Source organism: Sparus aurata, chromosome 9, assembly GCF_900880675.1.
Source record: "Sparus aurata chromosome 9, fSpaAur1.1, whole genome shotgun sequence".
Taxonomy (NCBI): domain Eukaryota; kingdom Metazoa; phylum Chordata; class Actinopteri; order Spariformes; family Sparidae; genus Sparus; species Sparus aurata.
This window is the reverse complement of record NC_044195.1, coordinates 12,796,118-12,868,206: the sequence shown is the minus strand read 5'-3', so window position 1 is coordinate 12,868,206 and position 72,089 is coordinate 12,796,118. Positions and strand designations below refer to the sequence as shown.

General features: G+C 43.5%; 2 protein-coding genes across 5 annotated transcripts; one reads left to right on the top strand and one right to left on the bottom strand.

Moving 5' to 3' along the window:
* The first annotated feature begins 14,817 nt into the window (after positions 1-14,817).
* klf12b (Kruppel like factor 12b) lies at positions 14,818-62,493 on the top strand. Of its 3 annotated transcripts, none has more exons than XM_030427742.1 (6): positions 14,818-14,988; positions 30,432-30,514; positions 39,763-40,306; positions 46,518-46,653; positions 55,833-55,990; positions 58,053-62,493. In XM_030427742.1, the coding sequence occupies exons 1-6, from the start codon at positions 14,895-14,897 to the stop codon at positions 58,232-58,234; spliced, it is 1,197 nt and encodes a 398-aa protein (XP_030283602.1). In that variant the 5' UTR covers positions 14,818-14,894; the 3' UTR covers positions 58,235-62,493. The 3 variants fall into 3 exon arrangements, with proteins under 3 accessions (XP_030283602.1, XP_030283603.1, XP_030283604.1); XM_030427743.1 differs by lacking the exon at positions 14,818-14,988 and adding an exon at positions 14,995-15,278; XM_030427744.1 differs by lacking the exons at positions 14,818-14,988; positions 30,432-30,514 and adding an exon at positions 14,995-15,278.
* Positions 62,494-64,444: 1,951 nt separating this feature from the next.
* On the bottom strand, positions 64,445-70,255 carry klf5b (Kruppel like factor 5b). 2 transcript variants are annotated; one of them, XM_030427741.1, is made up of 4 exons: positions 69,393-69,540; positions 66,944-67,850; positions 66,804-66,863; positions 64,445-66,485 (listed from the first exon to the last, which is right to left on the bottom strand). In XM_030427741.1, the coding sequence occupies exons 2-4, from the start codon at positions 67,836-67,838 to the stop codon at positions 66,307-66,309; spliced, it is 1,134 nt and encodes a 377-aa protein (XP_030283601.1). In that variant the 5' UTR covers positions 67,839-67,850; positions 69,393-69,540; the 3' UTR covers positions 64,445-66,306. The 2 variants fall into 2 exon arrangements, with proteins under 2 accessions (XP_030283601.1, XP_030283600.1); XM_030427740.1 differs by lacking the exon at positions 69,393-69,540 and adding an exon at positions 70,047-70,255 and having other exon boundaries at positions 64,447-66,485.
* Between the last annotated feature and the right edge of the window lie 1,834 nt (positions 70,256-72,089).

Sequence of the window (72,089 nt, the reverse complement as noted above, 5' to 3'; positions counted from 1 at the left end):
TATGTTGACTGTGCATGCATCTTATTAAGACCCACATTTACGTTTCTTGTTTGGCAGCAACCACTAGTGGCCGTAGTAATCATTACGGCAGTAAAGGAGGCGGTCAAGTGAAGTAGTGTAAAGAGTGAAGAAGTACGGTTGGACGGTTGGGTGAAACAAATATAAGACTGTCACTCAGAAGGCTGCTGTGTCCTGTGAGAAACCAAAAGTGAATGGCGAGTTATATAAACTTATTAATGTAGTTTAGATTATGTCAGGTACATAATGTAACTGGTTCTCTCAAGTCTGTACCTTGAGTTATAATAGTAACCCAAACCACGATGTTTGGGTGTGCCTGGCTATCAACCTCTTCAGGCTGTTAGGTTTAAATATGTGTGCTTCATTTAGGCAAAGTGAGCTTTGAGCTCAATTTTGGATAATGATTGTTATATTCTCAATCTGAGTCTAGAGTGTCAGCATGCTAATATTCTCTAATTAGTTTTAGACCCAAAATGTAGCCAACGCTAATGAAAGTTTAAGTTCATGAAGGGAAGAGGCAGATGATCACTAAAATCATCACGATTCCTCCTCTGGGGACCATTAATGTCATTTTTTTAGTTTGGACCAAAGTGGTGGCCTAACATTTTCATTCCCATAGCCACGCTGCTAATGTTGCTAAAGACATAAAAGATACGATTTCGGTAATAAACAATGAAATATCTAAAAGCACTAACAAAGCCCTTTTGTTAAAGGGGCAATTTGTGTATTTAAACATTATCAACAGATTGACCTGGCCCATTCTTTTTCCTCATACCACTTTGTACCAAAAGAGGCGATATGTAAAAGCAGCGAGTTTGATAAACATAATTAACTTACTAAGTGTCAAGAACGGACTTTTTTTCACAAACGTTCCTCATTAAAAAGAAAAACAATTGTATACCTTCTGAATTTAAGTTTCTCTAGTCTACTGAACTAAGATGAGCTTAATTGCCTAATAATGTGAAAGTTTTTCAGCTCTACACACCATTTTCACCCTTTGCCAACTCTGTCTCCTCTGCAACATCATGCCTCTTCACTGCCCCCGTTGCCCCTGTTGTCCAAGGTTGCGGTGTACAGGCTCTCATCATTTAATAGAGCCTCTTAGCTACATGGCAAACTAAGCTACTTGCGAACGTTACTTATTACTTCAGCCAAAGTTAACCAATAATAGTACAGTGAGCAGCAGCTAGCAGTTATGCTGCCTCCCATAGTTTGGAGCTACCTTGCTATTCTGGCCATTTGTTGTAAAATACACCTTTTAGGAAACCTTTCTAAGCTGAAAAGTATTTTCTTTTTGTTAGCTGGATTGAAGAACAACCAAGTATGACTCTGCCAGGGTTTCAAGGGAAAACAATCTGCTTCTGGCCCCTATTGGCCCCAAAGTCCTCCACAGTCTCTGTGTATTTGAGATGTATCTTGTTGCCTTCAAGCACCTATTAGGTAAAGTGAACAGACCCCATGAAATCAGCTTTTACTTCTGCTCTGTAAAACTACCATTTCCCAACTGTGTCTGTGCCTAAAATCACAGCTTCTTTAATAAATTGTAGAATGCAAATGTATGCACTTAATTGTGCCCTGAAAAATCCCCACAGTGGAACAACAATGAAAAACATTGTTTACTGAATGAACAATCTCTCTGTAGTTTCAGTGCTTTCAGCGATGATCCTCCGCTGTACAGTGAACTACTGAATGTAAATTAAATAGGAAGGAGTGAATGGATGATCAAGGGAGGGATTCTTGACACAGCTCATGTGTATATGTTACTTTGTGCTAATTCGATTAAACGCCTTAATATTCAGAGGTATACCCAAACGCATTTATCTTTTCTGAAATGACTAGAACAAAATTGGTAGAGCATACCTGGGGACGTCGGCGCACCTGAGGGTCTGAGATCCCAGTGTAGTTACTCTACCTGCTCTACCTGGCTTCTAACTGAGCCTTGTGATCAGAAAATTAGAGGAATGCCTTGTTATAGATATTCTCCAACAGAAAATCAAGAGTATAGACATTTCAGTAGGAAGTGCTTTTTATGTAATCTGTAAGATACCCTGTCAGAGTATAAAAAATACTCTGTAGTTGGATAACACAGGAAAAACTTGAAAGAAGCCAGGGATAAAGAGGGTGTGAATTACATAGACGATGAATCTATCAGATTTATGAATCCATTCACACGCTTTATCGTTGACCACAGGACACAAATAGCTATTGCATGTCGCAATACACCCTTCAGTAAAGGTTTGAACATGATCAAAATAAATGCTGAAAGGGTTCCTCTCATGCATTCACCCTATCTTTGACTTTGCTGAACTGCAGAGCTCCACAGAGTCGCGGGCGACAAAAGAGAAACGCCATCTATTCTTCATCAGGTAGTTGAGTCTCTGACAGGCCCACCCCACTTCATGTTCCTGGAGATGAATGTACTTTCCCCAGTCTGCTCTGCACTTTAAACCAGGGGAAATACACAAACGCTGAAAAGGCGAGACAGACAGAGAGCGAGCGCAAATACAGGCAGGGGAGGACTGAAATGGAAAAAAGTGGAGGAGATGAGAGAGAGGGAGGCTGAAGTGGATAGAGAGGGGAAAACTAAAAAACAGAGAGAAAGAGAGTTGCAGGGTGGTTTACTCAGAGAGAAAAGAGGGGGAGAGAGAGGAGGAGAGAGGAGAGGTAATGAGGCCAGTGACTGGCTTTACACCTCGTCTCTGTGGAAACTAATTGGGAGAGAGCTGGAGGGCACTAATTTGAGCACTCTGCTGGGTAAATGTAGTGCAACGAACTATGAAGGGTAAATCAATGTACTACCTCTCCCTACACCTCTCTCTTTCTCCACCTCACACCCCCCCCACACCCCTCCTCCTATTATTGTTTCCTAATAAAAATTCCATTGACTTCAACTATGCTTGTGGGCATAAAGGTATCGACCTGGGTAGACATGATGCGTGCTGATGAGGTACAGCTCACAAGAGAGAGGTTCGGCTAGTTAGCTGGCAAGAATGAAAAACTGAATCATCAGGACTCGTGATCCCCTTTCAGTCAAACGGGCGCTGTGCAGTGTCGGCATCCTTTACTGTGCGTCCTGTAAGTATGATCGGCCAATCAGACTGGAGATACCTTTCTTCTTTTCCCACAGCCGCTGAGTATGAGAGGGGTGTGATGATTGAAACGCGGCAATACTTACTTGGAATGTATTATGTGCAGCATGTGTGTGTTCTCTCCCAGGGCGTTGTGCTGTCTGATGGGAGAAAAAGGGAAACAGAATGTATGGTTGCCCCCTGTTGTGAGCCCAAGGGTGGCTGAACAAGGAGCCAGAATTTGGGAGGTCTTAAGGGGAATTATCCTCACCCTCAGGCTCGGGGATATAGCAGGCTTTTCATCCTCACATAACAGCGGAGCCTTGCTCTCATCGATGTACACAGTGAGATTCAACAATGCTGAAAGAGAGGACAGAAAACAAAGACTTCGCTGTATGCTTTGATAGAAAAGACAAGTTCTTGGTTATTCATCAGATACAGTTGTTCTGATCTGAGGTGCGCGCATACAACTTATTTGTCAAGTCTTGCAAATTAGAAAACACAAGGTATGAAAAAGTTGCTGCCTGTGAGCGAGGATGCGCTACACAGACTGATTATGTGTGTTTGTCTAACTCCACCTTTCTTTGTGGTACTTGGAGGATGCTGATCTGCTCCGCTCAGCGCCATCTGCCCCTCTCTCTCGGTGACTGTGCCTTGCAGCTCGGCCCCCCTGGGAAATAGCTGTGGATAAGTTATTCAATTAGAGGGGCATTATTGGCCCGCTCTCTCCGAGGACAGAGCTGATGATGCTGTGATTATACCGCTCTGCATTCCTTTAAGGCTCGGCACCCCCTGTCTGCGCACGCTCGTGTGCGTGTGTGTGTGTGTGTGCGTGTGCTGAGTCCTCTACACACACACACACACATACACACACACATGCGTGCGCTTTTGCAGTGTGAGTGTGCTAGTCTGGGCGTATGTGTGTTAGTGCAAATCAACAAATAATGTTTGTAGGGTGAATGGATGTGGAGAGGAGGTGGAGAGGGTTAACAATAGGGGTCTATCAGAGATGCTTGGCTGATTTCAAATGAGCCCATCTGAGTTTCAATCGAAATACACACTCACACAAGACATATGGGCTGACCACGCATCGTCTTGGAGAGGATGGAGACGTGCCCCTTCTGAGTGACTAATCAGTGTGAGATGGAGAGTCTCAGCGACTCCCACCAGCTTTCAATTATCAGTTCATTTAAAAGTCTTCCTTCATGGCAGAAAAGATCCAAGTTACAGTAAATGTGTTACCATACAATGAACTGTCATCGCTATATCCATGAGCCGCCATGCTTGACTGTGAGTTTTTCAGATTCAAACAGGACTCAGGTGATTTCTTTTTGTCACCACAGCACTGGTGAGAACAAGAAACAACACCGCTTGAGACAAAGAAATGGAAAGAGGGACATCTCAGCTGACCAACACAGAGGCCCACACACCCAAATCCAAACACATTCCCTCTCTGCGGACCACTGAGGTGGTCTTTAAAGTGCTGCCATGATGGGTCTGCCCTATCTGCCCAGTGCAGACCCACAGATGCCCTCCCGGGGGGACAGGCTAGAGGGGAGCGGGGCAGCGGGCCTGGAGCCTCATCTGCTCTGCCCAGAATACAAATAGGTCAGTGTGTGGTGGGAGAGGAGGGGCACATCGAGGGACACACACACACACACACACACACACACACTGACCATGAACAAGAAGAGGTCCTGCCAGCTGAATTCCTCCATTGGCCATGATGGGAAGGGCCATCTGGTATCAATGTGGGGAAGTCAAGCAAGCTTGTGAGAGCACACACATTCACACCCACACCTCCCAGCCACACACACACCCACACACACACCAGACATGATTCTGACCCTCTAAGAGATTCAGGACAGCACCTGAACATCATGTCAATGACCTCTCATTCAGACTTTGATGCATTGGGCCACTCATCTCCCAACAGGAAAACACTACGTCACCTTTTACACCATTCAGCTTAGATATGCGAAGAATGCAGCTGTTTGTCACTTGAAGTGGTGCAAGAAGTATTCAGATCCTTTAGTTTAGTATCCTTAGTATAACACTGTGATATACTCAGCTACAAGTCCTGCATGCAAAACCTTACTTAAGTACACTGAAAAAAGTGTAACATGCAGTTGTTCATTCAAACTAATAACTGCCATTTGAAACAAGATAAAATTATTGATTTGATTGTGAAACTCATTATTTTTGCATTTAGAGACATCAATTTTGATTTGTACTGAACTAAATACACGTCCAAAGGACCCAAAGCAAAGTTTTTGATTCCTCTCAAACTATTATTTTTACTTCATGACCTGCAGGTAATATTTTTAGTTTGAGTCAAATTAATTGCGCATGCGCATTGCATACTGCACAGTCAGAGCACATGTTAAGTTCAGTAGCTCCCTCTAGGCATGCTGGCCAGACGCACCATTTGACATCGTGGATTTCGTCCAAAAATAAACGTAAGTAGCAAAGCAGTTGCTGATAATTAAAGTTTTAGTGTTTTTGTGTTGTCAAAATTGCAAAGAATAGCCCAATTTAAGTACTTCAATGGGGCATAGCTTGCATGATTGTAGCTGGCTAGCTAGTTGGCAGGAGCAGGCTAGCTAGCTAGCATTTACCAGAAACCTTATGACCATGAATAATAATACATTTATTTTCTAACCCTTTACAGGTAATGGTAACGTAAGCTAGCCAAAAGCCATCGCTAGTCCAATTGGGCTACATTCAGGGCAAAACATTCAGACTGGACCCATCCTCTCGGGCTCAATTGTGTAGCCTCCTGCCCCTGATAGCAACAGTTGTCAGGACCGTAAGTTAAAGGAAAGGGAATATGTTGCATATGGTTCATATATGTTAAAGATTAATAAATACATTTAATGTTATCTGTTGGCCAAGTGTCTTTTTTTAAAGAGTTTATAAGGTGGGAAACAAATTATTTTTGGAGTTGAGTCAAATAAAATGTGAAAAATATAGTTTGGATATATGTAAATTAACTAAGTGGTGTCAATGCAAAAAAATCAAGTTAATTTAGTTAAAAGTGAATACATTAGGTTGGTTCAATTTCAATTTATTAGTTTGGTTCAATAACTAAAATGTTAAGAAAATAGTTTGGATCAAGGCAAAGAATTTAGGTTGAGTCAAGTCAAGTATTATTGTTTATATCAACATAAAATAATTAGGTCATAGGAAGTTACTCAATTTAGATTCTGTGAAGTCAAATATTTTAGATGTGATATCTGGACATCAATTTTTTTAGTTTGAGCAAGGTTATACTTTTTTCAGTGTAGGTATAATCAGCATAACGTTCTGTGTTTTCCTTGTATATTGGATGTTATGATGACTTAATGCATTTACTTCTGCAGGCCCTTGTTAATTATTCATGAACAAAGTTTAAAGTGTTCCTATCACTGGTTGTGTTATATGTGCAATATGTTTAATTATTACTGTATGTGCTGTTTTGTTTCTTTGCTGTTCTGCTACTATCATCACTATGTAGGCAGCTATGCTGTATGTGCACAGCATTAGAGTCCAAGACAAATTTTCTAACATGGTATATTGTATTGTATCGTATCGTATCGTATCGTATCGTATCGTATCGTATTGTATCGCATCGTATCGTGTCGTGTCGTGTCGTGTTGTTCCCCTTGTTAAAACCATAAAAGATAATACCTGTTCTTTGTAAGGTTTCTTAAACTTTTATATATAACAAACTGCCAAACTAGATTCTAATATAAGCCAATTCACTATCACTGCAATTACACAGCATTTGAAGATCGTTGTTATTGCAGTGTTAGTGTATATCAATGTATTGCAGCTTTTTCCACACGAAAATCTTATGAGAAACAAGCCTGGAAGAGTTACCTTTACAACGTCTCCTAACCCCCATAGATTGCAATACCAAACAGCCCTGGACAATGTTTAATCCCTGTTATGACTCCGCTTTTATGACTCTAGTTTAAATTAATTCTTGCTGCACGGCACTCAATCTTCCAGATTTCTCCTGTTTTGGAAATTCCTGGAAGTAAGAAAAACTTGAGCCGGGGTAAAAATAGACATTGTTTGGCTGTGATGTAATCCCGTGGCTATATTCTAAAGTTTTCTTTCTGCTGCTGGTGCAGGCTCAACATATCGCTGAAAAGGGAAACTGATTTATTTTGGCTTAATATCAAAACCCCTGGACTGATGAGGGAAGGCTTGCACAGAGTAAATCAAGTAGAAAATAAGCAGGGTTGAATTATTTTCAAAAGCCAGCATGCTATTAAGCTGGAGCGGGCCTGTGGCAGCAGCTCATGAAAAGAAAACATTTCTGGGTTTTCCATCATACAATTTCTTGTTCTTATTATCAGCACCTCTTCCTAGATACATAAACTTTCAGAAGGACACTGAGAGCTTTACATCAGCCTCCTGCAGAAGTGTACAGAAACATGTGCACCATAAAAAGTGTGCAGGACCCCTGTTGTACAGTATATCTGCCAGCGGCAATGAAATGAGAGTTGAAGAGGTCTGGATAAGCACGACTGTTCATGTGCTCTGTGCTGATGTTTCAGACACTAAGCTACAAGTTACAGAGATGGATCTGGAAATGAACCTTCAAAATCACATTAACAGCGAGCTTGGAACAAGGAATTGATTTGTCTCCCAGACATTCACATCCTCTCACGGAGACGCAGCAATTGAAATTATTACGACTTGAGCCTCCCCTCCTGCACTTGCATTGGCGAGATAAGTTCTGCACCAAATATCTCCAGCAATCCTGGTCTCCACCCACCACAGTCTTATGTCTGGTGAAAAAAGAAAAAAAAATCATTTGTTGTGCAGCAATCTGCGTCTTTTTGATTAGCACCCCTATTCTACTTCCCTGGCGTGCCCCCGCCTCACCTCCCTTTTCTTCCTCCCTCTCCCCTCTACGCACATCCATCTCTATGATTATTTAAACGGGTGCCAGAAAAACACTGTGACCCGTCTAATTTGGGCTGTGCGAGCGTGTAGAGAGGAGAGAGGGGCCCTGCGATTTTCCACACTCCCTTTTACCGAGCGGGGAAGTGGCGGGTGAGAGAGAAGCTGTTGCCATGGCTACCTGCTGGCAGCTTCTGTCCTTGTGTTTGGAGAGCACTGGCTGTTCCCTCTCTACCCAGCGCCTGGGAGGGAGGAAGGAGGTGAGGGGGAGGAAGGAGGTGAGGAAGGAGGGGAGGGTCTGGGAGGGGTCGAGCTACCAAAGCGGGGTGGGGGGGACAACACAAGGTCTCGTTGCCACAGAACCAAAGGGCTGCCGGCTGGGAAAAGAGCAACAAAAGAGCAACAGTGAGGGCTCTGGTGGCTGACACACACACCAGTGTTGATGACAGGGTTGACAGCAGTGGGGAATGTGGAGGAGTGGCAGTGGATAATTGCTTCAATGCTGCTGCACTATTCAGGTGTTGCTCCATTGCCATGTGAGGAGTCACTGCATGCTCTGGTTAGAACAGAACAACCGGACAAATGGATGACGTTGTCATCAGAACTTTAGACATGTGCTTCAAGCGGCTGCACTGGTGAATCTTCCCCACATCCCCTAGGTGTCAAGGTGTTGCATTTTCACTTTGTGGTCTCGCTGTTGCCCGATGTTTCCAGTTACAGCCTTTTCCACAGTATTCCTTGCGGCACTTCTTGTGCGCACACAGGTGAGTCAGGTATTTCAGAGTCTCAGGCCTCCACCCTGCGTCTAGTTGCCCAGTAAGATGATCCGGGTAATGGATAGCTGTAGAATGGACATAATACGGAGCTGGCAGGTTAAAACACACAGGTCCCCTTGTTACTTTCCTAGATACCCTTTCATCCTCTTATGTTTGGGAGCAATAGCAACTTTGTCAGCTAATCCAGACTATTTCCGTCTCTTTGTGCCTTTTTCTTTTGTCTTAACTTATTTGCAGAGTAAAAAATAATGTTAGAGGCTTGCTACAGGCAGCCCCTTTCCCTGAATATGTCCCTATCAGGACTTTATTGTGTGTCCCTGTATTGGTGTTAAAGTTCATTCTAGGAGTAAGTGTGTGTGTGCAAGAGCCTTTGCGGTTGCTATTAGACACAGCGTGCCTGGTGGTCATGCTGAAGCGTCCCCCCCCCCTGCCCCCCGCTCCCACCCCCCCTGGCAGGAGGCTGACCTTGGCAGGGCCTGACAGAGAACTGGCCTGGAGGGGGATCCACAGAGCTCCACGCCAGCCCACTGAGCCAACCCACTGAGCCAACCCACTCAGTCTGTGCAGGTGTACTGACGCCTGGACAAACACTCGCACACACATACACACACAGACACATGCACACACATGCATGCATGCATGCATAGCCACTAGACCAGGGGAGGCCCCCTGAGCAAGCAGATGTCCTAACGCTCCATTTCGCTGTGTTACCTTTCTTCTGGATGTCTCATGGTCACTCTTTTATTGTTCATTTCAATTGTTCCCCACTGCTGCTTCTAATTTTTTCTTCCATTTCCTGTTCGTTTGTCGCTCCCGCACTGCATCCTTGGCTTTTACTGTACTCGCAGCCCTGTCTCTATTAATTGCATCGGTACACAGTGAATACAAAATCATAGAAACACAGATAACATCACTCTTGCCACAGACCACAGAGTGTCACAGACTAGGAATCTATTAGTTGATGACAGATGCACATGAATAAATAGATGTCTAAATGTATGTATGAATCAATAATTTACTCCATATAGCACTCATAACCAGAGTTCACTATTAGACTACCCGTGTAGCAGAATATTGAATGAATCTGCTTCCATGTCCAAACTCTCAGCAGGCATCATGTCGTGTTCAGCAATCTGTTCAAACAAATCATCAAAATTACATTGAATAACTTCAAAGTCACAAAGGCATCGCATCACATGGGAGGCGGCCCCTCTGAATCAGCTGCAGCACTGGAAAAAAACACTACGTACTGTATATTTGAAAAAAGAAATACAGGAAGAGGAACCCAGAGGATGTTTGGATTATTGTGCGACTTTATCAGTAAGTGAGAGAGCATGTCATCACCCTCCATTCCCTGTTAATTATGCATTGAAGTCATAGTAAATCTGCGACAAATTAATATGGAGGTATATGGACATGTAGAACAGGAGATAATCTGAAGCATTTATGGAGGAATAAAAAAATATAAATCAGCAAACAAAAAAAAAATCTAATCACAAAAATGACAGTTGGATTGATATTGATGGTGGATTCCCTCCTGGTTGAGGTTGATGAAGTCTTCAGCTTGTACCAAAAAGTCTTTCAGTGTCCCCCTCCCGTCAGAATCTGCTTCTCCCTTTGTTACTTCACTTGAATGTTTGACCTTCACTGTGCACAGTCTGCGAAGGCTGTTTTCACATTCGTCTAGTGAAGGGCCGAAGTTTTTTCTCAGTGCTCTCTGTCACAGAGAGAGAGGCATGACACGCATCGTTCCCCAAAGTTTTTGTCAAAAGATAGAAGATACAGCGCGCGACAGGCGGGCAGACAGACGAACAGGCTCGGGCCAATCCATTGTACTTCTCAGATTTCATTCTGGAGCACGAAAAAAACCTTGATTTGTGAAGCTGAGAGCAAGCGCTTCTTATTTTGTGTCTGTGGCCCGATTGTGCTGGGCAGAGAGGGACTGCAGGGGGGGAAATAGAGGCTCCAGAGGTGAGCACTTTAATGCCTGACAGTATAAATACATATTCATGTCCATCCTTCTTTCAAGGTTTCACATTGATTCTTCAGCCAGATAACCTTTTCGTAATTTTCTTTTTTTATTCACATCCTCTAGATTTTTTTTCATGCTTTCTGTATTCCGTGCAGAAACGTTTGTGAAATATGTGAAAATGTGCTCCCAGTTATAAAGAACAGGTAAGCAACCGTGTCTTTTAAGTGCATGTACATATTATTTCATCGAGCTCAACCGACAAGAAAAGCGAATGTCTTCCGTTTCTTCAGTGTTTTTGTCCTCTCCCTGTTCCCACTCCCCTCCTCCTGACTGTGCACTAACAGGTTGTGTTTAGCTTCTCTGCTCCCTACTTCCTTGTCTGGCGTGTCTGTTCTTTCAGTCCAGTGTCTAAAGTTCAGCCAGAGACAACAGGAAGGGAGCATCACCACTCGCTCGCTGCATTTCACAACACTTTCTTTTTTTTTTTTTTCCAGACAAGTACAGGCTTCCTCTGCACAGTAAGAATGCTCGCCCACTCAGTGTAGAAATTTAGCAGTGTGTGACTAAATGATGAATGGTGTTACAATAATTTGATGAGATTGGGTCAGATGATGCAAGGGAGAAATATGTAATGATAATGCTCTTCTTGATGTCTTACAGCTTATTATGCTGCTCCACAAATGATCCCCCCTGACACCCACGCCGTCTTTGAACTGATCCCACCCCAGGGTGATGCATTAGCAACCTATCAGGAGTCTGTGCAGCCTTGGGAGAGGTGCTTGTGTCTCAGGTGTTTAATAAGCCCTTCTGGGGACACGAGGATGGAGCTTGGAGGTCGGAGCTGCGACTCGCGCACCCGTCCCCTTCCCATGCCTGCTCCATCCCTTCCCGTGACCCCTCCCCCATGTCCCTCGAACCATCTCCCATCCTCCTCCTCATTCTTCCTCCTCTTCATGCTCTCGTCCAACCGATTTCCGTAGCTTCCTCCCCCATTATCCGTCCACACTCCACCCTCCTCCACCTCCCTCGGAGCGCCTGTTTTGCGCTGCGCTCTGCCCCCCCCCCCCCCACTCCTTCAACACATGCCAGGGCTCCTGGGGCACCAGTTACACAGCGAGGATTTCATTTGAAAGAGCTCCTCAGGACGTCATTATAAGGATCATCATCACCGGGCCTTATGGCTGATGTTACATTAGTGTTCCATCACACACAGAGCCTTCAAAGTGCCTATTAACTAGCCAGCCCTCTCATCACACAAATCAGAATTTCTCTCTGAGTTTAAGTAATGTCATATTATTCTGTAATTGACCATTGTCATGTGTATATGCACTTGAGACCGAGTTTAGCAGCCATATGCCAGTAATTTAAAGTGACTGAAGTTTTAATGCAACAGAGCATTGTGCAGATTCACTGATTGCCTTGCAAGTACGTCAGATTACAGCGAGAGACTGACAGTGAGGGAAGCTTGATGGTGTTTTGCAGACAAAACTACATGTTGCATTGCCATTAAAGGGTTCCTCCACCAGTTTTCACACAACAAAGTGAGTTTACAGGTCTTGTGGGGCGCGACGGCATATGTGGAACGTGCATGTGATCTGATAAATTGCCTCCAGTGATGTCACTCAGTGGTCAGTGTAGGCACCAGGTATTAAAAATCTTCTGTTAGTCGGTACTGTTTTTTTTTTTCATGTGCATCCTTTTTCGCCACATGTTCATGGGACATTTCTTCGGTTTGCGAGCGTGTTCCTCTCACACCTGCTCATTTCTAACAAAAACCGACTCTTATCTTACTATGAAAGGATTGGACCATTCCAGTGCTCAAATATTAAGCATTTAGCTGTGTGTTCAACAGCAGTTCACTTCTGTTTTTCTTTTTTTTTTTCTTTTTTTCTCTTTTTTTCCACTCTGAGAGCAGTTCTTATGGCGTGTTTGGTCGGTAGGTGGCTGGGTATTGTAGTAGGTGTCATGGAAACCACACACAAAAAGGCTTTTTGGGAGCTTTCCTGGCGATAGAAATTGTGTAACACAGCCTTATTTCACCCCATTCAATAAAAATAGGGGTGACACTGCTGTAAAACTCTAAATTATGCCGGTATGAGCCATCCTAAAATGTCCTCAAACACACCATCTTTACATAATGATGTGTATCTATCAAAATGCTTGGAAAAAAACAAACATTTGAAACCAGATTTAACCACACTTCTATAGCGAATGGTTTTGCGGTCTGCAATTATATCCCATTAGAATTTACACCACGGCCAGATCATCCCTCCTCTCCATTATTCTATGCATCCATTCATCCTTTCATTCGACCAACCCCTCTTCCCATTGGACACCTAGATCCCCTCCCACCCAGGCAGCCACAAAATACAGTTCTTAATTCACCCGCATACAATCATCACCCGCACATCCCTCCATCCAGCCCATCCAACCTTATTAATCTCGTCCTCCATCCCTTTCGTTCCATCCTCTCGTCTCCACCCGACCATTTTATCCTCCATTCACTGCAAACAGAAGACGTACAGTATCTGAAGTGAAACAGAATGAATATTAAGTGGGTAGCATTTGGACCAGGCTCACTGTACTCCTGTCTCTTCTCCTCTCTGTCTGTCTCTCTTTCTCTCTGTCTCTATCATCTCTGGCTCTGTCTCAATCATGCTTCCCCAGCTCCATGATAAAGAGTGGTATGAGCTCCATCAGCCATGCAGATGAGTCCTGCTTCCTTTACCTTAATTAGAGCTCTCTGGGGACAGGCTGTGGGCGCCGAGGAGCATCAGCATCAGCCACTCGTACCACAGAGATACCTTTCATCGAAAGCCGGAGAACACCGGGATGAAAACTAACACGGGCTCAGTGGCTCAGGCACTATACAGGAGAGAGCTGAAAAGCAGTCATTATGGAGAAATGTTCCAGCATGGTATTCAAGGCCAGTCACTTAAACAGAAGGCAGAAATGTTGCATTTCGCTGTAGGAAGAGGAACTGAAAGCCAGCTGAGAATATCACTGGGAACTTATACATACAGACATCATGTTGATTTATTAGGTAGTCGCTCATCAGAAAATCAATCTGAAATTTTTATGATCAGTTCATTGTTGTTGTCATTTTTTAAAAGCAAAAATGCCCAAATTTCACCGGTCACAGCTTCATTTGTTCGTTTTAGACTTCTATAAAAGCAGCTGAAATATCTTTGAGTTTGGGTACGTGGTCGAACCAAACAAATTGAATATACCAACTGTGATACACTACTTATCTTTTTTTTTTATCTTTTCCTTTTTTTTTTCAAATGATGAATCAATAAGCCATTAAAAGAATGGCATTGATAATCAAATAAATTAATAGTTACATAACAACTGGTTGGTGTTCGCCCAGTATTTCTGTTATTTAATGTGTCCTGTTACTGTTGTAAATAAAGGTTTGTGCTGTGAGGGTTTTTTTGTAAACACAGGTGTAAAAAAAAAAAAGCTGCTAGACTTCCATTCTGATGATAAAGACATTTTTTCATTTACAAATCAAAGATTTTATAGATGAGTAACTAAACTATGAAAATAAAGACCAGAGCTTACTAAATAAAAGACATTATTTTTGTTGAACATAATAAAAAATTATCAATCTGACTTCTAAAATCCTAAATATGTCCAGTTTGATACAACATGATAAGGAAAAGCAGCAAATCCTCACATTCACATTTTATTGGATGGAACAATCAGATATATTTCTTAAAAAAAAATAAATTAAAATTGTTCTTGATTTAAACCTAAGTTTCCAGCTGATCGAGTAATGGATTAATCAACTAATCGGTTGAGCCTCTAATGAAAACAAATCCCATCATACAATGTTTTAATTCAAAATATTTAACCACAATCAAACGATGAACTTGACACTAAAGTGTAGCTATATAGCAGAGAACAATAAAGAGTCATCAAATTGTTCATCTACAAAAATAAAAAAATAAAAAAATAAAAAAATAGTCACAGGACTAAACTAATATTGAGTTGTTACACCTTCCCTCTCGTCCCCTTTAAACGGGGAGGTGCTCCGGTGCTCACCCCCAGCCCGGGGCTCTCCGCTGCGCTCCGCTCCGGGAGGGGTAGAGCGAGAGTTCGGGCTGGCTGAGGGCGGACGCGTCGGAAACCTCCCCGGAGGGGCCCCGTGTAATTCGATGCATGCTGTTAAAGCTTAGAGTATATTGTCTTCCCTTTGCTTATGAAGCCTCCACCCACCGGCCCACCCTACATTTAGCGGATCATGTGACTCGGGGTAAGTCATTTGCAAGTACAACAGTTCTCTGTGCGCTCCCATTCATTTCCTGAGAACTGCCTGAGCTGAGCAGCTGAGAGGCAGAAGGGGAGGGAGCTGCTCACTCACTCACATACACTCACACTCACTCACTCACTCACACACACACACACACACACACACGTACATACACGCAGCAGAGTGAGAGGAGAGAAGAGGAGAGAGGAGAGGGAGAGGAGGAGAGGAGACAGAGAGGACTGTAGAAAGGAAAACAGTCTCCTAGTCTCCACGGCTCTGCAGCTTCTGACAAGGTCTGTGCATTTTTTTCTCTCGTCCTGTTCCTCTGCTGGCTGCTGCTGCTGCTGCTGTGTGCTTCATTTGTCACGTTGCTGGGCTTTGTGCTTGCGTTCAGTGCGTCTCGTTCAGCTGTCATTTCTCTGTCAAAGCAGATGACAGCTCAGATCACCTATGGCATTGTGTTTGTTTGGTGTGTGTCAGTGGGGGGGGGGGGGGGGGGGGGGGGGGGAACAAGAAGACCCTGCACGGTGCTGACTGGACGTGCAACACTTTATACCCACTGCAAATCCATGAAGCTGTCATGACACGAGAGAACAAAAGTGATCACCACAAAGTGAAATGACCAGCAGCATCCTGACTACACAGTGCCGGCACCGGTTGTCAAGTCTCACTTATTTACCTCAGAAGCAACTTCAAAAACACATCAGCTTGTTGTGGAATGATCCTGCCTGAGTGTGAAGTGAGACAGCACCGCACCAAACTCTCTCGCCGGGGAAAAAAAAAGTTTCGCTGCTTGTCAGAGTTCCGTGCATGCCTTATGAGAGCTGTGTGTGTTTGTGTGTGTGGGTGTGCATTTGTGTGAAACATTGTGGTGTGTGTGTGTGTGTGTGAGACAGGCTTGTGTGCCTACCGTTTCCTACTGTAGCAGCTTAGAGACAGAGGAACTGGGCTGTTAGCAACGGGTTAAACATTAGGAGGCTCGGGTAGCGGAGGAAGGACACTGGAGGGGTGTGTGTGTGTGTGTGTGTGTGTGTGTGTGTGGGAGTGTTGCAGGGGTGGTGTCTTGGATGTCATCGGCAGCACTCTCACTTTCAGGGTAATAGTCATTGGTATTGATGGGTGGCTGTCAGAGAGGCAGAGAGCCACCAGGTTGGGGAGAGTGGCTGGGGGCTGGCCCTTGGCTGTTATTTTCAATTACAGGGGACTGGGGCAGAGCTGACAGCAAAGGCATTTGTACATCCAGCAAGGGGGAGGAGGAGGGTGTGTGTGTTGGGGTGGGGTGGGTTGGTTGGTGGGGGGGGGGGGGGGGGGGCAGTGTGGCCAGAGGAGGGGAGGGCGGAGAGCAAGAGAGAGCAGGAGGGAGGGAGGGAAGGAGGTAGAGGAGTGGGAGGGGGGGATGAGACTCTGGCCTCTGCTCCTGGGTTTGATGTGGAAACTGAGCACTGACCTCTGTGACTTTACCCCCGCGTTGTCGAGAGGCCCTGCCTTGACTTAAACTGTGTGACAGCGGTGGGGTGTGTGTTTGTGTGTGTGTTCAAGTGGGGGTCTCATCAACAGGGGGCAGGAAAAAAAAAAAAAAGTGGGGGGGTTGGGTCATATGTGTGTATGTGTGTGTGTGTGTGTGTGTGTGTGTGTGTGGATGAGACCCCCTGCAGCTCACGGATGTTCAGCGGGCGAGATTAGTGCCCATTTAAACTCTCACTTAAATCCATTTACAAAAGGGGCCTTCTCCCTGCGCATGAATACTCAGGCTGATATCACCACACATGTAGAGGAGACTCGCGTTGGAAGAGGGATCGTGTTGGAGCCCTGGGACAGAAAAAAACATATAAATATTTCCTGGCGTCGACGTCCAAGTCAGTGAAGCCTGTCATGAGGAGAAAAGTGCTGTTACCCGAAAATAATATCATAATTCTGCAGGGAATTTTTTTTTTAAGATAACAATTTTCATGATATGATAAAATGCTGAAGAACACCTTGTTATTAATCGCTGCAACAATATCCAACCACCAAGGTGTGTACTGCTGTTGCTATTAGGGGCAGCGAAGGTCCGAACAAGTCTTCAGACTGAACTGTCACTTAAGGAATCAGGAGCGTTTAGCACCAGAGCTTTTTCCTCATTGTTGTCAACTAAGGTACATCACATCCTATGTGATGTGATAACTCGCAACTAGGTGGCTGCTGGGCTGTTAATCATCGGAACAGTCCCTTCTTCGTGTAGTTGTGTTCCGAACTGGATTGCTCCGACCAGCAACTGACTTTTAACTGAGGAACCTGAGGTCTGAATCAGCGCAGGACACGACGGTGTCACTCACTGATGAATACAGTCAGAAAATAACGCAATCGGTAAGAATGAACGATCTCGAGTCAGCTAAGTGCTTCTTAAATTTCCGCCATAGCATTTCTTGTAGAGGCATTTAGTGAGTTATTTTGAGCTGTTCTTTTCAAGTGTTTGTATTGTCGAAATCTCGACCAGTTCATGTTCACATTCACGTCATGTAGAGTACGCCGGGTCAATAACTGGAACAAGTTCTCCAAAGTCCACGCTGACGATGGAGTTGGTCGGTGCTTAAACGCCATGGTTACTGTTCGGTTAGGTTTAGGCACAAAAAATAATTTAGAGGGAGATCCTGGTTTGGGTTGAATTAATACTTTGTCAAGGTCATAAAGGGGGTTAGGGTGAAGGTTAGTATAAGTGAACCGCAGTCTCTACCTCTGCCTGTGCTCAAACACGCTGTATTGTTTGTTCTGCTCTACGCACACTTATATATGGATGCTAGCAGTGCACTTTATTCAAAATCATAATGTAAACATGAAAATAAAAATCTAATTCCACAGCAGCGCAAGAGGTTTACACAGGTGTATGTGTTATTTGCGGAAAAGCTTAAAATGAAAATCCAGTTAACGTTTGCATTCTTACTCTCTGCTCTTTTTATACCATCAAAAACATGATATTGTCATGAACAGTATGATGTGGTACCCCCCTAGTTGTTCTACTCCACTGCCGCATCAAGCTGCTATTCCCACTTATGATCCCTTGAACGGCTCCACCCCCCTCCACCCAAGACACGGTCCAGAGGCTTATGATAGAGATCAGTGCAGGTGGGGGGGACTCAATTAAAAAGCCAATCACCAACGGATAGACTCTATCTGTCCATCAACACCGCTCTGCCCGGCGCGTTTAATCGCGCGGCGGGATTCACCCTTTAAAGGCATCACCCCCGTCTGCCACAGATCACAACACACAAATTGGGAACGTGCTGACGGATTAGATCTTTTGGGAAGAGGTGGCGTTCTCTAGTGGGTTGCAATCTAACAACGCGGACAGTCACTTGTCTCATTCAGGGAGATGTGAAATTCCCCGTATTGCCCCTAATCAGCTGGGTTAACTGCTGGCATATTGACTGAGCGCTGTCTCATTGATCCGGGTGGGTGTTATGGAGTGTATCGTCATTGATTGCAGATGGACTGCAGCCCGCTATGTGGCTGGATTCATTTGGGTCCTCGACTGTAAAGCCAAGGCCAGAGAGGAATGAGGCAGATTATGGAGATAGGGTCTGCTCAGGGTGCATTGTGGTAATCAAGGTGTGTCGCACCCGCATTTTCAGCCACAGGAGACTGACGTGTGTTAAGACCCTGAGACACATATACACCCACTGGCTCTTACAATAGACTAGCATGTCAAGGGCATGAATGTGCAATGCGTGAGACAGACTGCAGCCATCTATATCGATAGATGTACCTGCCCCCAAAAAGCCACCTCAATCGACGGGACAAAAAGGTCATGGATCGAGAGCGGTAGGCATCCAAAACATCTGCTGTTCTTTTGCAGTAGTTTCGTTCTGAATGACACATGCGTCGGCAATTACGTAGAATATCCTGTGCATGCTCGAAATGAGACTTGTGTTTAAAGGTGGCGGCTGCGAGGCTGAACTCCCCCGAACACCAGAAGATGACAAAATGTTCTCTCCCTTTTGCGATTTCTCTTGTGGACTCAGCCTTTGACCCGCGTGTCCAGCCCGCGTTTGTTTACCAAAATCGAGTTAAGGGTGTACATGGAGTGCTGGAACGTGTGTGTTTTGTGACTGAGCGAGAGTGAGAGAGAAAGAGAGAGAGAGAGAGAGAGAGGGAGAGAGAGCATGGAAAGTATTGTGCAACAGCCAGTGACTGTGGTCTAAATAGTGAACACAAACAGAAAGAACTACAATCTAACATGGGTGATTGCAGTTTGTCAAACACTGATGCGAGTATTTTGATTTTTTTTGCGGCCTTGCTGTGTTGAGTACTTATAAGGAGCCCTCCACTCTCCGGAGCGACCGAGCTTATCTTTTGATGGAAAGAAAAACTGTCATCAAACAACAAACAGAATTTAGGATGATGAAGCCCGACCAGCGCTTTGGCCCGAGTTCTTTTTCGAGTAATGACACAATCTCTGGAGCAGCACACTCAGTGCTTACTGGAAGTGACTCATTTAGCGGAGCCTGTCCCCAGACTCATGATTTAAAGTTTCTTGACATGTTTCCGTGGTGAGGATGGGGAGGTGTGTCAACTGGAGGTCCTGTCCATCTGTGCTAATGTTTCTCCTTTCCACGGTGTGTGTTTTACTTCAGCCAAATATGGTCAATGAACTGGAGGAAGGAGAAGAGGAAGGAAGCCAAGAAAAGAGGATGGAAGAGCAGTCAAAGTCAGCATTTTCTCTGTGTTTTGGACCCTTTTTCGAGTTGCTTTTACAGGAAGAGTTTCCCCTTTACAGAATCTTTGGGGAGCTGCATCTCTTTAGCTCCGGTGCAGATGGTTTCAGCAGACCTGTGCAAGGATGCTGCACGGAATCGCTTTGTTTCCAGTTGTACTGTAGGTCAACTGCTAGGAAAAGGAAATTATGCATTCAACATGTGGAATCCATTTGGGGTGCCTGTGGCATTCCACAGGGTTCTTTGGCTTTGACACGACCGAATGCAGGTTCACGCCGTGGACCATAACTCCTCTCAATTAGCTGCTTCAACCAGGTATCAGCACGACACAGCATCGGCTTGGAAAAGAGAGGAAAAATAATCGAAGTGAAGGCGTGAGTAGATGAGTAATGGAGGTAAACACAGCTGCTGGCTTTTATTGAGTGGCGTTGGAGAGCTGGAATGGGTCAAATCAAGAGGAAAAACTTGTGAGCGCAAAAAAAAAAACCCAACTGCGCGCGCATTCGATGTAACAAGTGTCAGTGTGTTGGAATGTTTTAGTTGGTCCGGTATTGTCTGTTTCCATGCGCCGCACGTTGAGCTGGATTTGGTTGTGTCAGCACAAAGTGAGGTTAGACGGGGTAGGCGCTTGGTGACGCTGCGTCGAGAGGACTATTAAAAGTGGGATGCGTTCGCGTCTGTGCCCGGCCGAGCGCGCCGCTTTGTTTGCATCGTAAGAGACGGCGAGTGAGAAAAAAAAAAAAAGGACACGGGAAGGAAAGTGTGAAAAAAAAAAAGAAAAACAAAGTGTGTGTTTAAGTGTTTGAGCCGGTATTATTTCTGTGTGACTTGTTTACAGTAGATACAGTAAGATGAGTCAGTGTATTGGTGCCACTGCGTTGCCCGCATTGTACAGTAATTGTAAAACATCTAGGTCGATCTTTGAGAGTGCATGTGAGTGCACATGTGCTGTGATGCATGCAGTAGGCGAGCTATTGTGAGTAGTATGTACACAGTGCATATGTTGGGGGAAGGGGGAACCCTGCACATACACACACATGCAGACATACATGTTGTAACATAAGAGCACACACACATACACACACCATCAGAGCCTTGGGGGGGGATATAAGGCAGTAGCCAACTCAAAGAGCCCCCCCATTAGGGCAGGAGCCTACTGTTCCATCATCCCTTAGGGAAGGGAGGCAGAGAGCGCGTGTGTGGGCGGTTGGTGTTGGTGGTGGTGGAGAGATGCAGGTTATTGTGAGGATGGCCAATCTCACGCAGCCCACCTCCCTGTTAGGACAAGAAATAAGAGCAGGGTTTCTCTCTGACCTCTGCTCCGGCACGTAGAAAGCGTCTATAACCTTTTGCCTGAGAGGAGCGACGACCGGCTGTCATGATTCACTTGCTTATACCTTCAAAATGTGTCCTCATTGGTTTTTATTCTTAGCACTGACTGTCTACAACATATGGCATTTCTCTGTTTTGTAGTGGTTTCTTTACACTGCGGCAGGAGGGCATAATCATTGAGTCTTTTTTTTTTTTCGGTATTCAATTTACTGTGAATTCAGCGCAGGACTGTGCCCACGATGCACCTCTGTCAGTTTGAGAGGATTATGAAGTACTGCAGTGTGGTCACCTCGACTGAGGACCTGTGCACCGAGAGTAAACAAGAGACGAGAACAGAGTCACTGAGTGCATTTTTTATTGATTCGCTGGAGCTAACCTCTTTCTCTCTATCTCCCTCCCGCTCATGCGCACATACAGTATCGCCCTACAGTGAGTAAACTTAATCATAAACAAGAAAAGGATATTGCAGGATCTTCCTGTGAGGTTGGGCCAATGACTGCTTACGTTTAACGTGGTGTGCTCAGCTCCACCTCCCCCCTCCTCTGGTACAAGTGAGGTTTTTGTGTCAGAGGCTATTTTAGATGCACAGCCACTGACCCTACTGCATTTGCTGAGGTGTGTGTGTGTGTGTGTGTGTCTGTGTGTGTGTGTGTGTGAAGGGTGTTGTAGAGAGGTCACCCGATTATGTTGAAGCAATATCTCAGGGTGTATTGGCTCTTGAGCAGCCGTTTTGGTGCGTCTCTTTGTGGTTTCTTTTTTCGCCGAGCCCCAATCCAGCCCTCACACAGAATATTTAACTTATTCTTTCTCATGATTACATCAAAATGATCTTCAATTGGAACATAAACGGTCCAGAATGGTGTCGCAAATTGCTTTGACTTCTAAGTCGACGCTCTCTTGAGTAATGCCACCTCACTTTAGCGCTGTCACGGTCACAGCTTGTTTAGCTGTTTCTCTGCTGCATTTTGAGGCACATGATGCAAGAGGATGTCAGACTCTTCTGTTTACCTCTCTCTGGAGCACTGTGGAGGAGTGTGTGTGTGTGTGTGTGTGTATTTGTGCTCGTGTTCGTGTGTGTGTGCACACTGTAGGTGTGTGTGGGTGGCTGTTTGTGTTGAATGGGCATCTTTATTCTTCTTTCATGAGCACAGCAGCAATATTGAGAGACATAGTTGTGTGTGTGTGTGTGTGTGTGTGTGTCTGTGCATGTGTGTCTGTCTCCTAATCTACGATAAATATGGTTCATTGTGGGTGCAGGCAGAGGTCACAAGGTTTGTGTGTATGGTAGCCAGATTGTATCAGAGCAGGGGCTCGGGAAGTCGGCTTTAAAAAAAAAGGTGCATTTGACACACAGACTGAGACGCAGACGAGCCAGACAGCGACCAACACTTCTTTTCGCTTTGAGTGTTTCCTCTCAGAATAAGTAGCTTCTTCATTTCCCACAGTTTCATTGGCGGAGGTGGGGAGCTTTCACAAAGACGGAAAGCCGCAAAAAAAAAAAAAAAAAAAAGAAAAAAAAAAAACATTCACAAAAGGTTTCCCTTTTGTCCTTTTAAAAAATTATATTTTTGACAGGTTTAGAAAGAAATACAAGGTTTTGAGTTTTTTTATTCGAACATTGGAGATCTTAAAGAGACACTAGAGACGTTATTATTACTGACACAGCTCAGATTTAACTGTCATCCGCTTGCTTTGAATACGTGTGTCGGGGCTGACTTTGAAAGCGCGTGACAGAGACAGTGTGTAAGATGTTTTCACAGTTGCTCCGTATGTTTGAGCCGTGTTTCCGCCTGCTGTTTGAGCACGTTTTTATTTAAAACTGTACATTTGTTTTCTTGTGCAAACACACTGACACGATTGCGGCGTGGTATGTTAGTGTCCACTCAGCAAAGTGTTCCTCCGAATTATTTTTACGCGTTTGTGTGAGCGTGTGTGTGCTGGTGAAGGCAGTGGACTTGAGCTGCATCCGGCGACCTCATCCCCCTCATCCCGACAGGATTACTGACACAGGATCTCCCTGCCCCTGGCAGAAATAGCAAGGACCCAAGGGCAATCCACCAGAATATGGGAACTTCCGTGGGCCCTGCTAGTGCGCAAATGTGTGTTGTTTGTGTGTGCGCGTGTGTTTGTGTGTGTTGTATTTACATGGGTATCAACTCTCTATAAATGGAGCTGGTTTCCTCCCAGGTGCTGAGCTCGCTCCCCAGGCAAGAACATGAGTTCACTGCTCTTTCTCACCCTATCACACACACGCACGCACACTTACACACACACACACACACACACACACACACACACACACACACACACATACACACACGCTTAACCCCAACCCCAGTTTTACCTATCTGCCTCGTCAGTCATCGCTTCTTATGAAGAGAATTTTACTGTATATTATCCAGTCCATGGAGGGGCATTTTTGTATGAGTTGTGTACAGGAACTTGCATAATGAGGTCATTGTGCATGGATAAAAACACTTGGCACTCTTGCTAAGCCCGTTTCCATGTACACATACTGCATCAAACCCCCCTGAACTCATTTAACCTCACGAGCAACCCATTCTGCAAAAGTAAACACGCAATATATATTCGGACCACCTCTCATTCAAAACAATGTCAGCAAAAAGACTTAAGTTGATGATATTGTTTGTGACGCAGCACAGGATTGTGGGGGTTGTTGTCGCTGAAACAACGGCCTTTTGAGACGAGAGGCAGAAATAAGGTTAGAAGACAAGGTTGTGTATTTAAGTCGTGTCTAGTCCAACTCGGTGGCTTCCCTCCTCCCTCTATAATGTATCAGCTGGCGTTTACCTGGAAGTTAGATAGCGACAGATTTCTCTGGGTTAGAACGTTGTCTGAAACATAATGTAAGTACACAACTCAATAAAATATAGAACAATGGCCTAGTAAGTTTTAGACATTTTAGTGTGGAAATGTCACGTATTATATCCTTAAATAACTTGCTGTTCCCCATAAAACAGACCACGAGACTATAAAAAACTATATTAAAAAAAAGGATCTGTGATTTATGAAGAGTCCCACACTGGGTATGTTTTTTTTTTTCATTTTCTAAACTGGGTCTCAAATGGGCATTTTTTTTTTTTTTTTAGATTTTCTCAAAGCTGGGCTTCATCACAACAGAGCTTGATTTGTATTCTGACGTGCGGATCAATCGGATCAATACTCGCCCTTTGCCATCTCCATTCATCCTTTGCAAATTGTTTCAGTGTCCATCTCTGCGGCTATCTCGGCCTGTTCTCCTCCCAGTCGTTGGTTTTATTCATGCTCATATTTTCCCTGTACATGGCACTTTTTTGACAAGCGTTTTGTCGATAATATCTCCCCCATTGAGTGACTGAGTCGTAGAGTATTGTGTCGCTGGTGGCCGGCTATTTAAAAAAAGAATCATCCCCCCATTATGTTTGCAATGCGCAGCCAAGTTTCGTGACGTTGAGAAACGTGACCGTGAGATGTGTTTTCAATTGCAGGCTGCATGTCTGAGTGCAGGAAGGAGCCCAGTCATTCATGTACATCACGTCAAATTCAACAACAAGCGGAGCCCGGAAAGAATCAGACAGATAGGGGATGACATTCAGCTTGAACTGATAGGACCTGATAAGCTCCCCATGTTTTTCTGTATGTCCCAGAGATGAAAACATCCAACACATGAGAAGTGTATTCTGTCTAATAATAGCTGTGTTCATGAAGAAAGCTGTATTTTCTCTCTGTGGAACTGATTTATTCCCAGAGGAAAAGGGCAGGGTGTTTTGAGGTAAAGTGCATCAGTTGAGTGCATCTCTAAGGGGTTTTTAACCCTAAAGGGAACTTTTTCTCTTTTTTATTCAAAGGGTAGTGCACACAAACTGTGGTTTGATACCATTGTGCTCTTCGGGTCCATGCTTCTATGAGCAGCGAGGTAGCAGCACTCTGCTCTCTTGAGCCCCGTTCAAAAATGTCCCAGAAGCATCCAAAAGACTTCGCCTGCTGCTCCTGCCAAGGAAAATACGGCTTATGAAATGGAAATTCTGAGACCATTCACAGAGTGCCAGGAATGATTAGAAAAAAAAGGACTATGTCCATCTCAGTACATCCAGGAGTGAAGTCTGAGGGAAAACACACATCCCCACCTTGCTCACACCGCTGAGAAACAGCATCAACACTGTTTACCTGCTACAGAATGTGCTGTTTGGGGTTGGAAAGTCATTAAAGGGGACCTCCAACAATTTTGGTGGTAAATGGCCTTGTGAGTGGCGAGTACTAGCCTACTGTGCTTGTGAAAACAGTTGTTATGTTGTCTGCTGTGGCAAATCTGACAGAATAAGCCCTGATGATGTCATCAGAGGGAGACCAATTTATAACAGAATATCTGAGTTACAAGGGGGTCTTAGGACAAAAAGAAGAAAGTATTAGGTGCATTCTGGGAAGTGAAGGATCTATCTGTTAAGAGTTTGACTCATAGCCTACTGAATGACTGAGAGTCAGGATATCTCAGCGTGTGCTAAAGTGATTCTAAGAGACTTTGATCTGTCTCTTGTGAGAATACAGGTTAAGGGAACTAGGGTTCATCTTAAGTTTTTGTCTCAACAACAGAGGAAGAAAACAGTCTGTGAGGGCTTAAGTCAGCCATATTTGGAGTTTTCACTTCCTCTTTTAAAAAAAAAAAAGGGTTTGAAGTTTATACACCACTTGGCCTAAGAGCGTAACAACAAGGCACCAGGCCAGTGCAAGGTGTTAAACTTTAACTTTTGACAGTGATGAATTTTAGACAATCTATGACAATCCAGAGAGAATCTCTGCTAGGTACCTTTTCCCTTCTGTCTTTAGACTATGTGGTATAACATACTTATTGACCACGATGCTGAAACATCAAAATAATATTAATCAGCTAGCCTAGAGAAAACAAGGTAGAAGTACTTAAACATTTTACTTTTGTTAAGGCTAGCTGTGACTGCACTCCAGCTAGTTCAAGCTTGCAGCGCGTTTTTAAATGTTTTTTTTTTTGTTGTGGTTTTTTAAGTTTTACAATTGCAACAAAAGATCACAAAACATTTTATTTTTAAAACAAATATATGTCATGCGTTTCTTACAGCCTACAGTTAAACAGATGTCAAAAAGTAATATTCTGGATTTGACTTAATATGTAGTTTATGTGTTTTTCGCTTTGTCGGCCAGCGCCGACCTCTGTGGGTTGAAGGTTCAAGTCTGTTGAACCTTTGACCACAGCGAGCGCAGTTATTTGCCTGGGTGCTGTGATTCTTAACCAGCAACTCTGCAGGGAACTATTTGAATGGGCTCTCATGACCAGAATGAGGCCAATGAGATGAGGTCATGAACAGACACAGCTTAACATGAAGCAGACTGAAGGTTGAGATCAGAAATCAGCTGTGTTTCAGCTGTAGCTCTATTGTGTCTACTGTGCGTGCAAACAAGATAATTTTTTTACTAAACATATATTAGAGCTTTATTATCCAGGGTCTGACAGTAGCCTGCACTGTTTGCATTTCCTCTGTTACCTGTAAAGAATGTCGTGAGCGTCGTCAGCTCACTGCTTTTTTATAAGTCGCCACACTGAGTGAGTTAAAAGAGAGGAAGCGGAGGTTGTAGGCTGGTTATTGGGCCAACGTGTCACATCGGGGTGTCCAGGGGCACAGAAGAGGGAAGTGAGCTGCGGCAGAGGCCAGCAGCACATGTGGAACACAGGAAGCGCTCATCTCACATCACCTACAGCTATGTCATTCTTTTGCACATTTGCACACACACAGAAAGATGATCATTTGTTTTTGATCTGCAACATTTTGAAATGGTTTTCCTCGCCGTTCCCCTCCCTTGCCTCCCCCTTCTTCTCTCTCTCCTCTCTTTGGTCGAGGACCAGGTGGGAGGGGGTCTGTTGGCATTCTTGCACCGTGTGCTTTGCGCTCGACCGGGCCTTGGCTCCGGTCCATATCCCCTCTCTACCCTCTCTCGCTTCTCTGACTCCCACCCCTCCTCCTCCCCACTAAACACCCTTCCCCCCTCCTCAACCTCTTCAACTCCCCTCGGTTGCTTCCCTAACCACAGCTCCTGCCAGCAACCCTGCTCTCTTCTCAACGAGCCCCCCACCCTTTGCTCGCTTCTCTTGCTATCACCTTCCTTAGCACTTTCTCATGTATCTCCTATAATTCATTGCCCCCCTTCCCTTCCCTTCCCTTCCCCATCCCTTCCCTTCCCCTCACCCTTTTCCATCTCTCTTCCATCCATGCCCGTGGCAGCAGGTCCAGCCTCTGTGACACAGATGCACCCAGTTGCTCTGGGCGCTCGACATGGGAACGAAGCATTGGCGGGGCCGTCTGTTACAGTGTGTTTCGGGGTGTGTGGTTGTTTCTGTGCATGTGTGCAACATGGGAGAGAAGGAGAGGGAGAGGGAGAGGGAGATGAGAGAGAATACAGAGATGGTACACACAGCCGGATACCAAATCTGGTTTCGAGAGTTTGTCTAAGCTTAACTTTCACTTGAATGAAAGATGTTTCATCGGGGTGTGAGACTGTGTTGTGCGCGGTCTGTCTTCACACTCACTCTGCACAGGTAAGATAAAGCTAAAAGGGCCTGTCATGAAGGAGCTGGGGGACCTGCTCTCGCTGATTGGTTTTGTAGGCTTGTTTGAATTTTTACATGCTTTCCTCTAGAATGGTTTTGGGTCTTGTGTGTGTGTGTGGTCATCTGTGTGTATGGGCGCGGATGATGTCACCGGTGTATGAGGTCAACATTTGGTGTAAGAAGGTCTGAGGCTTTTCTAGAAAAGAGGTTGATCCAGCTCGTTTGTTCGGGGTCGGGCTTTATCCTTCCACTCCGGCTAGTCGCTATCTCCTCCATCAGCGGAGAGCCGATAGCCATCAGCGGACACGGAGGCAGAGGAGCCGAGGTCATAGATGAGGTTATGCTGTGGGTGTTTCAGTCCATACTTAGAAATACATCAACAACGCAAACAATTAAGCACAAATAGAAAAGCAGGGTGGGGTGGGGGGGGTGAAGCAGCCACTGAAATATGTATATTTCAAGTGCTTTTTACGGCGAGGACCGGCCTCAATCTTCACCTGCTCCCTTATTTTTTTTATTCTAGGGATTTTGGTGGGGACGGGGGGTGGGGGGTGGGAGGGAGAGCGAAATGAGATGCCTCAACACTCCACTGCCCTCCTCTCTCCATCCGACTCCCCCACACACCTGGGATGGCCATTTCATTTCAGAGTGCAGCAAATGGAAAGGTGATCTTAATCTACCCCGTTTCCCTCTAACCCCCCCCCCCCCCCCATCTCCCACACACAGAGCCTCATACCGCTGATGGACAGCACACTGCTGGTTGCCTAAGCCTGCCGCCAGCACGCCAAATTCAGTGATAGAGAATACAGGATACACATTGTTTTATTACCCTGAACAAATTCTCTTCATTTCAAACTCAATCTTTGCTCACGCTGTTGTCTTTTTTCGCTCTGCGATCCTGAAGTGCTAACTGGCAGACCTGATCCCTTTCGTGGGAGCAAAAGCGGTTGACTCCGGTCAACGTATTTCGACATGACCCCTTCAATACACAACGCCCCTCTGTTAGCTCATTACTCAGTGTTAGGTCTCTCTCGCTGCTGTTAGCTCTTTAATCATTACAGGCACAAGCAGAGGTATGCAATGGCTATTGATTTCCTATGAATAGCCTGCTGCAGGCCAGTTCATTAGGAAGGTGATCACAAACCACTGGATTAACTGGACTCAAGGCACATTGTGAAAGGTTGTTGGTTTCAAGACATGTTGTGCCACGCTGTGCATAAGTCAAGGGTGTTTTCATTATCAGGTGTTCCGGTACATGAGTGCACACATTTGGCATAGAGAACAAATAAGTTTAGACGGTGTAAACTTTTTTGCGGCTCACTCAAGAACATTCTGAGAAAGTGATTTATTCAGAAAAAGATATGTTTTTCCTGCCAGAACGGTGGTCATCCTGGGGAAAACAAACCTCACTTTCTGCCTCTCTTGGTGCACTCCTCTCTTCTTCATGGCTGGAGGCTGGACGGAGGCTGCAGCTCCACCCGCCCGGCCGTTACTATGGCAACGCTATCTGGGCCTACCAAGACCTGAAGCCGAAGGACATCCTGGACAACAATACAATAGCAGCACAGCCAGGGTACCTGAGGGATTTAGACCTGAGAGGCGAGATCTGGGGGGGTTGCAGATTGAGAGAGTAAATCCTCCCTCTTTCTCTACCTCCCTTGCACACAAACACAGTCAGGATTAGCTTTTCGCCTGTGAGTCTAAGAGGAAGTGGAACAATACTTGGCATTAAATGATTTTTCTCTGTCGCAGTTTTTTTTTTTTTTTTTTTTCATCGAAATCTGTAAAAAGAGATGTTTTTGATAACTATCTTGAGTGGATTTTCTGGTGAGTAAAAAACCCTCTTGATTACGGGAAGGGACACACGGACGCGGTGTCAGATCGGAGATGGTTATTGCAGTCAAATGACCAGCTGCAGAGAGAGATCATATGTCATTCATGACCTGAGCGTTCCGTCTCCGCACCAAAGTGGTCATGACGGCTGCGGCGCTGCTCTCTGCAAGGTCTGGGCCACACATCCCGCTGCTGGTGCCAGCAGTGGAGAGTAATAGAGATGTTTAGAGTCTATTTGCCGTGCTTGCATTCCTCCATGTACTGCTGCTAAAATAATAAGAGGGAGGGTTACCTCAGGTCGGCCCCAGCTGAGGGATACGGAACATGCATTGTTGTCATTGGCTCTATCTGAGGATCCCTCTTAAAGCCACAGCGCGGAGCTGAGGAGCCGGGCACTGCTGCCCACTTTGCAGAGGCACAGCGCTCAGAGGCTGCAGGGCAACGGGTGAATGTACAAATGTGCTGAGAAGTTGTTTTTTTTTTGTGTGTCTTTTCATGTGTGTAAGTGGCACATTGCGTGATTAATACTGCATGTGTTAACATGAGTATAAAATAATATCTGAAGAAGTCACTTTCACATCTCCAAGTATCAATTATTGCTTTTGTTGAATCAGTGGTAAGAGAGGGAAACATTGTCCCGCTCTGTTGCTGCTGTTGCTGTTGGGTAACTGTATATCAAAGCAAGTATTTGTATTCCATTGAAGTGTTAAGAGGATTTTATTCAGCGTCATGAAGTGTTATTAGCCCCGCAGCACACCAACAGGCAATTGAAAATCTTTATTCTGGAGAAGAGGGAGTCATGCTGTGCGCTGACTGAGTTTACTCAGTTTGTGTGCATCTTTTGTCTGACAGCTTCTCGTGGTTTTTCGAAACATGAATCCGTGTCTATTTAAAATGTGTTTATTTCTCAGTGGGTGCACAAACATTGTAGATGTCCATGTGTGAATAACTGAGTGTGGGACCTGCTTAGTCATGCTAAAACACCCGTCTTACACCTCCTCTGTATCCCTTCACAGGCAGCCTAAGAAACAGGATGTTAATGCTTGACGGAATGCCTGCAGTCCGAGTCAAAGCTGAGCCCCTGGAATCGGAACAAGGGGTAAGAGAGCAGTTGTTTTCCAGACCATCCCCCCCCCCCCCCACCCCCCCCCCCCCCCCCCCCACCCCCCACCCACCCCTTTTTTTTCCTGCTTTCCTTTCCTCCTCCCGGCAATGGGCCGATAATCACTCCCAGGCCTAAGCAAGTGAGTGAGAGAGTGAGTAAGTGAGTGAGCGTGGGGGCTAAGAGGAGTGGTCGGAGAGCATGGTAGTAAGCAGGAAGAGGAGAAGAGCCGAGAAGAGGAGGAGAGCCACAGCTGGAGCAGGAATGCATCGGGGTGTTTTCGGGGAGGTGACCGGGGCCAGCAGAGAGTTGCGCAGATGCAGTCACTGCGCCGGGGAGGAGGGTCACAAGGGAAACTTTAAATCAGAGCCATCGCTGTCCGTTCCTGCCCCCTTTGCGTCTCCCAATTTCCCCCCCCTCGTCCTCCCTTACCCTTATTTCTCACAAACACACATGAGTAATCTCTCTGTCTTGCACACAAACACGGCTCTTCCTCTTCAAACCCAGTCACAGCTCTCTCTCTCTGTTTCCATCACTCACGAGAAATTTATCACGGGCAAGAAGTTAATCGTCACTCCAGGAATTCTGATGTAAATCTCCTGCTCAAAAAAAACACATTTTGTACAATGAATAACAACTCCACGTTTCAAAATTCAAATCATATTTCTATACATACACTTAATCTATCAAAATCTTAGCACAGCAGAGTCTACTGTGTTTTATGATTAAGTTCCGTTTTACAGTAAACCACGCGTTATTTTTCGAGTGTCGATTTTCAGCCACATTCTGTACTACGCAGTTGTGAATGAGTCATCTTTATTTTACAGAATGTATGGTAGAAAAAAGCAGTCGGTGACAAAGGTGCTGTAGTAAAAGTTTTATTTACATGTGACGGACATAATATCCAACATGCCTTTGGCCTTTTGTTCTGAATGTGTGAAAATGAAATACACAAATAAAAAAAAGACACAGAAGAGGAAAAAGCACAGCAATGCAACTGTGCTGTACATGTCAGTGTAAACGGATTGAAAGTGGAATCAGCTGTGGTTGGTTTATTTATTACACGACTATTTACCATGACACACAACTCGGCTCTTTCTCAGTGTTTAAATGATCGCATGATTAAAACTCTTATCTATTAAATATAGCTTGATACAGATGTATCAAGGGCTGCTGTAGCAGAAGCTGAAGCTTTATTGGACATCAGGTTTTTATTTATGACATGCTGTTTGCATATAGGGCTGCAGGATATATATTGATATTATACTGTTATGGTGATGTCAGGCTATATATCATCTCACATTTTGGATATTGTTTTACAACACTTTGGCTTAAGTTTTGTATTTTACAGGTTTGTCTCGGCTACATTACAGTAAAGTGATGTCATTTTCTCAACACACCAAACTCTTCCACTTGTTGTTCTTTCCCACTTTACCCGCGTATTCAATACAGCCACATGACAGACAATTGTTTATCATAAGTTTCGTTGTGTTGGTATTTAGTGATAGGGCCAATAATCATCCTTACGTTATCGATATCAGGGTATTTGGTTTAAGATATTGTGATATTTGATTCCGTCGCCCAATCCTAGCATTATAAGGTACTTTCAAGGAGATGTCAAAATAGCAAGATAAATCGATATATCACTTGTAGCCAAAAGAATATTTCAAGGCCATATCGCCGAGCCCTATGTGCAAACATTTGTGAATAAGAAAAATGCAACATTTTAGTATTGGGTAAACTTTAATATTAAGAAACTTAAAGCATTTCAGAAGCATTTCATTAATTTACTAAATATTTTGTGGAAGCAACGTGAATTGCATTGATGATGTGGTCCAAAATCTACCAATGTAATGTTTAGAGATTGGACACATAGATGTTAGGGATTGTGAAATAGATAATAATTAAAAGATTATCTGATTCCTACATTTTTTGTCTTACATAAGTGTGTTCTAACCAAAATGCCACATTGCACCATTCACTCTCACTTTTGTGTATTATTCAATTAGACTGTGCGCATTAGGAATAATGGCGTTACCTTTTGCAGGGTTTTCATGGCCCACATACTGTACAGTAGCAGGGCTCTCCGGCCCAGCATACCTAGAAAAATACAGTGGTCTTGTTATGGAGAAGCTGTTGCTAGGTTACAAGGGCTTTGTGTTGCTGCCACAGCTGTGTGTGCAGGGGGTGCAGGCCACTTAATATTTGTAATCATGATGAATAAGTGTTCACTTATTATTGATTTCCATTCATAACATATCAATAATATCTTGCCCCCTAATATTTCACGAGGAGCACTTTGTGGGAGAGGAGCAAAATAGTTTCTGTTGAGACGAACCCGGGAGCATTAGTCGCTGATGGATGAGAAAATACCAGCTGCTGATAACCCCATCAGGTTACCTCAGGTCTTGTAGGGAATTGTTCTCTGTGTAGATGCTTTGTAGTGATAAGAACTACGTCTGCCCCAGAAGCACATCTAAGGACCTGACAAAGAGGCAGCAGGTGGTTACTTTCTGGGTGTCCTGCTCTCAGCTGTGGCTCAAGGGTCTGAGAGCTGTGCTCCTGTGCTGCTACCCAAAACCTTCGGGTTTGAAGTCATTCTGTTGTGATGTCAGTCACAGACAGGATGTGAGCACTGCAGCCCACACGGCTTTGAAGTGCACCGAGATCCAATCTTGCCCTAACAGACTGTGCTTCCCTTTAGATGGCAGACACAGACAGACAGTTTAGGCTGCTGCAGAAATGTGGTCTTCATTTGGGTGGCGGGGGGCCAAGGGCTTGCTGGAAATGGTCTGCCTCGTTAGACAATTCGCCCGCAAGGGGCTGGAAAATCTGCCCCGCTAACCAGTATCCCCTAATAAAGACAATGGCATGTGGACAGAGGCAGGCAGGCGGGTCGAGCATATCTTTATACGTGCATGAGTATGTGTAGGTTTGAGCGCATGCAAGTGTTTGTATCTGTCAAAATGAAAGTGGGGGTGGCTTAAGTTTTCCACTTGTGATGGTTTAGATGTGTGTCAGAGTCTAACCCCAAGATGCAAATTACTTTCTGCTCCTCACTTCTGTCTAACACTAAACACTCTGCTGTTTTGACCTTTCCACACAAGTGTTCCCCTTTTTATCCACACAGGGCTGACCAATTCTACCACGTTATCAGTAATTGACCTAATTCCTAACTGCCGCGATGGTGATCACTCCTCCAACAAGCCGAAAGGCAACAGTGAAAGTGAACCTAGCACTTCTAAAAACAGATATAACAAACGCTTTTTCTTTTCATCAGCGAAAGCGATCAACCATCCTCGGTTCAGTTCTCTTTGAAACAACATTCTTGGTTGGCTGTCACTGTTTTCAAAAAAGCAAGTTCGAATGACTTCGTACAAAAACACAATTTGTTCAGCTTGTTTTGAACACAACCCCACATTGCTTAGAATAAACTATGATAGAGAATTGATGGTGATGATTTGCACTGCCCCCACTGCTTCACTTGATTGATAAGCTAACATTAGGCTACTGTGAGGCAGTTGCATTTTACATTAGCAAACAGCTTCACCTCTGTTATGGAATTTCCCATCTATTGTATGCAAGTCTAAACTGTTATTTCCCAACCTTGCATGTCATGATTAACTGTTATGCATTTAACTGTTTGCTTGTTTGGTTTTAACAAAAAGAACACCCTTAACCTGTCACAACAGGACATGCCATCAGTTAAAGAGCAAAAACTGATGGTATTGGGTCAGTTTGCTAACTTCATAGCCCCTTTGCCCCCCCCACACCCCCCACGAGATGAGGCACCTGACAACTTGCATTGACCCACATCCTATGGACTGTCGCCTAAAATACGACCTGAGTCCTTCATATAGAAATCCTCAGTCCAGCAGCTTAAACAAATCATCCAAAGGATTGAACAGACAAGAGAGAGGCGGGAAAGGCCTCATTTTTAAACGTCCCGATACAATCTGCTCACATATGACCAATAAAAAAGTGATTATTGTAAATGTATACAAAATGTTACTTAGAGCCCCTTGGTGGACACTTTTGAAATTCAATACGCTATTATTTTGTTCACCTCTTGTGGTCCAATGAACTCATTTTCAGCAAAAGTTTTTTCTCAAAAGCAAAAGCAAAGATTTCTCAATAAGCCCTTTCAAAGAAATGTTATGTGTTTTCGTTACCCTGATTATACGACAGTTAGAGGCACAAAATATCTGTCCTCTGTAGCCGTTAGCTTCAGTATAACCACATATCACACATGAAATTTCTGTTTGACTTCTGCTGCATTTATTAATGCACGAAACAAAATACACCAACATTTGATAAAACTGTATCCATTCATACCAATTCAGACTGCAACTGCTTTTTGGTGTTAACCTGCGTATATGATGGTGACACGTACTAAAAATACAGTACACTGATTTAGTCATTATTGGCTTTGGGCTCTATTTAAGAATTCAGTTGCATGAACAGGTGTGTGTATATATGCCACAACAGCTTGAAACTTGACTCAGGAAATCAGAGTTATAACATATTTTGTTAACCATGAAATATAAGTGAGTGGCATTCGGATGACACTCGCGGTTGGCACATATATTTTTTCTCCAGCTTCCTCTTTTAATTCTGTCTTCTTTCAGCGGCGGGAAAAACTGGCAAGCCTGAAGAACTTTAGCAGCCAAATAGACACACTTTAAGAGCCCATACTGAGTAAGACAAGATTTCCAAAACACTCAGATCAGCCTCAATGGGTCTCATGACTTCAAAGCCTTCAGGCAGTATTGCTCCAGGCAGTCCGTGACACTCACATCCTATACAGCGTGCGAGTTTACAGAGAGACCACGGGCAACAGCGGCTGCATGATAGCCCGAGGGTCTGTCAAGAAAAGCTACATTTGATGCAGACGTTGATGCAAGAGAAGAGCAGAGGACATTTGACATCTAAAACATACATATTATCAATTAGGCGATATTTCTTTTGAAATGATTTAAAGGTAAAACTGTGGAACGGCAACAATAGATAGAGACACAGGCTTGAAGAAATCCAATACAAGATCAGATAGCCCAGAGGATCTCTATTTTCCTTTGAAGTTCCTCTATTTAGCATCTAAAAGCACTAAAAAAAAACATTTCAGAAATGGTTTATATCACACTAAAACGTAGTAATGAGCAGATACAAGTGTTTGTGAAAGGTCCACTGTGCAGTATTTAGGATAAGGAATTGAATATAATATTCCTTATTGTGTTTTCATGAGTGCATAATCACCTGAAACTGAGAATCATTGTGTTTTCGTTACCTTAGATTGAACCTTTTGTGTCTACAGAGGGAGTGTGTCCTCTACCACAAAGTCCACTATATTGCAGTGCCATGTCTCTTCAGTAACCCAGAACGGACAAACCAAACGCTCTAGAGAGGGCTTTTGATATTTTTAGCGAAAAGGCCCTCTCTACAGCCTGAGATGAGGAGTGTTCAGTTGGTTCCAAGCTGCAGTATCACTGCTAGATGCCACAAAATGCTACACACCAGACCCCCCATGGGCATCCATAGGGCAGCAGGATAATGCATGACAATATAATGTCCTTGTAGTTGTCTACAGCTATAGTATCAAACATGTATTAAGTGTTTGTTTACTTCTTGTAAATCCTGAATAGGTGGACTGAAGGTGGAGTTTTACTGACTGCTAACAAGGAGGGTCAATGGTAACTAATTGACTGGAAGGAAATCTGCTGAAATGCATGTTTGAGCATATGGACATTGTGAGGATAAAAAGTGAGTAGAATTAAAGGTCCAGTATGTTAGATTTAGTGGGATGACTAATTGATAAGAATTTATATTAATACTTGTATTTTCAAAGTGTATAACCATCCTTTCCATTACTGAGAATGCGCCTTATCTCCAAACAGTGCAGATCAAAATCAAATCGATTTTATTTAAAAAGCCCCAAATCACAATCACACTGCTACAGAGGGCTTTTCCATCCTCTGTCCTTATACCTTCAATTTGAGTGAGAAAAAAACCGGCCATATTGAAAAAAAAACACCATGTTGCACTGCCATGTTTCTACAGTAACCCAGAATGGACAAACCAAACGCTGGCTCTAGAGCGGTCCTTTCCCGTGTTTTGTATTTTTGGCAGCCACGTCGAGGGAAGGGATGAGATGAGGAGTACTCAGCTGGTTGCAATGTACAAGTACACAGCTAGCAGCCAGTACATCCTACACACTGGACCTTTAATTTCTTCATCTGCAAAGTCAGTGTCCACTAATTGTGTTTATGTGAGTCTCCACCCATCAGAGTTATAACTTAACAAACACCCCATGAACGTGACTCATAACTTTATGAGTCAACAAAACAACCAACAATTGCAACTCAGACATTGAGCACCGCAGAGCAATACAATAGAGGTTGCATCAGCTGATTGGTGTCCACTGCCTCGCCATACTTTGGCTTTCAGTGGCTCATTCATTAGCTTCTTGGCCACCAGTGGACTATTTAAATCCAATCATATTGTTACAGTTGTACAGAATAGCCATTACAACCTGACACCTCTTACTACAAAGACCCTCGTGCCAATGCCATTTGCCACTGCAGCTCCCTTCTCCACCGAGCCTCCTCCTGTTCAGTTGAAGCTTCTGACTTTGCCATCTAATAATTATGTATCCGTGTCTTCATCAAGGGGGGAAGGGGGGGGTTAGCTCTCCCAGCAGAACTCTCCCCTCCACTCAAAGCACGCTGACTTCCACTCCAAATATAACTTTTATAACTATTTGCTATAAATGGTCAGTTCCTCGAGGGACTGACCGAGCTGTACTACTAGAAAGAAAAGCAAGGAGGTTCCACGAAGGAGGCAGCACATCAAAATCAATCATCTCGTCCATTTTCTCACAAAGACTGTGGTTAAGCTTTTATCAATTATGATACCTAAGGCTGTTTATATAGTCTTGATATGTATACAGCGGGAAAAAAAATAATTTAAATGTTTTTTGGGTTTTTTTCACCAAAGTATAGTTACATATGTGAAGTTGTGTTAAAACCCTCTGAAAAAATGCTTGCCAGGTGGCGTGATGAATCAGGCCATGATGTGCTGTAAACCTTGACCTGACACCACTGACCCCGGGCTGAACCCCACCAAGGTCCAGAGGTCATCAGAGGGCATATTTCATGGGGCAGGGTTTGTTTTCCGACCGAGGAGGAGTCACGCAGGGAGAAGCGCATTTTGATTCATGGGGTCGTAACATTTCCTGTGGGCCGAAAGACGAGTATACAAGTCTGGAGTAAAAATAGTAGGCTACTACACAAAGAAACACACGCACACTCACACACACCACTCAGAAAAATCAGTAATTCACCACAGACCCACTCTCAGCCAGCATTACATAAGGGGAAAGAAATGCGAGTCTCAAAAACAAAAGCAAGGATGAAAATCCGGAACATTTTTCGTATCTGCTGCAGCTGCGATTGGAGTTTTTCCTTTGACTTTAACGAGCTTTTCCTGTACGATCAGTGAAATCCTGGATGTGCTCCCTCCCCGATGGCCCTAAATGTGACTCAGCCTCTGAAAGGCTCCACTGTGAGGATCAACACCAGCTCACCACACACTCTAGCACCCCTCCCACATTGAGCATAGTCAGTCTAGATTTGCTACATCACATGTAACACGGCTCATTTGACGCTATAACAGAAATTGTGATATCAGAGAAGGTCCAAAGTATGGGAGTCCGGACAAACAAATAGCTAGTGGCAGGGTGAGTGTCCTTTTTCAAACCGTGCATGTTCTTCATTATCTTTTCCAAGTAAACAGGTCCCTGAAACTTGTGTAGACAGATGGGGCGGTTGTGTTACAGTCTGCTTGGTGTTAAGTGAAAGATGTGTTGAGGGACGCGTTGAGCCACCAGCGTTGGCCTTAGGAGGCCCATCGCTGAGAGACCGAGGGAGATGGTCAGGAAATTGAGCCCATATGATGTTTTTCCACCGTCACAAAGGAGATTTAGGAGAGATACGAGGGGGAGCCAAGAGAGCTACGATTCTGTGGGAGTGATGGAAAACAGAGGAGGAAAACAGTGAGAGAGCGGCCCACGCCGAGAGAGAGAGAGAGAGGCAGGAGACAGAGTGTGCGGTGGAAGGAGGCGAGCGTGAGAGGCGCTATCTTTACTCCTGCGCAATTTATCTGCCTGTGACATCATGCTAATCAAGGGGACCTCACGAGCGGACGCCTGAATGAACATGAGGAAATTAACCGCTCCTTTTCTCAATAAAATGTCACTGCGTTACCTTACTGACATATCTCTATCACGCACCATTGTTGTTCCCGGGGCTGAATGCTTGCACAAAAACAATTATCCTCTTCCTGAATTCATTAATGTGTCAATCTGTCCATAAATAGATCAATTGTAGACTGATTGTCCCACTCATTTCTCTCTTCCCCGCTGTGTGTGTGGCAGTTTAGTGCATTCTTAACTGGTTCATGGTTTATTGGACCCGGTTGCTAACACTAACCTGGGTGCTAACAGTCTGAACATAAACAAGCAATCAGTTGTTACCTTCTCTTTTGCGCGTATTTAGCCATTTTAATGGCTAAATTGTTTCCCCCACGTGCAAACAAGTTCCCCTGCCACTATTTTGCAGAGGCACCGAGGCTGCCTCCCCTGTTTAACGCCAGCAAAGATGATTGTGATTGAAGATTAAAGAAATATAAACAAGCCATAGGTGTTTTTTTTAACCTATACCAGAATGATAATAGGTGCGGCCAGACCATTTCTCCAGTGCTGACACAGCGCTGTAGGGAGGTCTGGTTGTGTAAGGCTACCTGACATCTCAAACCAGATGTGGAGCAGACTTAAAGTAGCTACTGACACGGTTGCAGAAATGAAAATAGGATGCTTTCTTTCATTCCGCTCGCCCCATGTCCGGTGTAAATCCTGCATCGTGAGGCTCCTGTCTGACCTTTGATGGTATGCGTGCATGCACAAAGGTAAATAGCTAATGTTGAATGCTTATCCGCTAGGAGGGAACAGGAACATTTTGCTATCACTTCAGCAGAATGCTAACTGAAGAATTGCATCAGATAGGAGCCCCAGAAACAAAGGCTTGCTTCACAACCTGCAGTAAGGACATCAATCTGTGTATGACGGGAAAGCGCTTGGAAATTGCTTGAATGTTACTCTTAAAAAGCTGTATGAGCCAGTTTAAAGCAAACATATGACAGAAATGAATCACTGGTTTAAAACTCTAACATAAATTCTTCTTCTACTCCCACAGTCACCCAAAGTGCGCCCTTATTCTGCGATGGACGGCGTCCCCTTCTTCCTCAGCAGAGTTAAAGCCGAACCTCCAGAAGACCTGCTCGCTCACGACCTGCACTTCCACACGCAGACTGAGCCCGTGGACCTGTCAATCAACAAACCCCGCCCCTCCTATTTATCCACCACCCCTACCACCGCCTCATCATCCTCCCCTCTCAGATCTGCTTTCTCTCCGTCTTCTTTATCGTCATCCTCCTCCTCCTCCTCCTCTCCATCGGTTATCACCTCAGCCTCATCGGTGCTCACGCCAGGCCCTCTGGTCGCCCCCGGAACCGGGGTGAGAGGTCAGCCGTATTTGCACATCCTGCACTCTGTGCCGCCGCCTCCATCCAGCCCTCTGAGCCTGCAGGCAGCAGGGAAACTGGCCAGCCATGTTCACCGCATCCCAGTTGTGGTACAGTCACTGCCCCTCATGTACACCACTGCCGTTCGATCACCCTCCAGCCTCAACAACGCCATCATGCTACCTCTGCTGGACGAGGTCAAAAGCCAGGGCAAAGGTGAGGCCATAGTCTGTGAAATTACTTCCTGTTCATATGCCTGACTTTGGCCTTTTGGGATTTCTGTTGAACTTTCTTTTTCCCTGTTGGAAACACTGCAATTTCAAAGGTGCTGCAGCTATAAATTAAGCATTGATAGAACTATAAAGGAATGACCCCAAACCCCATTATGATTGTGCTAATCCCTAATGATTATATTAGTTTAGCATGGAAACATAAGCCATCCGATGTGCCTTTTTTCAGCTTTGACAGACAGTTTCTCCACCTGATAAAAATCAATTAGAAATCAGTTATCTCCTAAAAAGATATTCATCTAAATCAATCAGGTTGATTAATTTGATTTATCAGCTGTCAACCATGCATATATATATATATATATATATATATATATATATATATATATATATATATATATATATAATATATATATATATATATATATATATATATTATATATATATATATATATATTTATATATATATATCTATATATATATATATATATATATATATATATATATATATATGGGGTGCTTTAAAGCCTGTTTAAAAGGACTCTGCGTTGTGCTAGAAGCCGGGTGTTAGTTCATGTTAGCAGACTCCATATTCTAAACTAATGTTAGCCAGTACTGCTGTCTGTTAGCAGAGCGGAGAGAGGCACTGAGATCAGGCACACTAGAATGTGCATAAAGTCACATCTTTTGGACTGTCACAGAAAATCCTTCACAGCAGCATTAAATAATTTTAACAAATCGCCCACAGGCTTGTTGAGGCAACTGAGAGGGAAAGGTAAGCTCTCAATTTACACATCACGTTACAATCTGCTCAAATATGGCAAATAAAAATTGTAATTACTACAAAATGTAACATAGAGCTGCTTTAAATAATAAAATACCTATAGACTTTCATGGGAAATAGCATAAAATATGATCCATGTCTAATTGGGCTGTTTCTGGGTCAGAAAACAAAGACAAGTCGGCACTGAAACCAGTCAGTAGAGAAGTAGCTGCAGCACCTATGTACAGTAGTGTGGCCTGATGTATCCAAATGACAAGCTGTTTATGATGGCAGATTCGTCTGTAGTCAAGGCACTTGCAGACACAACGCTGTGAAAGCTGACAGTGTGTGTACGTTCTCTCAGAGACGGCCCCTCAGGCGATCATGTTCCATCCTCAGAGTGAGGATAGAGTTCACAAGTTGAGAGGCTTGGATTTCTTAAAAAGCCTCTGGTGCAGGTAGCCCCGGCCACACCTGTTGTTACATTTCTCTCTCTCTCGTGAAGCAAATGTCTTAGAACGTTTGTGTATTACACCTCGCTGGCCGGGCCGACACTGTGTTATTGGTTTTCTCTCTGGGTGTGGTTTTACTGCCAACCACTGGGAGGGAGCCTACAGTAGGTGTTTCTGTCCAACTCTGAGTTGTACACAGGACGACTGTTGTGAAAGAGGCTGCTTCTTGTCACTCCCCGCAGGATAGACGGACACACGTGCAGGTTGTGTACGTGCAAGCAAACAAACAGATGTGTAATTAGAGCGTGCACTCGGACAGACACTTGGCCGGCAGGGTGTGGTGGTCCCCTTAGAGATGGGCGTTTCAAAAGCTGTGTGTCTGCTGCTCCCAAGGAGAGGAGAGGAGGAAAGAAGGAAGGACAGGAAAAACAAGACTTGCATAAGAGGGTGTGGATGGATACTGAAGATGGGTGGCACTTGCACAAACACATGCGAGTACACATATACACATCGGCCCAACATCAGCTCTGCCCAGTTCTGAAGGCACCAAACACAAAGGAAATGGGGTGAATGAGTGTTTAATGTTGGGTGCGGTGCATACAGTCACTTTTAATGAGACAGCAACCAGTAAGCAAACAGAAAGTTTAGCTGGTTACTGCACTTATTGTGGTTTATAGATTTATGTAAGAATTCCCACAGTCAATTGATTGTTGAAGTAACAGAGTACTCTCCTGATATTTCTAACACGGAATTGAGCAATCGGGTGATCTCATAGAACACCTTGCTTTAAAGGCGCCATATGTAAGAATGTGGCCAAAAACAGTTACTACGCTCAAATTCAAAATACTGCGGCGAGTCCTATCCGCCTCCCCCTCCACCCCCTCCCCTCCAGACTTGAGGTTGCCAGAGCGGACACACAATTCTGTTCTCAGTAAAGATCAAGATGTATTATTATTTATGGTAACGTTAGCTGTTGACTAGGGATGGACATATCAGATGGAATAACGTTATGCATGATATTTGACAGAACTGTCCTTCATTTTTGCCTCCCCTTTTACAACGTTATATAGTTTATGGTGATATACATGCAAAGACCTAAAGAGGACTCGAATTTGGCTAATTAAGATTTCGTATTGTCCAGCCGCTGCTGGCAAACACGCCGACAGGGGCTGGACATCGAGTGGACATCGACTGGACAGCAGCACGCTGGAGACCAGATGCCCGTACCAAGACAATGCTAATGCTGCTAGCGTTAGCTGTGCTGCTAACATTTGTTTCTATGATCAAAATGAATAACATTATTACTCGACAGTTCAAAGTATTCGAAATGTCCATCCCCATCAAGCTATGATGCTAACTTAGTTAGCCAAGCTTTACTTACCTGTCTAGGAGAAGAGTAGCCAATTCTGCATCCGTTTTCAAATTCCTCTCAGCTTTCAACTGTCTCCACCGTTCAAATGCATCTCCTATATAGACCCTCGCTTTGCCTCGAATTTTATCTTGGCGTTTTTGTGATTCATAACGAGGTCTTTTAGAGTTTGTTGCCTCCGCCATTGTAGCTCAGTCGTAACTGGCAACCTGTGGTTGCTCGGCAGCTGAGACTCTACTGACTGCAATGATTTGTAGACGGCGGTGGGCGGCGCCACATGCCAAAACATGATTTCAAAACATCAACATGATTTGCGGTCTGCAAAAGATTTTTTTTTAATGCGAATATTTTGGCTGTACTGTTGTTGTTGGTGAGTTCAGTATGTTATATGAACATTATTCTTGAGTCTCTGTGACATATTAGGATGATTTTACGGCCAGTTGCTTTAGATTTATTACATATTGTGCCTTTAAAAGAAAAAGTAAAGACACAAAGGAGTGAATAAGGGCTAAATAAATGTACATCATCCTGCCGCATGAACTAACAGTAACTGTAAGTTTGATAATATACTTTATTAACTAGATTGAATGGTAACTAAACTGAATACCAGCTGTATTGGATTGGTGCATTTCAGGCTCCAGCTGCTACTGACACCACCTAAAATTTAGCTTTCTGGGATGTTTTCTGCATCACCATGAAGTTAGTAGGTGCGTGTGTGCTATCATAATAATGACATGAATAAAGCATTAATTGCTAACTTCGGGCCAACATAACTAGCCACCATAATGACTTATGTTATTACCTAGCCATCGCAGCTAACTAGCCTTCATTTTAACAGCACTCATATGGATTCAATTGAATTTTAAAGTGTTAATGTTGATGTTATCTTCTGTTGCAAGCATATATCCTTGGATATATGGAGATATAGGTTTGGAACATATATTACAAAACCAATACTACAATTTACATAGGTACACATATGAAAAAAACGCATGGCAACATACTTATATTGAAATAACAGCTATGATGATGTTTTCATTAATGTCCATATTTGTCATGCAAAAAAATAGTTTGTTTTTTTTAATCACAGATTTATACAAATCCATATGTTATAGGTATACTTGATTATATATCTAACATATAGTCCAAAATATGTCATTTAAATACATTTTATTTAATTTAGTTTATTTGATAGGGACAATGCAGGTTAATATAGTAACACTTCCACTCGTTACAAACAAGTCAATGTGACTGATGTTCTGCATACATAAACATATACTGTACATATGCAGACATAGGAAATTGTTCCATATTCTAATAAGTTTTATATTTTTTCTGTACATATACATGATCCATGTATGTACATACATTACGTTTGCATATTGGACTGTACTATAATATAATAAAAAAGTTAATCCAAGTGAATTACCATTTTCCAGATAATTGTGAATGTCCTCATGATGCTTGAAAAAGAAGTCCAGAAGTCCATAATGTACAGTTAATACATTTGATTGATTCCCTGATTCATCTTAAATTGTCTGCATCCATTCATTCCAAAATCCTGAGCATGCCACTGTGGCTGAAAGTTTGGCTTGCCCATTGTATCAACCACAAAAAAGCTACATCTGCTACGTGTCGATACAATGGATTCCAAACTAAAGAAGGACACGGAGATGAGGTGTCCTCCATTTATTTGTCCTTCATTTACGCAGGAAAACCTGTGATGTATCAAAAAGTGTTTCCTAACAAAATGTAACTTAAAATGATTCCAGTTTGTTTTATGTTTTGATGATTATCAGGTTGAGTATTGGGAGAATTATTTTCATATTCTCCCATGTCTTTACTGTAAAGAGTTTTGCTTAATTTAAGTTAAAAATGATCCCAAACTTTGGACACATTCTGGTTTTTTATCTGGCCTTTCTCTCCTCTTTGCCCCTTGCTGTTTTCTCTCCGATGGTCCATTTTACAAACCACACCATGAAATCAACACATTGCAAGAAAGTAATGGGAATCCGTGTGAAACAGAGTGCACCGTAAATAGTTGTACAGATTAAAGCTTCAATGGGAAGAATTAGTATCAAAGATTTTATGTTATCGAGGTACTTGAGGAATTTGAAATTAGTGCTACAAGTTGGTAATACCCTGGGAGTCACTGACTTAAGCCCATTCGCCCCATATGGAGAGCGGCCTGAGGGTCAAGAGAGTCCGCATTTACCTTGTTTGACTTGATACAAACCCAACAACCATGTGCAGTGATGCAAGTCTCCGTCATACTGAAGCTTTCAACACAGATACAAAAAAACACTTGCACACACACACACACTACCACTCGCCCTCATGCACACACAGGTTGGCCATCCTCTTTAAGAGAGGGCGGGTACCCTTCCCTTCACTGCTGTCTCCCTGTCTCCAGCAGGAGGTTGCCATGGAAACAGGGCTTGACTGGAAACAACAGGAGAGAAAGAAAGAAATCCGGTGCTCTGCCCACCTCTCCACCACTCCTCCTTTGTGTCCCTCGCTCAAAATACCCCTTTCCAACACGATGCATTTCCAAGTAATTACAGGTTTCCCATAGGGTAGGAGAGCTGATGACCACTCTGCATGTCTTAGTCTACGTCCACAGTTGGAAGCCTTTAGAAGCAAAAGCTTCAACAGACTTACAGTTTTATTTCAGCACCCACCCCCCAGTAATAACACCATGTCTGCTCCTAACTCTAGACCCTCATTATGGGCCATTATGGCCACAGTCTCAGCTGAGAGGGCAGAGAGGGTGAAGTCCTGATAGCCTGTAAAAGCAGCAGGCTTACAGTAACTGGGGATGTTGCAGATCTCAGTGGATAATGGATCACAATATATTTGGTGTTCCGCGATGATTACGTCTTCAGAAACAAGTCATTAGATATTTAATTTACTATGTTGTGCATGTATCTCTCTGCAGTTTACACATCGTGCTTTCTTCTGTATTTTAACTTAATCGATGTTTATTCGAGTGGATTTCCAGCAACTTTTCTTCGACATGCAGTCTCTGGCAAGTTTTCATCTTCATTTTTTTAAACAACCATCTCCTGAGCTATCCAGGATGTACGCAGTCTGTGTCCATGGAGACACAGATGACAGAATGGCTGCAGGCCCTGGCAATATATCCAATGAGTGGTTTACAGGGGAGAAGTTGTCACAACTTGGGGAATAGATGTAACTTTGTCATACAGCTCAAGAGACAGCGACCCCAGTGCTCATTGCCTCAGAGGTTCGTGGTTAGTAGAAAGCTGGCCAGTCTAATGTTGGACATTTCTTTTCTTGGTTACTGTGCAACAGAATCAAAAACGGGACAAAGCTAGTTTGCTTATCATCTGGATCTTCTGTGAAAAGAATACAGCAGCCACTTCCACTTATGTGGTGTGGTCTTCGAGGATTTTAAGCTTTGTCATTACCATGAATATGATTCTCTGTCAGTTGCACATGTAGGGTAACGGAGGACAGAGTGCTCAGTAGAGTCGCACTCATGCATGCACACATACTTTAAAGTGAGACATGTGCGGTATTCACACGCGCACTCAATCACAAATGCACAAATGCTCCCACTGACTCCCGTGTCTGTGTCCCGTCCTCACAGCACACACAGACCCCAACGGCCTGTCGCCAAGGCAGATCAAAAGTGACAGTGATGACGACGACCTGCCAAACGTGACCTTGGACAGTGTTAATGAGACCGGCTCCACTGCGCTGTCTATAGCCCGCGCCGTACAAGAGTGAGTATCATGATTTGTGTGTGTGGGAAATGTTGACCCTCTATACTGACTTTTTCTCCTCTGCTGGCCCGAACATGTCTTTATAAAGAAAAAAATCAATGTATCTCTGTCTTGTGCCAGAGGCAGATGTTTAGGAGGTACTGTCATAATCCGTATACTCTCCACTGCTGTTCGCTGTTTGTTTATATGGGAATTCTTAGTGTTGGAGAAAGTTAATTTGTCCTAAATTGGCTTTCCCAAATTGACCCATTTATGAAACAAAATGCTTTATGAAATTACTCACACTGCAAAAATTCAAAGTATTACGGTATATGTCAAATTTCAATAATACATCATTACACATAGTACAAGATAGAATCACTGAGAAATCACCATTTCAATAACATAAATGGGACTCATGTAGACAATTTTCACTAGCAATTAATACCCTGTGTTTGGTGGGTTTCTCATGGCCTTATTTCAAGTGCACCAACAAATAAAAAAGATTAAGAAAAAAAACAACATGAAGGGAATGTAAAATGTCACAGTCGGATAAATTTAACAGTTATTTTTGAGAACAATGCTCTAAAAATGTTTCCAGTGGTTTCTGAGGTGGAGGGTGGAGTCTCATGCTTGATAAGTTACAAAACAGTCCATTGTGCCTGAGAAGAATGTCCTTACATTTATACAGCTAATGTATGCATTGTATGTAGTCAGCTGACTGGTCCCTGGTTATGGATAGGTGCCACATAGTGCCATGCTCACATGATCGCATGTGGCATGATGGGTAAACTCTCATTATTTATGAAACTATATAATTGTTTTTTTAAAAAACATATCTTTTTAATTTCTTCTTTTCCTTCAGCGTTTTATGTTCTTGTGTATGTAAATGTTTTTGAAAGTTAAAAAGGTCAAAGTCCAGACCAACGCAAGCTCCTCTGTCCCACTGCACCTGAAATGCCTCATCAGTAGTCCCACCTTTAATTCTGTGACTTTGTGACATCACAGTATGTCATCATGTCACACATTGGCTAGTTTGGCATGTAAGAATTGATTTAGCGCAGCTGCTCTGTTGTTATTAGCGGTGAGGGGTCAGGCGTGTGCAAGATGACCAATCAGAGCAGACTGGGTATTCGGGATGAGGGGCCTTAAAGAGACAGTATGAGAAAACTGAAGTGTTTTTGACCCAGGTCTTTGAATATATTCATATCTGGCAGATTTCTGTTTGGGGCTTTTATTTTGAAAATGTTGTCCCTACTCTTCACTATTAGCTATTGTTTATCAAGCTGGTGAGGTACAAATTTAAGGGTTAGGGTTAGGGTTAAAAGGATGTCTATATGAGCAGGGACAATATCGATTATGCAACATGAAAATTAGTCAGAAAGTTTGTATAAACTGTATAAAACTGTGCACAAAGCACACTAAAAACTAGAGCTCTGACATGGCATTACAGAGTTCAGAGTATAGATGTATAAAAAATGTTTTCCCTGACACCGCTCATTGTTAGTCACCCTGGATGAGAGCATCATTTACATATAAACCCTGTGTAAAAGCTAGCATCGTGCATTTCTGTGTGCCTTCGTAACAGCTCCTGCACATTTGGACGTATCAGCGTGGGCGTGCATCTATATGGCTGACTGCGTATGGCTCAGACGTACTTTTGTACCACGTTCGGCCTGCAGACATCACAACTCCTGTGGTGCCAGTCCATCTGTGTTGAATGAAAAGACTTCCCTCTCCAGTGGCTGACAGCTTACAGTATCCTGATCAGAGACGGGAAATCAGGAACACTTGGCTCTGCCCTGCCCTCCTTCCCCCCGCCGCCCATAAAACCAGAACAGTCATAGCTAGCCGCCTGGCCAGACTCAAGTTAATGCCCATAGGACTTTTATTTAGACTCACTGTAGGGAAACTATTCCAGGACTCTGTGAGAATCCTGCTAATGATGTAGCAACACTAACAAGGCAGAGGCTGACGTTCGTCCAGCCCCGACTGGCTGTGTTTTGGTGTTAAGCGTCCAGCTTACAGGGCTGACATTGTGCTGTTGCATTGTTTGCCTGTGCGCTGCTGGCGGCGCGAACATCTACAGTAACACAGCTGAACGAGTTATTGTGGTGGCACTGTGGAACACATTGTGGTAGAAAGTAGTTCTCTGGCCGTGCTTGTTCTATGGTGAGAGTACACTCAGAGGTGCTGTGTTTCAGGGAAGACACTCTCTCTCTCTCTCTCTCTCTCTCTCTCTCTCTCTCTCTCTCTCACTCTCTCTCTCTCTCTCTCTCTCTCTCTCTCTCTCTCTCTCTCTCTCTCTCTCTTACACACACACACACATACGTTCACAGAGACACTCAGTGGAGGACTCAGGTTTCTGTGCAGGTTATTGAAAGGGACAGGCGTGCCCCTGAGTGCCACACGTGGGCACCGGGTGGTCAGAGGAGAACAGGGGTTGGCAGGACCCAACCTTTCACTGCCCAAGCTTTCACTATGGAGAGAAATCACCAGCCAGGCTTAGCAATGCCCTGCCAGAGCCTGCCCACACACTCACTTCTCTGTGTGCAAAGTGCAGACTGTGCTGTGTAGAAACTGTGCTCCCGTGTGTGTGTGTGGAAAGTATGCATGCACGTCCGTAGGTATTAATCCGCCGGTGTGTGCTGTGTGTGTTTGTACTGTATGCATGCACGTGTTTTCTGCGCAGTGGACACAACAGCTGGTTCCAGAAGGAGGTCAGCCATTGTCAAAAGGAACACAGACTTGCATGTTTGTCTGTGAAAAACAAAGCAGTCTGTAGTCTTCTTGATTTACACGGAGAATGTGCGTTCTGTATTGACACAACACATGCGCTCCGTGGACATCTGCAGTGCAACAGAAGCCGACAGCACTTCTTTGAAATATATCAGCCCGTTGTGTCGCCGGGTTTTCTCTTTCTTTTCATTTTTTAAACGAGTGCAGTGCGAGTGCAGAAAGGACTGCTTTACGTAATTTGGTTGCCACATTTAAACAAGCAGTCATCCAGAGAGCATCAGAGAGGAGAAGTGTAAGGGCGGAGGATGGGAGTGCCTGCAGCTTTCAATCCAGGTATCCATATATAAATAAATGAGTGAAAGGAGAGAGTGAGATAGGGTGAGTGTGTATGTGTGTGTGTGTGTGTGTCTGTCTGTGTGTGTGCCTGCGTGTGTCATGTGCTTCTTGGGCAGCCTCCTCCATATTCATGCGTTTCCCTGGGGACGGGTGGATAGGCTATTGTGGGAGAGCACGAGTGAAAGAGAGGGAGACAGTTGGAGAGGGAGAGAAGGTGTGTGTGTGTATGTGTGTGTGTGTATTTGTGTGTGTGTTCGGTTTAGGGGCTTGTGTTGGAACACTGTCTCTGCTGAAGTCTGGCTGGTCCCCAAGGACCTGGGGGCCACGGAGCAGTAGCAGGTGGAGGAAGGAGTTGGGAGGGTTGAGGCAAGGGCTAGTATCCTCGGACAGGTACAGGAATGCCCAGTGGGCAGTCTTCCAGAGCTCACACACACACACACACACACACACTCACACAATCCATTTCCTGTTTTCTTGAAATCCACTATTACTGCGGGCCTGTTTGAGAACTGTGTAGCTGTTGTTATGACCTCGTTTCCGATGAGAAGTTAGAAAAATAGTGTGATATTGTGGGAAACCCCCGTCACAGGTGACACACATACACTAACCCCCTCGCTGCTTCTCTCCACCTCTGCGGCGCTCGCGTCGAGCAGCGGATGAAGAGAGGGGGGAAAAAGGGGAAACAAAGGAACCAAAACAGAGGTCAGCTCTGTTTGAAATGGTTCTCAGCTGTACTTCCTATTTCTCTCCGCTGCTCTGGGAGACACAAACAGACACATTCACACAGACGCGGTGCCGTGGTGACGCAGGGTTCAAGGCGGTGTGAGTTTGCCTCCGGGCTCACATGAGAAAACACAACAGATTGATTCTCATACAAAGCAGTGAGGATACATATAGACAGAGACGTGGTGTCAAAAGATATAAGAATATATTGTTTGTGTGGATACATTCACCCCACGCACATCTTCACGTTTATTTGTTTTCTGCTGTTTTTCGCCACATTTTTGTCTCATTAGTTGAGAAAATTATTCAGCTTTTAATTACGCAGAGGAAGACTTTTAATTTTAAAGGACAAGTGTGAATGATTTAGCATCTAGAGTCTAGCATCGTGACTACAGATTGTAACCGGCCGAATACAGCTCGTTTCACCCACCCCTACTGTGGCCACTAAAAGACAAAGTGCCCTCTCTGGCACCAGAGATCGGTTTGTCCATTCTGGGCTACTGTAGAAACATAGCGGTGCAACATGGTAGAGCACCCGCTCCCTCTGTAGCTCATTCTAAGGTAACGAACAAACACAATAATGAAACACAAGCTTCACATAGTTATATGTTAAGGAAAACATAATTATGCTACATATTCCATTTCTGTCAATAGGTTCCTGTAAATCCTACAAACTGCGCCTCCAAGGGGAAAACCAGTATGAGCACAGTGATCTTTTACTATGGATTTACACATACTGTAGGCCCGCTGATATAAATAGCAGCCTAAAACTGCTCGTAGCTTCTTTCAGAAGCAGTGGTGAAATCGTCTCAACCCACAGAGAAGCATGAAAATCGTTCACCTGCAGTTAAAACATGAGTTTATTTTTTATATGACAAAGGCAACATGGAATCCTGAAATTGAAACTAACCCTGTCATCTTTTTTGATGAATGATTTCGCCTTAGCGCAGTAAGAGAATAATGAAAAATGTCCATCACAAAGCCTAAAGGGATGTCCTTAAATGTCCGACAATAATGTTTGCCGATCAACAACTTTAAACCAGCGGTGGAAGAAGTTTTCAGATCCTTTACTAAAAGTACTAATGCTACACTGTGAAAATGGTTATCTAGGGGCAAAAGTCCCGAATTCAAAACTGTGCTGTGGACTTAACAGAACAGACAGTACAGATTGGCAGTCAAACCTCCTCCATGTTAGTGCTCATCACTGGAGCCCCCCAGGGCTGTGTGCTCAGCCCCCTCCTGTTCACACTGTACACCCATGACTGCACTGCCAGACATCAAGAGAACTCTGTAGTGAGTTATGCGGACGACACCACCACCATCAAGCTTATCATAAACAGCGGTCAGAGTTAATACCGAGAGGAAATCAATAATCTTGCAGAGTGGTGCACAGACAACAATCTGCTGCTCAACGTCAGCAGAACCAAAGAGCTGATTTTAGAAAGAGGAGTTAGAGACACACACCCGTGTCTACATCAGTGGAGCTGAGGTGGAGCAGGTGAACAGTTATAGGTGAGTGGGAATCAGCACCCAAGTGAACCTATCTTGGTCATCACACATCACCACCCTGGTTTAAAAAGAAAAAGCAGAGAAAGAGGCCTTCTATGAAAACTTATGACAGCTAAATTCCAGAGCCAACTACTTGTCACAGAGTCATAGAAAGTCATAGAAATCATCCTGACTGGAAACACCACAAAACGGCATGGAGGCCTGCCAGTTTGTGGTGTTTCCAGTCAGGATGCTTTCTATGAAGGCTCTGCAGCGGATGATTAAATCCACCAGAAAATCACTGGTACCCATTGACAGAACACCAGTGATATCAGAGAGGTCAGATGTTTGCACAGAGCCTAAAGGTTACTAAAAACCACGTTCACCCTGCTGCCGTCTGGCTAAAGATACGGAAGGATCCGCTGCCTTACCACCAGACTACAGAGAAGCTTCGTTCCTCAGGCTGTGAGACTGTTGAACTTTCGAATCGATTCTCGTAGCATAAAGGAACCTAAACTCAGTTTAGTTTTGCAACCTGGTTTGTAAAATGACAAATAAATGAACCTTAATCCTTGATCAGCTAAAATGTAGTTAACTATAAACTAACCATGTATTAGTGGTGGTTATTATTAAAAAATGTTATAGAAGTTGAATATCATTTTATCTGTAACGATTGAGGATCACTAATCAGTATCGTTTGTCCCATTGTGAAATGTCTCCGTGTGCCCAAAATGGATTAAACCTAGAAACCCGTCGCTGTGCTCTTGAAACTGAGCAGTGACGACGGCAGAATTATCACCAGCAGCGGAGCAGCCGTCGTGGCACTTGAAAATTAGTTAATTTATTATGAGTAATGAGTCGTCCTCCGTTCTTTGTTTTGGGAGCTGTTGTACTCAGAGATTCCTAAATTATATCATAATCACAGAGTCACTTCATGGGATGAAGTCAGAATGTAAACATCCGCCTCTTCTGCTAGATGTCTGAGCTCAGAGTGTTTCCACTGTTAATCCTGCCCCTCCTCTTCGCTGCCCTGGACACGCGTGCACGCACACACAACGCACGCACATCGCGCACACACACACACACACACACACACACACACACACACACACACACACAGACCTATGGAGATCATTAGATGGCCTGGTAATCATTTCTAATTAAAACTCAGTGTTTTCCTTCACATTTATAAATACACTTATTTGTGTAACTGGTCGCTTTGGACATAACGTTGCAGTGAGATATTTTTTGGAGAAAGACAGAGAGAAATGAGAGGGGAGCTGGAGTTCACTTCATATCTGACCCGTGTGCTCATTTCCTGTACGGCTTCAGATTGGCAGTGAGCCAAGAGCAACAGGTGATCTGTATATGTGTGTGTTTCTCTTGATTTCTGTGTATTTGTGTAGCCGGTGCGTATGTGTGCGTCTTGATTGCCTTAGTGTGTCTTGAGTCTGCGTTTTACGCATCGTGCCTCATTGCAACGCAGATAGACAGGAAGTAGGTTGTGTGTGACGGAGACAGTTCACTGGAGGGCCCGTCTGGCGGCCCCCGCTCCTCTTTCAGATCCCTCTAACATGACAGAAGCTGCTCTTTTCTCCCTCTCCAACCCTCCTTTTACTCCCCCCCCCCCCCCCCCACCCTCTCTTACCTGCTTCTCAATATCCACAGCAGAGACTCTGAGACCTGAAAGAAAAGCTACTGTGCTCCACCACTGCTGACAGTTAAATATATCCCACAGATCTCACTCCTCCTCCCCTCTAGTAAACAGAGATGTTCTTGTTTTCTGTCTCCACTGTATCCTTCTCTTTCTTGCCCGTTTGTTGTGTGCATGTACAGCAGTCATGTGCTTATCGCTGCGTGAAAGGTGCTCACTGTTTCACAGTCGACAGTCACTGGTGAGACATGAACTACTGACCGTCTACCACAGCCCTGCCCTATTTTCGTCCCCTCCTTTGTGTGTGTGTGTGTGTGTGTGTGTACTTTATGTGTACAGCATCATATTCAGAGAAGCGATGCGTAAAGAGCAGATTTAATTTTTCCACAGATATGATACTACGCTACACTGCAAGTGCTCACGCACGCACACGCACACACACACACACACTCACAAGCCTCGCAGGCAAAAGCGCACACTGGGCTACAGGGTTTCACTTTCAGAAGTGAAAAATTATATAATCAGCCATGATATTGAGTAGTTATTGGAGAGGAAATGTCACGACGAAATGTATTGATGACGGGAATAACGCGGGAGTCATTAGCCTCATTGAACTACTTTGAAAAAAAGGAAACTCCACCTTTGATTGATGAGAGTATCGCAGCAATAAGAATACCAGCCGTCTTACCTCATCTACTCCCTCTGCATCACAGAGCAGCAGTGTAACACTGCCACCTGCTGGAGGAGCTTTTGTCCTGCACCAGCTCGCAGGGTCATTTTCTGGTCATTTTCTGGAGTGCACGCTCAGCTTTATGGAACCAACAAAAACTATACAGGCTTTAGCTCACCTTTTCAAAGCTCTTTACACAGGTTGCCTACACGCAGCCCAGCACAACCTTTAAACAGGCAATATGTAGTTATACTGAGCAAACAAGCTGTTCTCAGAGGAAGATAAGGTCCCCTGAACACTGTTTGAAGTTAGAAAGGTGGCAGGGTAAGCCACATATGATATAAAGTAAAACAGTATGAAACTGTGTTGTCCTTTAAGGGCAGTTCATTTATTCACTTTGTTCAGTCATGAAAGCGAAAATAGTTTATTTGGTTTGTTCAGGCATTATTTAAAAATCACTTAATGAAGATTTTTCTCTACTTATTAAAATGTGTTTTTATTATGTATGGACCACAATTGTCTTTGAAGGAGCTTCACTTAAAGACATTAAAATATTTTATTTTTGCAGCTGTGTGTTGCTCCTGAGCTTCCCTTGTGCATTGCAGTGTGTGAGAAGAGTGTCCATCAGCACTGATTCACACATAAATACTGCCTGACATTTGTGGGTCCGTGCCGGTGTCAGCCACAGCCGGAAGCGCTATGTTTTCAGCATGTCTGTCCGTCCCTTTCTCATGAACATGATATCTCAGGAATTCTTGGAGGGAAATTCTGCAACTTTGGCACAAACATCCACTTGGATTCTTTAATGAAGTGATTAGATTTTGGTTGTCAAAGGTCAAAGGTCAAAGGTCACTGTGACTACATTCCCACGAATATTGAATGCAATAAAATGATGAAGTGATGACATCTCATATCTAAAAGTTATGCATAACGTTCTGCAATAACCCTTTTTTCTGGCCTTTATTCAACGCAGAACTCCGGGAACAGAAGGGGAGATTGTGACTTGATTTTACATTTTGGTTGGATACTGAGTTGGCGATATTAACTCTGGGTGTCCACGTTGAAAATGTAATTGGATCCGCTGTGCTGCCGGGTTGAAGCGTCCACATTTTGCAGTTTGCAGCCACTTCGTGTTCTATCAGAGTCGGCTTCACTGGCAAAACATGAGAACACATCCAAGGAATTTGACTGTTTCTTGTTTCTCTCAGTGAACTTACAGACATACAGCAGTAGTCCACCACACGCTCTTTGGGTGTGCGGGTGTTGATCTTCAGACGCTTGTCGTTGCACCATGTGATGAATCTCCTCATCCGTCCTGCATCCATCTTTAAAAATAGGCCCTCGGTGAAGACAGCGTGTTTCTCACTGGAAATTATTCACTGGACCTGTCAATAAATTCCTCCACCACATGTGTTCTATGAGTCTTGACAGACGTGGATGTAAACTGCAACTTACAAACAGCCACGCCGCAGTAATGCTAGATTTCTAGGGAGAGACTGGAGACCTGCTTGGATTCGACGTGCCTCACATTGTTGCACAAAGTCATCGTCACAGTCTAATAACGCTGTCGTGTTCATTCTCCTGTTGCAGTTCCATGTCCCCGTTCAGTATTGACAGCATACGGCGCCCTCGAAGGTCAGAGTCACCAGATTCCAAAAAGAGAAGAATCCATAGATGTGACTTCGAGGGCTGCAATAAGGTGTACACCAAAAGCTCCCATTTAAAAGCACACCGGAGGACGCATACAGGTCAGTGGCTAGAAAAGTGTGTTTGTTTATATGCTACGATTATTATGTTGTTAGTTGATCTACAGTCATGACAGTCTTTTTATCAAGTCCCCTGGGCTGATAAATATGTAAACCAAGGAAATTTTTTTGTTAAGGTTGCCGTTAAAACCACCTCAGAGTCTGAGTCACTATGAAGGATGTATAAACTCAAACTTTAACCCGGAGCAGGTCAAGGGTTGATGCCAAATCTAAACTAGGACTTGAGCAATTTAGCTAACAAACCACATCCAAGAGAAATGAACATGTAATGTAATGTAGGTTATGTATGTATAATGCTTCATAATAAGATCTGCTGAACACCTCTGATAATACACTGTGATGTCTCACAAAAGTTGTCCTCAGGCATTATGTCTAATTGTAAGACTGTACATTCGAAGGGCAAAAATCTCAGTTTCTCATGCTGACAGACTCTCTTATGAACATCCTGTGGCTTTCTTTAGTCTTAATGGAGGCAGACTGTGGTTTTGAGTGCTGTCAGACTGTCCTAATGGCTCCGTGTCGGCTTCAAGTAAAAGGTGTATATTTATAATGACACTATCATCCGGCCATGAATCACACTATAACCAAATGGAAGGCTCATTCATGATCGTGGCATCACCTTTTTGTTAATGCGATACCGCAGTAACACCTCGAGGGATTTTGACCTGACAAAACCCATTTTTTGACCAGTTACTCAACAGTTTGTATAATATTCATGAAAAGTTTTAAACAAATGTCTAATAGGGTGAAATGATGACCTGGTGACATTTTGTATCTGGAAGGTCAAAGGTCAACCTTCTTGTTCTGGTTTATGTGAGTCGTTATTCTAGTTCCAGTCACCATCATGGTTGTGAGGTAAAAATTGCAGACTTAACAAATTAGTCTGCAACTTATTATTATTATTATTTCTTTATTTAAACAGGGACAGCGCACAATAAAACATTAACCCTGTATAAACAAGGAGAGATGCATTGCACCGGGTTCTAACAAGTTGCTATTTTCCACCCGTAGTCCCTGGGCAGGTAGATGGAACATACAATAAATTAGAAACAATTACAAAATCCACAGTTGTGCAAAATTTCAATTACAAAGTTAAGAATATTATTATTATTACAACCTCAGTACAATTTACTCAAATACTGTTCTTCAGTACAGTGTTCAGGTACTTTACTTGAGTATATTAATTTCTTCATCTCCACTACATCTACATTTGTCAATCATTTTAGTTACTAGTTACTTTGCAGCTTCCGATTATGTTTATGTTTGATTGTGTTTATAGGCTATTAATTCTGACATGTTACCATTCACATCATGTCGTGGGCAGGACACTGAGTGAGAGGATGCTGCATCCGAGCCAAAGTAGCACACTTTTGAATACATGCTTTGGTATTTTATCTGCAATCTGCCAGACAAATTGCTGATACCGATAATCAGAAAAATGCTTAGTGTCGGTCAGGGCTGATAACCGATCTTCCTCTACTACACATCTCAAGCGAGTTTCCAGAGTCTGCAAATTAATATATTTATATTGTACAAAAATGACTCAATACCACAGAATGTCTGAAAAAAAAAAATCTGATGGACGATATAGAAAACAACATAAGAAACACAAAAAAGAAGATCTGTAGCATGTAAAACGATCAGCCATACATCAGCTGTGCATGTGTGTATACTTTACAATGACTATAAAGACAAGAGTTTTAGCTCACTCACTTGCAGAGCATGGGCACACACACACACACACACACACACACACACACTGGTGTGTACTTTAATTTCCATAAAAAAAGAGTAGATATTGATTTTGTACAAGCAACTGTGAAGTTTGTCTCGTGATGGGTTTCATTAAACACTCTGATGTGCTGTTAAAGCTTAGAGCTATTGCTGTAATGTGTCACACAAACTTTATCATCATCATCATCATTTATAAAGTATCAAGGCCACTGGCTAACTAACTCTTCATATATCAAGTATCCAGTGGCAGTACTGAACATCGGTCTACAAGCTTCTGACTGTGCACTCTGTTTCCTGTCCTCCTCTCCAGGGGAAAAGCCATACAAATGCACCTGGGACGGCTGCACGTGGAAGTTTGCCCGCTCTGATGAGCTGACGAGGCATTACAGAAAACACACGGGGGTGAAGCCCTTCAAGTGCGCAGACTGTGACCGCAGCTTCTCCAGATCTGACCACTTGGCCCTGCACCGACGGAGACACATGCTGGTGTGAATGAGACGGAGAGAGATACACAGAGAGAGAGAGAGCGAGAGAGAGAGAGAGTGAGAGAGAGAGAGAGAGAGAGAGAGAGAGAGAGAGAGATCAATGGAACAGACAACACACACACTTACAAACACAGGCAGCCGGGGGAGCGGGATCTCCCTATGAATGTTTCTCAGCTGGCCTGGACGCACACCCACACCCACACACACACACACACACACACACACATAGACGCACATGCACGCACACACACACACACACACACTCTCGTCCGTCGCGAGGAGGTGAAGATGGAGAGACGCACAGAGCTTGCGGAGCACAAAACAGGGTCACTTCTGGATCCTCTTTGGGTTGGAAGGAACGGACGGCAGGATCTGTTATTGTCTTTTGTTTGGAGTATAATAGGGAACTGTCTTTTACAGCACTGTTTGTAAATGTTTCACTTTGATTTTTAAGATGAACTCGCACTTCTTTATTTGGACAAAAAATATATATATAATGCAATCGCAGCTGTCTCTCTATTTTTTTTTTTTTTTGGTATCTTTTTTCTTTTCGTTATTGTTCAAATGGCTGCTTCTCCAGCATTCATAATGTGAACGACCCCAGTGTGTGGAATGGATTTCCTGTGCGAGCGGAGAGAAGTAGTCAGGACTGAATCACAGGACTAGGAAAGGACTTGGGCCTATTTGGAGTTACAGGCAGCATTGTTGCACCGTGCCTCCCCTGTGAGTCTGATTTGTGACCAGCAGAGGGGGCCATTTCACCGCAGATGGCTTCCTCTGCCCGCTGGAGCCTGCTGTCATGAGGCACGCCATACGGAAGCTGAAAAACCAGGGGAGGGGCTGGACTTTCACCTTTCTCATACCAAGCAGAAAAATGAAATGACATGAACTTAAGCAGCCACAACCTGAATGGATCAACCTCATCAACACGTCCACTGTTTCATACGGTCATTGCTTTTCTTTCAAACAATGAAAACTGGACACGCATATCATCACACCAGCAACGGAACCACGCCGCTCACCCCACGCTCACAGGACCCCACATCTCATCAGTGCTACTCTTTATGTTGAGCCTCTTGAAAGCATTTTCTTATACAAAAAAAAAAAAAAGAGTAAAAATCTTTTGGTGGATTTTGTGCTGTGATTAGCAATCAGTAAAGTGCAATCTTTAAGGATAAATATACTTTCAGTATGGAGACGTTTTGTTTTATTGAACCTTGCTTCTTCTTCTTCTAATTCTTCTTCTACTTCTTCTTCTTCTCCTTTCTTTCATTTTTTTCTTTTTTCTTTTCAAATGCCTGCTTATTGCTCATGACTCAGAAAAGTACAACCCCTCATGTACAGTGAACACTTTGAAACAATCAGAGGAGATATCCAGTATGTGAAAAAGAAAAAAAAAAAAAAAAAAAAGAATAGAGGCACCTTACAGACTCTGCTTTCATTCTGTCCTGATCTGCCTGTTGTTTTTCTCAGCTGAGGTTTATGACATTGAAAAGAACTTGGCCTTGTGGTGTTTAAATTTTTTTTTTTTTTTTTTTTTTTTGCACAGCAGCACTTGACCATAAGCTGAAACAGACATTGGCTGCAGTGTTATTACAGGGATAGCGTGGCACCTGATGTACAATACAGAATTTAAAAAAGCAATACATGCAGGACAGAGTGATGAGAGGGGGGCGTCAGCGTCCTCGTTGTTCCTGTTTGCTGATGTCAATATCGGGGGAGAAGTTTGTAACCACGACTGCCACAACTCCCTCTGTCGATTGGTTCGTAGCTCCAGCACAAGGCTCTAATCTGATGCGTCTCAGTTAGCGAGTTACTCTGAATCATCCTGTTTTGTTTCAGTTATTATTTTATTTGTCTCAAATACAGACAAGTCACTTGAAATGTTTTCACCTCAGACCAGATATATGTTAAGATTATTATCTGTTGTACCTGAGACTTTGGCTATGGAAATGACTGACAAATGGAGGGATCGCATACACGCGCATTGTATGAAGAATATGTGCATGCATGAGTATATTATGTATGCAAAGGAAGAGCACTTTTTAGATGCAGTTACTGGCGGGAACACCTCTTCAATTCAATTAAAAAAGTTTAAGTTGTAATAACAGGCGTGGTGCAGGTATTTGCTGACATAAACTCAGAGTATCAGGCCAGTTTATTGCATAGTGCTGCTCAATGCATCTATTGGATCGAAGCCAGTGAAAAGAAATGGCAACCTTTTTGATGACAGCACCTTGAAAACCGCACACAGCACAGCCACACACACACACACACAAGTGCACACACATTACACACCCTCCCTCTCAGCAAAAGTAGCCAAGTCCAGGAGGTCATTTCCACACATGCACCCCGAGTGTGTGTGACAACCCCCTTTGAATGGTAATGGTCTATGTTATCATTATTTATGTATATTGTTTGTGCACATGTCATTATGCCCAGTTGTATTATCATTTTGGCAAAAAGCATATCAGCACCTTGTTTGATTATTAGTATGATTTTCAAATTATTTTATTTCAGATGTCAATTTATAAAAAAAAAAGCAACAAATAATCATGGTCATATTTTTATCATCCATATAATGTATGAGAAGGTTTTATTCTTGAGGGGCACTTCATCATTGCATATAACTCTTTTTTTTTCTTTCTTCTGTACAAAGGATCTTTTGAAATGTTGTAATATATGTGATAGTGAAGATAAAAACTTATTACAAAGTTCTACAGCCTGTATATACATTGGAAAAATAGGGCTTTTGATTAGTAGATGCAGGAAATACATTTATACATGTAAAGTCTTTTTTCAGAGACTGTAATTTATCTAATTTGATATACAGTGAAATGGGGCTAATGGTTATTCATCATGTAAATGATCACATGTGATGTTCTATAACAGTTTTGCTTTTCTTTGGTTTGTGGTTCATGATCAAATCATTTTTATTCCCGAGGCTGAACCAGTGTTTGCTAGAACCGACAAATTATTTATATACAATGACCGTATTAAGGTACTCGATTTCCCTGTGTTGCTATTTTGCTATTCCCGGACAAGAAAATTATATTGATCAAGCACATATCAACAACACGTGTACTCTCGTATCCAGTGTATGAAGTTGCCTGCCTTAATACACCAGTTTTTTGCTCAATTCAATTAGACTTGAATATGGTGTCTCCACAGGACAGGGTGTATTCTGTTTCCCTCCAGCATCTCTTTCCTCATTTTAGAGCATAATTTTGTAACGGTAACCAGGGTCAAAGTTATGCAATAATAATGAATAGTGCCTCATATTGCAAACTTGTAATATCAGCTGCTCTGTGCAGAGTTCAGATTTCAACATGTGTGCTCAAATTAATAAATTTCAAAAATGGGAAACCATGAATTTTTTTTGGAGAAAAAAAATCAATAAAAATAAGCACAGACAACGTTATGCAAGGCGGACCTCTAATGTTTCACTTTCTTTTACGCACTGAGCCTTATGCCATTGTGTCAAATGCAGCATCCTCCCATAACACTTTCACAGGCTGTTTATAGCTCGCGTTATTACTTTGCCCGCAATAAGTCACATCCTCCGAGGGCAACAAAACTGAGTTACAAAGGCCTCACGATGTTTCAGCTTCATCACACGAGTGGAACATGGAAGATAGCGAGGGGTTTCTCACTCGCAGGGAAAATATCCTGTGGCTGGGATTCCGGCTGTAGAGCGACGCCTTTGTTAATGAATACTGATCTTACACTTCTCTATCAGTTCGATATCTATTTTTACTTTCTGTGTAACATCTGCTTTTGAGTTCCTGGTTTTGAAAATTTTTAAGTAGTGGAGCCAATGCCTTTGTTTCGAGTTTGCTGATATTACGTACAGTAATCGTTGTTCCTGTATTTATGTAAAGTGAGTGTAGTGTAAATATATTCAGATCTTTTCATTCTTACCGTTCAAAAAAAAAAAAAAGAAGATAAAAAAAAAAGACAAAAATTGTGATATTGCTCAGCATCGCTTCAAAGGGAGATTCTGCTCATGGAAATTCCACATCTGTAAAAGAAATTTTTAATCCCGATATTTTTCAGAACTTCAAGAACAGATGTCCTTCTTTATTTCTGTTACACTTTTTCTTTTCTCCAAGAGTTGTTTAAAGTATCCAGTCAGTGTTTTTGCCTTTTTCTCTGTATTTTTCATATGGATGGAGCTGTGAAATTAAAAATAAGTTCAAACATATACATGTATATCAATATGAATGGAGGCATGAAGGTTAATAAAGTTGCATTTTGTATGTAACACACTGGTATGGAGCTAGTTGCTATCTACGACTGAGACGGCTGGTATGTGGTTTCGATGTCGCTCAGACATCTGAGCACTGTACTCACATTCTCTGGCATTCAGAAACCTAATCTTGGTATTAGGGGAGACATTTTAAATTATTGGTGATACGCAGTACAGTAGCTCGTACACAGAGCACGTCGGATCGCCACGAGAAGAGCGAAAAAATTATTAACACCATTTTAAAAAAAATGAAAACCTCTGATTCACCAAACGTACTACAAGGAACCTTTCACTGGTAATGAAACAGTTTTAGTTCATGGGACACATTCAATGCTTATCTTCAGATTCATACTTTAAGCTATGCTCAATCAATTCTTACTAGACATTACGTATGTGTGACACGGTAATGTGGTGTGATGTCACAAAGTCACGGAATTAAAGGCTACTGACGAGGCGTTTCAGGAGCAGCGTTTTCCATGGGAGACAGGAGCTTCTGTTGCTTCGGCCTTTTTTAAGTTTCGAGATGTTTTACACGTAAAATAACATACATAACAAACTGAAGGCAAGGAAAAATTGGGCACAATGGGTCCTCTTTAATACTGATGCCTCTGTGTGACATGCATAAGTAAATAAGACGTAGTCAGTAGGAAGATTGGCTAGTTCTGTATAATTTGAATAGTCAGTCTTAGTGCCTGTCAACAGGTGGGTATTCTGACTTATCCAGGTCAGTCATAATGGGTTTTTTTTTTTAACAGTATTGATGAGGATGAAGTGAGGAGTCTCACGGCCTGATGAAAGAAGCTGCCCTGTAGCCTGGTGGTACGGTACGGCACTAAAACGAAGTTCGCTTTATTTCACCATCATCATCTTTTGTCCACAGGGGCCACCAGAATCAACGGAAAACAAAAGCGCCATATATAAAAATTCTTTGGTGCCTGAAAATCCTCATTGGCATATTCAAACATCTAAGTGAAACATCGTGTGCCTCTGTGTGATACCACGGTGTTTTGTTGCACCAACACAGAGTGGTATTTTAAGATCTGCTATTATTTATCAAGACATGTAGAGAATGCCGTTTCTAAGAACAGGTTGCACTTAAAAAACGCCCAGTACATAGTGTACGGCACTCTATTATAGCTGGATCTGGATGAATGTTTCTGTCAGCCAGCAAAGGATTCAGATGATTACAATAGCGAGGTTTCAATTCCCAGCCCACAGAGCATTTCACTGTGTACTATATCACATGCGTGATTTATTAGTCACAAGGGCCTATACAGCGTCGGCAATACTGTACAAGCAAAGCAAAGTCAAAAGAAGCTGAAAGCAAATAAGAGCGATATTATTCCAGTCGCCAGAGTGAAGTGCCTCTGTGCTCAGGACAAGCCGAGACAACTCCTCTGGTTTGTACAGCTTCTCTTGGCACCTGAAGTCTGCTGTGACTCATGTCAGGGACACCTTCCAACAGTCGAACAAAAGACGTGACCCTGTTCTGTTTTCATGACTTGTTAATAAGAACAAGTGCATCAAGGGTGTGACCCCTGATAATTACAGAATGCGGAAGGCGAATCGTTAACCGAAAAACGAATTTGAGCAGCGAGGATGATCCGGCTCTGGGGGACGGCAGCTTGTTTGGCATTCAAATCATTTGGCCTTTTGGTTTAAATATAATAATTAGACAGGAGTAGCTGGTCTTCCCACTGATGGACTTGTTTGCTTATGCAGGTCATATAGAGGCATCAGTGATAAATTCAGACTTTTTCATAGCTGAAAGTATCTTGTAGTATTTTTTTTTTTTATTTAGCAACAACTGTAGACCACTGACAGACAGACAGACAGACAGACAGACATGGACAGCTACATAAACGGCTGGCAAAATACTGCTTCTTCTGGTAGTTCCTGCTAATATAGGTGTTCCCAAGAACACACTGCGACACACAACCACACAGACTCACAACAGCTGACGAAAGAAATATTCAACTCAGAACTTTTATTTGCACTGCGAGGGTCACATGGCTTCATAGCACATTAGATCAATTTGGGCTGCATCTTCATGTTATGAAGCTACGACACAACCTACTGCAAACGCCTTTCACGTCAAAATATTTGTGTGTGTGTGTATATATTTCAAAGTATTGCAATAATTCACCGGCACGGACGCCACTGAGCTGCTGTCTTGGCTGGAGAAAGTGATGACAGTGTAGACCGTAACAATATTCTATCATTCGATCCTTCTTAGACTCTGCCAAAAAAAGGTTAAAAATAAACAGTCTCTGCAATTTAAAAAAAAAAAAAAAAAGAAGAAACGTTTAAAATCTTTGTACACCCAGAAACAATCAATGGATCGTATCCTTTAAACAGCAGATACAAAATATATACATATTAAAAAAATTATAGAGGCTTCAAAAATCAATTTTGTTCAACCTGCCGGACTCAAATTACGAAGAAACTTGGTCATAAATAGAGACGGAGGAGGGGGCAGCCAACATACAGAATCACTTTAGCAAAGTAAAGTACCTGATAAAAGAACATCGTCCCAAAAGGGGCAGATTTGTTTTTCATTCATCCAAAGAAAGAAACAGGCAGTTAAAGGCACTTTCAAAGTGTGTTTGAATACATGGACAGTAGTCAAAGAAAACCAAAAGCTTGCACAGATGTTCAGACTGGCAGGTGCTCAGTCTGAATCTGAAAAAAAAAAAAAAAAAAAAAAAAAATATCTCAAACTCACAGACATCAATTTGGAACCAGTCAAATGTAACCTGATGCTGTCAGAAGATATGTAATGTCGGACACTTAAATTATTTCCTGCCGAAACAAAGTCAGAATGAACGAGTCTGGATTCGCCCGTCGTAACGACTTCCGGGAGAAGGAAAATAACCCTGACCTGCTGCTGAAATGTCACGTACTCGGAGCTCCTCGGTGTAAAATGAGATATTGCTGCGTGGAGAAAACATGGGACAAAACAAGCCCATTAAAAATAAGTTAAACCTTTTCTATAATTAAATAAAAGAGTTCTGTCACGACCAGATCTCTGTAAGTATACGGGGTCATAGATATGGAACATTCATAATGACTGTGATAAATATCTCATTGCCATTATCTCCCTCTTATTTCAACGTTATAAATAGATATAGATTTTTGTTGCGAGTAAAGTTGTCCTCAGTGGCAAACCAATCTATAAATCTGGCAGTGTTAAAGTCATGCTGCGCTCTCCGCCTGGCTTGCAAACAGTGCTAATTCCAATATTTCTTCTTCTTGCTGTGTCTTTCAGTAAATCCACACCTTTTGTACCTACACGTGTGACTATCTGCTTTTACTTTCTTTATTACACATCAGTCCGTTAACCCTCGGGCTATAGCAACGTACTCTTTGACCTTCCAGTTCATCTATCTGCAGCTGTTATCTACGTTAATTTAATAAATGTCTGTAAATGACATGACGTGGTTGAAGTGACTTGTACAATGACAAAAATCAGTGATAGTTGTGTATGTAGTTTGCAGTACAACAAAATCCAATGGAAATAAAGTCTTAAAAAGACTCAATATTATGTCGTTGTTTCATTTGGCAAATTATTTCTCACTGACACCTTGGCAAATATTCCCCTTGTATTGCGATACTTGTGTAAATAAAATAAGGCAACAGTATTATTTGATCCTTTCACAATAAAAGAAGATTACTTGTGGGCCAGCACTGCTAATAATATCTCTGCTGGGATGTGAGTGGGACAAATCCACAGTTTTTAATTGATTTGTTTGCTGATATGTAAGTCCACTTCTACTGGGAAAAAAAAAAAAAAAAAAAAAAGATGAACTTGATTTGCAGGAGCAGGTTTTCTAGCTCTGGTGTCTCTTCATGTGCAGGGCCAGGTGATCAGAGCGGGAGAAGCAGCGGTTGCACACGGCACACTGGAAAGGCTTCGCCCCGGTGTGTTTCCTGAAATGGCGAGTCAGCTCGTCCGAACGGGCGAAGCGCCACTCACATCCCTCCCAGGAGCACTGGTACGGCTTCTCTCCTTCAGCAGACACACACAAAACAAGAATCAGACTGAAGCTGCTGCAGACGGACAAACCATAAATGACAATTAACAGTGTGGGATATTCGTTCCTCAAATTACTGATAAATGTGTTTTTAAGATGATGAAAGAGCTGGGAGCCATAAATCAGAGTGTGTCCTGTCTTTGAGGGCTGCAGGGTTTATGTGATTTGACAGCAGCGAGGTGTGAGCCAGGTCTGTCAGCAGACAGAATGCGTCTGCACGCCAAGTACATTTTTCTGGGATCACCACTTTCCCCCAAAAAGAAGACTCATACGCAACTCAAAAAACATTTTACCTGTGTGTGTCCGCTGATGAGCTTTTAAATGAGAAGACTTGGTGTACACCTTCTTGCAACCTAGAGAAAAAGACGGCTCATTAGCGTCAAAGTACCGTCCTCTCACTTGGATGTGAGCTGTAGATAGAAGCAGGACTCACCTGGAACGTCACAGTGGTGAATCCGCCGTCTCTCCAGATCAGGATTGCTCCTCCGGTTGCTCTTAAATGGAGCCGACTGGGCCAACACTGGGGACATCGGGCCAGCACCGGGTGCCGTCTGAACTGGTGTCAGTGTTGGACGCTGGACTGGCCCAGGACCTGGACTCTGGACTAATCCCACACTGCAATTCTGGTCTGGGTTTTGGATTGGAGGGACACCAGAAGTTTGCCCTGGATTGACAGGATTATGGGTGTGAAAAGTTAACTTGGAGGCGATGCTGGCTTCATAGGAGGGAGGTGGGGACAGATTGTGGAGGAGCTCCTTCCCCCTGTCCGGACTGGAGGGCTCAGAGTTCGGCGGAGAAGGTGGCAAATAGGTCGGCCTCTGCTGATGTCGAAGACATTCATTCTGACTGCCTGTGGGTTTGACAGGATTCTGCATCGGGCCTGCATGGACGTTCCCCATGGGAAGACCTAACGGGGCCATGGGGATGGAGTTCAGCTGCGACCCGTGAACAAGCTGCTCCATGTCAGAGTTCAGCAGCTGAAACAGGGGAACGTCCTGGAAGTCTGGCACTTCCTGCTTGATGAAAAAGTTCCCGCTAGCGGCGTCGGCCACACCGAAAACACCTGGGTACTCTGGGAGCGTCGGTGGCCCCCCGCTGCTCTGACAGGTGGCGTGCATCAGAGAGTGTGAGGGCTCCGTTTTGATCTGTCTCATAGTCCTGCAGAGACCGGGGTGCAGGTATGTCACGTCAGGAAGCAGCAGGCTCATGTTGACGCTGTAAGGAGGGGCCAAGTCCTCGGCGAAAGGCTGCTCGAGCATCAAAGAGCCGTCCCTGCACAACATTTTGGAATTGACTACATCCTGTGGGTGAGACAGGTAGCTGTCCATCTCTGATTTACCCTGAAAGACAAAAGAGAAGCAAATAAACAGGTCAGCCGTGGTCAAGTTCCATGACTCAACAGATGATCGATTCAGGCTCTCTCACTGATTATTGGTCGGGCTGCATGATATGGTAAAAAAAAAACTCACATTGAGATTATGTTGACATAAATCATGACAGAGATATGATCAGGACTGCAACTATAATTACGTTTAATCGTTGATTAATCTGTTGGTTACTTTCTCGATTAATCGGTTAGTTGTTTGGTCATTAAAATGGCGAACAATGTCGACCAGTGACTCCCGAAGACCAAGATGACGTCCTCATATGTCTTGCTTTGTCCACCACCCAAAAAATATTCAGGGGGGAAAAAATCGGACAATATTTGCATAAAGAAGCTGGAACGAGTGAATTTGCACTTCTTTTTGTTTAGAAAATCACTCAAACCAACTAATCGATTATCAAAATAGTCTGCGATTAATTAAACAGTAGACAACCAAAATCTTCATTTTCAATAAATAAACTAATTTTAAAAAGTCTGTCAAAGTCAGGATGATGTGACATTTGTTGGGGTCTGTGTCAAACAAACGTGTTTTCTCGCAACTACAAAATTTCAAGGATGTTTTCCACAATTCTGCCTTTTTAAAGAAATGACAATCACCTTGCTCAAGGCCATCTTGCGACTTTGATCACATTGAGATCAACTGTCAGTGTGGTTGTGTCAGACAGTTACGTGCATGTCTTTGGCAAGAGATTTGGATTTGTAATCGTTTTCCATTCAAAATCATCACTGCACTTCCACATCATTTTGGAGCAATATTTAAATGGCATCTGAGTACAAACAGTTGGATGAGCAATATCCAACATCCAAAAAGCTTAATGACAAAACTTTCTCAGTAAGTTCACAGAAGACTATTTACAACCGTGGCTAGTGTGGATGCCCTCCACACTGATCTTACACTCATTCTGCCAAACAGCTTGACGTGCCTTCACCTAAACCTGATACTGACGGGGGGGAACCCAGAATGTGCAGCCTAAAGTATTGGTGTAAATGCAAAAGCAGTTTAGTTTAGTTCATCTAAGTCATTTCTCCAACTTAGAAAACGCATATACACTGGTAGACAGACAATAAATTAACTTCATGTTCTCTGACTTCAGAAAACAAAACAAACAAAAAGACACTCACCAAACAGGAGTGAAAAGGTGTAGGCTGTGCTTATTACACCTACCCTTCTAACATTCATTATATTTGGTCATCTGCCTTTAAATCACACAGAGCAATAAAAGAAAGTAACAGCAACTAAGAGTAAACACACGTTTTAATACAAAAACCCCTGAACTCGTTTTATGTACACTCTGGTGTGTTACAATTGTTAATCCTCTTGTGTTTAACTCCTTTTATTCGAATCTATTGTGTGTATTACTCTCTTTCATATCAGAAGAGTGAGTAAAAACGGATAGTGGGAATTTAACATGGTCCCTGAACGCATCAGTAGTTTTCTGCTCTTGTCTCCTGTAATAAAATGATAATCCCAGACCTGCGGCCGAATATGAACGCCTACCTGAACTACCCACCGCTCTCCACTGATGGTGGAGCATCCTAACACTGGCACCAAACTCCCTGCTGTGAACGCATTTGGGGCCTGCACTTGCGTACACACCGACACATTAAAGACGCCAAGCGAACCTCCACCCACCCCCACCCTCACAGTTCAGCAGACGCCCTTCGGAAAAAACGCTCCAGCAGCCGAGGCTGTTTGGAAATACATGGCTGAAATTAGAAACATCCAGTGGCTCTGCAGCGCTGCTGCTGCTGCCGCTGCCGCTGCTGCTGCTGTGCATCTCTTCCTCCCAAGTTTGCGGGAGCTTGTGCAACCCTCTCACATCCCCACAGCCGTGCCCCCTGCTTTCTTGCGATTTCAAACCCGGTCAATGTCAGCATCACATTCAGCCGCACAGAGCGATCTCAGTCACGTGTTGGGAACGATAGCTGCGAACCTCATGGCAAGCAAAACACACAGGCCCGTCTCCCGGTGATCGGCTCACATCTTTCAATGAAAAAAAAACAAAAACAAAAAAAAACAACGAAAAACACACACAAGCTGTTTCGCTCTGATCAGCAACATCCACGCTTCGGACGTCAAACCGGCAGGTATCGGTAAAAACACTGTGATGCTGGGAGGCAGAAGGAGAGAAAAAAAATAGCAATCACTTACCAAATTATAATCTTGAAAGGAGGAAGTTCCCGGGATGGCATCCCTCGTGTTGCAGAGCACTTGTCCATGATCTTCGCCCCTCAGACAGTCGGCTGTCAGCGGCGCGGCGCTTTTACGGAGGAGCTGCGCGTCCTGCCCCGGAGCGACCCAAACGTTATTCCTCACGGCAGCGGCCATAAAGGCTAGAGGTTACTGTCTTAACTATCCGAAATCTTTCACCAATAAATTAAGCATAGGTGTATCATTTGTTTGAGGGAAAAAAAAACAATCTGTACGAGCGCAACGAGCCAGCTGTCAAACGTTCATTCTCCCCTAATTCTTTTTTCTTTTCTTTTCTTTTTTTTTTTTTTTTTGCGCTGGCTCGTCAAATTACGCAACGGCGTGGATTGAGCGCGTCTGCAGGGCGGGGCTGAACATGTACAAAATAAACAGGACAAGCAGGCGATCAGGATACGCCTCATGTAATGAATACTGGGGGTTGTGTGATGAGGTGAAATGGCTGCGTGGTTAGAAATAACACCGAACGCCCCAAACACGTGGGGACAAAGAGGCGATTATGGGTGGCGAGCGTGCCAAGTAATTGAGCAGTTTACTCACACACTTCAGAGTGAAGTGAGTCATTGATTTGATCAGTGCAGTGTCCCTCAGGACCGAGTTGAAATGGGCTGTGTGTGACTGATTCAACCCTCCCATGACTAGAAAAGTCAAACTAAATGTTTTTTTAGTTCTATTTTTTTTTTTTAACTTTTGTCACATTTTATTACAGAGGTTGATTTTGACCTCTAAGACCTGTAAGAACAAACCCCAACACTGCTGATGTTCCAGTGTGTCACCTTCCCCCTCTGTCAGTCAAGCGTGTGCAATTTTTCCTGTCAGTTTTTTTTTTTCGATGCACTTTTTTTCTGATCTTCTTCAGAGCCTCCAGCACGCTTGGGTCCTGGTGTGGCATGTTAAAAACGCCACTGCAGTGCAGCTGTCTGTCAGGACTGCATACTTGATGCCAACATTCCTGAGCCGGCAGTGAAGCCCGCACACACACACACACACACACTGGCAGGGGGATGTTTCCATCAAAATAGCTCAGCATTTCAATCAAATGCATGGTGTGCCACTCTCAGATTCTGCAGTGATGATCTGCGCTCGACCTGCCTGCAGTTGTCGTTGCTTTGCCCTTTAATAAACCGAAGCTAAGCTGCAAATGCTGCTTATTTTTACTCCCCTGCACACCTTTTCTGCCGTGACCTTGTAGGAAGTCTGACATGTGATGTTTTTATCTTCCATTTCTGTTCTTTACATCCTTGGATACACTCTAGATTTCTGGCTCAGCAGCGACAAAGAGTCGTTAATCCAACCTCCAGCCCTCTGGAGATCACGGTGACAGCGGCTTTATGCCTCAGCTTTAACAAACACAGAACTCACTTGACAGGGTTCTGTTTTTTTCCCACACAGGTGTATGTAGTAATACACCGTGTCAGTGATATTGCCAGTGCAACATGCTGGAACTGGAAACACTGGTATGTCACAACATTGGCAGGGATGTGGATGAGTTTAAGCATCATTACGCTATGAAAAAAAAAGAAATCCGTGTGTGTAAAGGGATTCTTTAAATGTGACATTTACTGCCACTCCCATCCATGTTTGTCTTCAGGCAGTTTCGGTCCTCTCATTAAGGTGTTGTAACTGCACCCACTGTAGGCCTGACTGAGCACGTTTTAAATGTGAGTGTCTGTGAGGTTAGATAGGGTCATGTGTCAAACCTAAACATAGTGAACAAGGCTGTCGATGCAGTACGCGTTACGCAAAATACATGATTTTTTTCATCATTCGTACAATATATTCATCCACTACTTTTTGTTTGGGGTTTGTAAGTGACACCACTTTGCTGTCCGGGCCCCTCGACTGTGAGCCTCAAACGCAAAGTCTTCCCTCCCATATAAATACGGAGGAGGATTAGGGCCACATCTGAAACAACATTTGATTTCTGACTATTGGACTTTCAGCTTTCTCCACAAAGGGCTGTCAACTCTGGGAAACCTTAACAAC

Coding starts and splice junctions, on each gene's coding strand:
- klf5b (XM_030427740.1), bottom strand. CDS start 70,223: ATGGCCGCTGCCGTGAGGAATAACGTTTGGGTCGCTCCGGGGCAGGAC. Junction 67,851..70,046: donor CCTTTCAAGATTATAATTTG/GTAAGTGATTGC, acceptor TTTGTCTTTCAG/GGTAAATCAGAGATGGACAG. Junction 66,864..66,943: donor TCACCACTGTGACGTTCCAG/GTGAGTCCTGCT, acceptor CTTTTTCTCTAG/GTTGCAAGAAGGTGTACACC.
- klf12b (XM_030427742.1), top strand. CDS start 14,895: ATGCTGTTAAAGCTTAGAGTATATTGTCTTCCCTTTGCTTATGAAGCC. Junction 46,654..55,832: donor ATAGCCCGCGCCGTACAAGA/GTGAGTATCATG, acceptor CTCCTGTTGCAG/TTCCATGTCCCCGTTCAGTA. Junction 55,991..58,052: donor ACACCGGAGGACGCATACAG/GTCAGTGGCTAG, acceptor CCTCCTCTCCAG/GGGAAAAGCCATACAAATGC.